Source organism: Amphiura filiformis, chromosome 13, assembly GCF_039555335.1.
Source record: "Amphiura filiformis chromosome 13, Afil_fr2py, whole genome shotgun sequence".
Classification (NCBI taxonomy): domain Eukaryota; kingdom Metazoa; phylum Echinodermata; class Ophiuroidea; order Amphilepidida; family Amphiuridae; genus Amphiura; species Amphiura filiformis.
In genome coordinates, this window is record NC_092640.1 from 16,790,138 (window position 1) to 16,862,226 (window position 72,089).

At 38.2% G+C, this 72,089-nt stretch overlaps 1 protein-coding gene and 2 long non-coding RNA genes across 7 annotated transcripts; 2 read left to right on the forward strand and 1 right to left on the reverse strand.

Annotated features, from left to right (window-relative positions):
- Positions 1-5,641: 5,641 nt before the first annotated feature.
- Positions 5,642-24,376, forward strand: LOC140168056 (uncharacterized). The gene is made up of 5 exons (XM_072191360.1): positions 5,642-5,716; positions 9,355-9,591; positions 21,231-21,388; positions 22,719-23,108; positions 23,999-24,376. Exons 1-3 carry the CDS (start codon positions 5,642-5,644, stop codon positions 21,249-21,251), a joined length of 333 nt encoding a protein of 110 aa, XP_072047461.1. The 3' UTR covers positions 21,252-21,388; positions 22,719-23,108; positions 23,999-24,376.
- Positions 24,377-27,565: 3,189 nt separating this feature from the next.
- LOC140168057 (uncharacterized) lies at positions 27,566-39,312 on the forward strand. 5 transcript variants are annotated; one of them, XR_011861135.1, is made up of 5 exons: positions 27,566-27,635; positions 33,251-33,339; positions 36,960-37,038; positions 38,139-38,241; positions 38,658-39,312. It is a non-coding gene; the product is annotated as an uncharacterized lncRNA (long non-coding RNA). The 5 variants fall into 5 exon arrangements; XR_011861134.1 differs by lacking the exon at positions 27,566-27,635 and adding an exon at positions 31,232-31,315; XR_011861138.1 differs by lacking the exon at positions 27,566-27,635 and adding an exon at positions 31,823-31,876.
- LOC140168058 (uncharacterized) lies at positions 38,717-56,105 on the reverse strand. Its single transcript, XR_011861139.1, has 3 exons — positions 55,811-56,105; positions 45,378-45,583; positions 38,717-38,810 (listed from the first exon to the last, which is right to left on the reverse strand). It is a non-coding gene; the product is annotated as an uncharacterized lncRNA (long non-coding RNA).
- Between the last annotated feature and the right edge of the window lie 15,984 nt (positions 56,106-72,089).

A 72,089-nucleotide genomic window follows, 5' to 3' on the forward strand; every position in this document is an offset into this window, starting at 1 on the left:
ATTTTCAGATCGATGGAGGGGCACATGCCCCCACCACCCCGGTGCCCCTGTGAATGATGCTACGCCACTGTCTCAGATTAAAATAGACAGGACTCTCATTTAATTTTAATACTTTCCTATTCGGCATCCTTGTCTAGATACAATCATGTCAGTAAAATTAATATTGCCACTGATAGCCCAAATTAAACACGGCTCTTCTGCTACTCGTTCGTTCCTCACCATGAGGGCCAAAAAAAATTATTTGCTTGCCTTCGCCGACCGACCCAAAATTTGCCAAAATTAGGTTTTTTAGTTTTTATGCCTCCACCAATTTAGATGTGCGAAGATGATAATTAACCCGGTTGGGGGAGGGGCACCGGGGGAAGGCCGGTAGCCAGGATTTATTTTGGGGTGGGGGTGCTGATTTTGAAAAAGTGGACCTTTTTGGACTGGGCAGATTTGGACATTTTTGGACCAAAAACACATAAACACCTATTTGCTCCTCTTGCTACGCTAGCAAATGGGACTTTTGGGCCTTTGGCCTTTTTTTGGGGGGGGGGGGTGCATCACACCCCCTGCACCCCTCCTGGCTACGGGCCTGGGGGCACTCAAGTTTCACAGTGTACACATGCGTGGCCAGAAAAACATGAATTAAGGTTCCTGTTCAGAGAATGCACACGAATCGCGGGAATCCCGTTTAGGGGGTCAACATTACTCAACAACCCCTGAAAAAAGGGTTGTTTTAAACTTCTTGTGCATTTAGGGGGTCATTTTAATGATCCCGCTATTTTGCAAAGTGTGTTTCCTCTACTCGACTGTTTCAGGGGATTCCCTGAAAATTATCAACAAAAACATGTAGGCCTACTAGAAAGGTTTATTTTATCAAAAACCTGTAAAGGTGGTACCTTTAAGATAAAATCCTGTTTAGGGGTTTGCAAACCACGCTAAATTAACTTAAATTCCTGTTAAAAGGGGTGTTTTTTGCTCAAAGAAAATTTCTGGTCACGCATGTGTACACTGTGAAACTTGATGTTCACTTGTTGTTTCAGAGATTTCATAGTATTTCGGATTTATCATACAAATTTGATTGAAAATTAAAAGATATCAAAAAAAATATTTTTTTGCTCCTCTTTTAGATGAGAAATAAGGCACCACTCCTATTCAGTTTAAATTTGTGAGCACCTGCTAAATAAGATGTCTCAATAACAAATACTTATCAAAAAGAAATAATAAAATAAAATAAAACATGAGTGACTGTGTGAGTTACTTTTTTCTTTTCAGCCTTCATGGTAAGTATTCAAACACGGTAAGTAGAATGTACATGGATGTACATACTCATTTTAACTTTTCATGTGCATGAATTATTTCCATTAAGCCATATATGATATTTGCCCTTTTCTTTTTAGCATTAATTTGAACAATAATTGTTTCAAAGTCAGTCATTTCAAACAAAAATTGCTTTGAATGTTGTTCATCACACATACATTTGTACCCAGCTCAAATTATTGACATGAGTTCTGCCATGTCTACGGTTCTCTCATTCCACTCCTCATTCTGCAGTGGGTAACATAACATTTCTGGATGGAGGGTCATAAATTATGCTGTAGAATGATCACCAATAAACTGAGTTGCACTGTACAAAATTTTTGAACATAGCACTCTGTTCTTATAAATTCTCAAGTTGTAGACTGTTCTGTGCAATTAAAAGTGAATTGCAGTTTGCTTTTAAATAGTAGTATCTAGTAAGGGGTATTTTAACTGGATGTGGGTGGTGAGTAGTCACAAAAAATTAAGGGGATGGGGGTAATGTTATGCAGTCTTGCTGTAGGTCATGCCACTGCTTAATAGTCTTGGGAAGAATGAGTGGGTCATTTTCCACGTTGTTGGTGTCGGTTGTTCTTAATTCTATGGGCCTATACATTTCAGGGGGTTTCCATTGTCATCTCGGCTGATGTGACTCAATTTAACCCTAACTAAACTGGATCTCACTAAAGCTCACTATGAAAAGCACCGTGCATGCATGGATTCCATGTGATGTGATGACACAATCAGCTCATATATAGTCCAGGGAATCGCTGGCCACACCAGCGAAACCCGTCATGGGTACAGACCGGTGATCTTGTGTGTGGCATGCGAGGGGTTGGAGGGTTGATTCTGGAGGTACTAAGTGACTTCTTTGTTCATCTTATCTCCTTTTTCATTTATTCTTTCCCTTCTGATAGCAAAAAGCCATGGGTTCAGTTAGGGTTAAGTGACCATTATGTCCTGGGGGACACTCAACTTTGGAAGTGACAGGGATGTAATAATAAAAATAATGAAAAAATGGGGTAATTCAGTGAGAGATCAGAAATTTTCCCAAAAGTTTTGAAAAAAGGAGGTCTCTTGGTGACAGGTAAACAAAAAAGCGGGTCATTCGGGTGAGAGGGAGTTCAGTAAAACAAAAAAGGTGGTCATTGGGTGAGAGGGAGTTGAAAAATGGGGGTCAATGTGGTCGCACATCCCTGTCACCCATTTTAGTGAGTGCCCCCCGGCATTATGTAATGACCGAAAAACCTTAAATGTATTTTGGTACTTCAGAAGTCTATAGCTTTACAATAAGTACACATTCAAATTAAGCTAGAAATTTGAAGAAAAATAATGAAAAAATGGGGTCATTCAGTGAGAGATTATTAAAAATGTTCCCAAAAATTTTGAAAAAAGGGGTCTTTTTGTGACAGGAAAACAAAAAGGGGGTCATTGGGTGAGAGGGAGTTCAGTAAAACAAGAAAGGGGGTCATTGGGTGAGAGGGAGTTCAGTAAAACAAAAAAGGGGGTCATTGGGTGAGAGGGAGTTGACAAAATCAGGCTCAATGTGGCCGCACCTCCGTGTCACCCATTTTAGTGAGTGCCCCCCCCCCCAGGTCTCTACCTGGTTGAAGGTACAAGGATGTGGCACGGTTTTGGGGTACCTTTTCAGCAATTTTGGTATATCGATGTCGTGGGTTTTTAGTGGAGACCAATGTGCCCAATTGGACCCATTTGGGCAAATGTGCCCCTAAGGGGTGGTGCAATAATTATGTGTACCCTGGGGGTGAATTCTCAAAATGGTCTGCCAAAATCGCTTGCCCCCCCTTTGGCCGTGCCAAAAACCTTTGCCCCCCTTTCGCCGTGCCAAAAACCTTTGCCCCCCCTTTGACGTGCCAAAAAATCTTGCCCCCCCCCTTTCACATGCAAGATTTTGGGGAACCCAAATTTTAAACCTTAGATTGTCTTAACATATAATGCGAGCAGGAAATTTTGCATATTTGAACGTGTTCGTAACGTTTTCCTACGCCTTTTAGGGCGTAATATAGAAACGGTGCCCAAAATATCTGTGCCAAAATTGCTTGCCCCCCTGTTGACCTGCCAAAAATCACTTGACCCCCCCCCCTTTTTACCTGCCAAAAAATGCTTGCCCCCCTTTTGGCCTGCCAAAAAATCTTTGCCCCCTATAATTCACCCCCCCGGGGGTACACATAATTATTGCACCACCCCTAACAGAGCCAAATTAGGGCAATTTTGGGTGTTTTATGTGAAAAATTGTTCGTGACAAATTGGTTTACTGATACTGGGTAGCAAAAACAGCAAAATATTGGTAAATTTGAATTGTAATTTGATACTAATTATGTGCAATTCTCTTTTTTATTTCTTTCATATGCCAACTTCTGGATAACCACTTGATATCTGCATGATTGTGATCTACCTGGTGTGGAACATACAACTACTCATGATGTCAACCTTCGATGCTGAATAACCAACCTTTTTAGGTACACATTCAAATTAAGCTAGAGTTCCAAGTTATTGTTTCTTGGTAGATAAGCGTTAACATTTTTTGCAACACATATTAAAGCCATATTATAACATTTGCTGAGGAGGACACCCTCAATATTTTTCAAAATTCTGTTTTTGACATGATTATTTTGTACTTTATTAAACTAACATAACCTGCAAAAATCAAGCTATAGCTACTGTAGTTTTGCCAAAACACAGCTAGGAACCATCATTTTATTATTACGATGGAAATATTAGTCAAACGCGTACCCTATGTTCATAACACAGTACGTACAGTGGTGGACGGGACGGATATGCACAGCACATCAAAGGATAGTACCGTAACACAACCGATGCAGTGATACTCATTGGCGACATCGGCGCTGGTAGTAAATTCCAATTTTCTCTGCTTTAACCTCAGTTGTTCAGCTTAAAATTAAAAGGGGCATAGCTGATAATAAAAGCTAACATTTTATGGCAAAGAAATACTAATCTATTTTGTAAGGAAATATAATATGGCTTTAAATATTCTGTTAATATTTTGATGATCCAAGTGTATCTTTGGTAAAAAATTCCGCAATAGATATTTTGTTGATTTTCTTTTTTTTTAAACCTTGAAATTTTAATTACACATATCACACGTCCAGTTACAAATTTACAAAGACCAGTAAGTCCTTCATGAAATCAGACAAGTCAATTTCTACGGAACTCATATGTATGGCAAAAGGGCTAGTTTGCCTACTTGATATTTGTGTACATCCATGTCAAAATGATGCACTCATCGGCTGCTTCATGTGTCTCTTTTACATAATAGCTAGGAATAATTACCACACTTCAAATTAGCCCCAAGTCACATGGTTTAGGAATACATGGTTTTGGATTGTTTTCTGTATTCTTAAACCATGTGACTTGGGGATGATTTGAAGTGACCTCCATTTGAGACAAGTCTGGTATTTATTCCCAGCTATTATGTTAAAGCCATATTATAACATTTGCTGAGGAGGACGCCCTCACCGAATTTTTAAAATTCTTTTTTTTACACGATTATATTGTATTTTAGTTTATACCCTGCAAAAATCAAGACTCTAGGTGCTGTAGTTTTGTCAAAATCCGAGATTTTGAATAAAACGACGGAACCGGCGTTTTATTATTACGATGAAATTATTAGCCGAACGCATACACGATGTTCATAACACACAGTACGTACACGGCGTGCGGGACAGTGATATGCACAACAAAGGGTCGTACCATAACATAACCGAAGGGGTGGTACGTATGTGCGCTGGTAGTAAATTCCAATTTTTTTGCTTTGCCGTAGTTTGGCTCAAAAATAAAAGGGGATATATCTGATAGTAAAAGCTAACATTTTATGGCAAAGAAATGCTAATCTATTTTACTTGAAAATGTTATAATATGGCTTTAAATGAGACACCTGTAGCAGCAGGGAAGTGCATCATTTTGATATGGATGTGCACATTTGTAATATACCGCTTTATGAAACTTGGTAAAGAGCCGAGTTAATGCCTTGTTGAAGGTACGAGGATGTGCCATGGTTTTGGGGTACCTTTTCAGCGATTTTGGTATATCGATGGGTGGGTTTTTAGTGGAGACCAATGTGCCCAATTGGGCAAATGTGCACATTGGGTGCTTTTTGTGTGTGTTTTGTGAAAAATTGGTATACTGATGAGTAGCAAAAACAGGAAAAAGTTGGTAGAGAGAAAGTCAGCATCCTAAAGTCTACGTGGCACATCCCAATACAAAATATTTTGAAGACCACCCCTACCGGGATAAAGAGGGTAAAAATTGTCTTCAGTTCTGTATTAAATTGTGAAATGCAAAATTGTAATTTCTTTAAATAATTTGTTGATACAGAATGCCATCTAAAGAGCAGAAGAAGAAACAAGAGAGAAAGAGGAGGTATGAGGCTGAGAAGGCTCAGAAGCAGCAGGTAAGTCATTTAAACAATGGGCTTAGGGCTCATCGCTCAGTTTTGTTGTCATTTGCACAATATGAAAACTTTATTAATATTATAAGAGAATAAGTATGTAACTCAAGATGATAAATGTTCTCACATTAACGACCCAACGTTTGACCCGGTGTCCATGGTTACTCGTATTACACTTTTTTGCATCATCTTTCAATGTGAATACTGTATTATTGGTTAACCTTGCTGTTTCATTTTTTGTGGTAACATAAACAAACCCAACAATCCAGGGTTTTGTCCAAGAAAAACAAAACATGGTTCGTTGTTAAGCCTAATTTTGACCAAAACCACAAATTTTAAGGACACCAAAAAGTTTCATTTGACTTACAGTGCATAAATGGCCTTCCTAGACCTAAAACTATGTAAGTAGATACCAAAAGGCATTTGGGCAATGTCATGCCATTGTGTTCACAGCCAAAAACAGAAATCTGCCAAAACTTGGCAAATATCTGGTAACAATTACAACATCAAAATGACAAAATCAAAATTATCTTTCATTTGAGTCTTGAGAGTGACATTTTCTACATATTATTTGAAAAAAATATTTGTCAAGTTTTCATTTTGGTGAAATTTCCTCACTTTAGGATTCATTTTCAAACAAGCTTTTTTTCTCTATATAATTATTGATATTAGGGTACAAATTATAAATGGAAACACATTTATCAACTTACGGTGTCAATTTTGTTGTAAAAATGTAATGCAAGTAATGCCTATTTTGGTCAATTTCAAAAGAAACATGAACCACATGATTTTTTTTACCTTAATTATATGTACCACATAGTAGATAACGGTACATTAAACTTGTTTCAAGAAACACCCTGTATGCGGATTATTATAGAGTAAACTAGGAGTTATAGAGTAAACTAGGTCAAATGTCAAATATCTCATGTACAAAGGCCATATTTTCAAAATGTACCGATTAAATCGCAACTTGTCTCAAATTACTCCTCTCGGCAAACAAAATAGGAAACTAAATGTATAACCTCGGAATGGCATGAAATATATTTCTATTGGACATTTAGTACATTAACTCTGAATGGGTAAATGACAATAAAAATTGCACCAAAATGGTTAATTAAGTACATGTTTGAGTTTTCCTATATTAAGGGGAGTAATTTTGAAACCAGATTTGATGAAATCGGACCATTTTAAAAATTTGACGTATGTGTATGAAGTTGTTGACGTTTGACCTATCCGAATAAAGCACAGTAGAAAAATATGACAAATTACTTTTTTATTCCCTGTGATGAGCGGAAAAATTTGAGATACATTACAACATGGTGAGACTAATTTTAAGTTTTAGCCTTCGACCCTTTGTGTGAACCACAGGGGTCATAGAAAAAATGGAACCAATCAAATTTTATCATTTCAGGTTTAAGGATGCCAAAAAAAATTAGTTCCGTTCCACTAATGTAACAACAGAAAAGCCCAAACCCATAGCATCATAATTATGTAGTTTGAAAGTTCTGAGCATTTTTCATGTTTTGGGCCATGTCCTTGTTTGCATGGAATCGCCAAAATGCTTTAGCATCAGATCAAGAGTTGGTCAGTAATTTGTCCCTGTCTGGGCAATAGTGGCCATACCATTAGGTAATACACACAAAGATCAAGGGAACTGTTTTCTACTTTGCATAATTATATGGATGGTACTCCCCCTGATAGGCTACTGAGATTTGTGGGTTCTTTTGAAAGAGAAAATAAATCAAACTCTAACTTGGTTATGTTCAGCAAATTGTAATTTGATACTAATTATGTGCAATTCTCTTTTCTATTTCTTTCATATGCCAACCTCTGGATAACCCCTGGATATCGCCATGTAACCAAACTTCTCTTCGTGATCTACTTGGTGTGGAACATACAACTACTCATATCAACCTTGGATGCTGAATAACCAACCCTGTCTCCATGACTTGCTTGATGTTAAACACATGATCCCTGGATATCTGCATGTAACCAAACTTGTCTTTGTGATCTACTTGGTGTGGAACATACAACTACTCATATCAACCTTGGATGCTGAATAACCAACCCTGTCTCCATGACATGCTTGATGTTAAACACATGACTTCGCTTCTATTCCCTTCACTTCCCTTCCATTCCATTCACTTCCATTGCATTGCATTGCATTGCATTCCATCCCTTCCATTCCCTTACCTTCCCTTCCATTCCCATTCCTTCCATTCCCTTCCTTTCCCTTCCATTCTCTTCCTTTCCCTTCCATTCCATTCCCTTCCTTTCCCTTCCCTTCCATTCCTTTCCCTTCCATTCCATTCCCTTCCATTCTCTTCCTTTCCCTTCCCTTCCCTTCCCTTCCATTCCTTTCCCTTCCATTCCATTCCCTTTCTTTCCCTTCCCTTCCCTTCCATTCCCTTCCTTTCCCTTCCATTCCATTCCCCTTCCTTCCCATTCTCTTCCCTTCCCATTCAATTGCATTGCATTTCCTCCGCTCCATTCCATTCCCTCCCATTCCCTTCCATTCCCTTCCCTTGCATTCCCTTCCATTATCTTCCTTTCATTACTTCCTTCTCTTTTACCCCCCCCTTCCCTTCCCTTCCTCACCTTTCCTTCCATTCCCTTTATTTCACTTCCATTCCCTTCCTTTCCCTTCCATTCTATTCCCCTTCCTTGCCAATCCCTTCCTTGCCATTCCCTTCCTTTCCATTCCCTTCCTTTCCTTTCCATTCCATTCCATTCCATTCCCTTCTTTTCTTTCAATTTCTTTTCTTTCCATTCCATTTCCTTCCATTCTGTTACCTTTTGTTCCCGTCCATTCCCTTCTATTCCCTTCCCTTCCATTCAATTGCATTGCATACCCTTCCATTCCCTACCTTTCCCTTCCATTCCATTCCCTTCCACCCCCTTCCATTCCCTTCCATTCCCTTCCATTGCCTTCCTTTCCCTTCCCTTCCATTTCTTCCTTTCCCTTCCCTTCCATTTCTTCCTTTCCATTCCATTCCTTTCTACTCCTTCCATTTCTGTCTTCTCCCCTCTTATCTCCTCTCCTTCCCCCTTTCTTTTCTCTTTCCTCTCCTCTCCTCTTCTCTCACCTCTCTCGTCTTGTCTTGTCTTGTCTCCTCTTCTCTTCTTTTCCCACATTTATCCTGTTGTTCACTCCCCTCCTCTGCTCTGCTCTCCTTTTCTCTTCATGTTAAACCCAACTTCCCTTCCATTCCATTCCCGTCCCCTCCTCTTCACTTCACTTCCCTTCTCTCTTCTCTTCCTCCCCCACCCTTTTCTTCCTCCACCGTCCTCTCATCTGCTCTCATCCCCCTGATGTTAAACCCATGACTTCTATTCCCTTCCCTTCCCCTCCACTCCTCTCCCTAAACATCTCCTCTCTTTTTCCTCTCTCCTCTCCTTCCTGTTATCTCCTCTCACCTCCCTTTCCCTCTTCTCTCTCCTCTCCTTTGCTCTCTCCCTTTTCTCTCTTTGTTTCCCCCCTCTTCTCTCCTCTCTCCCTCTACGTCTCTCTGCTCTTCTCTCCTCTCTCCTTTCCTCTTCTCCCTCCTCTCCTCTTTCTCCTCTCGTGCCTATTCTATTCTATCCCCTTCTGGCATTTCTACTTTTGCCACCTTTCATTCCACCTGCTGCTCACGCAACAGGGTCTTCCGACATGTCCTCAGAGGGATTCTAATCTCGCTGACGAGGCAAGTCCTACTACATGTCGCGTGTCATGTAGTCTCGAAAACCACGAAAATCCAAGTCTTACATCTAGCCAAGTATCAAACCAAGAACATACAAGTGAAGAGAGAAGTACAGACCGTGAACCAGTTACTATGACCACTGCAGAACCAGGTCCACTTGAGAAAGACAGTGCAGTTCAAAGTGCCAATGAAATTGTAAGTCAAAATTCAAAATCTCAACATAAATCTAATCAAATTGTGATCAGTACATGTAAGAAACAGAATTCTGCAACCATTCCATAGACTCAATCCACATCGGCTTTATATAAATCGGATAGCTGCAATGATAATGATCAGCCAGGGTGTTCTTATTGGGATGATAGTCGCAAAGCAAAAGTTCAAGCTAAAAACAAGAAATACTATGCTAAAGTCAAAGAAAGTGTATGTGCTAAGAAGAAAGCTGCCTATACTGCAGATAAATACAACATATTGAAGCAAAGATCAGACCGCTATGCAAGGAATAGGAATGTTGTAATAAATCAAAGGAGAGACCACTATGTAAGGAACAGGAATCTTGTATTAGACCACAAGAGAGACAACTATGTAAAGAAAAGGAATGTTGTATTAGACCACAGGAGAGACCACTATGTAAAGAATAGGAATGTTGTATTAGACCACAAGAGAGACCACTATGTAAAGAATAGGAATGTTGTATTAGACCACAAGAGAGACCACTACGTTAAGAAAAGGAATGTTGTATTAGACCACAGGAGAGACCACTATGTAAAGAATAGGAATGTTCTATTAGACCACAAGAGAGACCACTATATAAAGAATAGGAATATTGTATTAGACCACAAGAGAGACCACTATGTAAAGAAAAGGAATGTTATATTGCACCAAAGATCAGAACACTATGCAAGGAATAGGAATGTTGTATTAAACCACAGACGAGACCACTATGCAAGGAATAGAGCTGAACTTTTGATGAAACAAAGCAAAAGATATCTTGAAAATAAACCATCAATATTGATGAGAAAGAAACTGGAATATACAAGACAAAGAGCTTTGCTGCTGATTAAAAGAAGTATCAATTACATGAGAAACAAACAACGGATTTTGAACAGAAAGAAAGCATCCTATCAAGATCCTCAAAGAAGAGCTAGACAAATCCATCAAGCAACGTCTTCCCGCAAATCTTCAAAAAGTGACATCAATAAAGTTATCACAAAATTCAAGACAGAAATACAAAGAGAGAAACCCATACACAATTGCATTATATGCAATCGCTTATTCTTCCGAGAGCGTGGCGCAATGGTTAGGGTACTTGCCTTTAGTGCATGAGGTCCCGGGTTCGATTCCCAGCGGTGGCGATTTGCTGGGATATTGACTTGGAAAAAAAAAAAAAAGTCTGAAATTAATTGGCAACTTCTGTAGATTAAATTCAGACTTCCGCTCTCCCCATGGTTCATTTAGAATTGGGTAAATGAATCATGAAAGTACTCCGTCCTTCGGAGGGGACGTTAAGCCGTCGGTCCCGTGTACAGAGAGCCATACCTGTACATGTATCTCGCAGCCAGTTTCGAAAAGATTAGGGTGTTAACCCCTGACTGTTCTCAACCCGTCCCGGTGTTCAAATGGACCCCAATGGAAATAAGCTTCAATAGAGGCTTTCTTGGGTTATCCAGGGTTGTCAAAAAAACCCCGAACAAATCAAATCAAATCAAACCAAGTTGTTCAGTTCAAGAAATTGAAGTACAGTAAACCTAGTTTCTTAGCAGCTATGCCAGTAAACACTGATTATGATAATTTGCCAACTATTGCATGGATTTGCAAAACCTGTCATAACAACATAAAGGACCACAAAGTACCAACATTGTCACAATAGACAGGTCAAAATATGAGAATTTGTGCTTAATTAAAAGGTTGGAGGCATTTCGTGTTAAAAGTGGTTAAACAAGCTTGTTAAGATAATTCGAGGGTGCTGAATTCGAAAATGCTGTTTAACCGGTTCAGTTTTGGAGTCTTAGCACTCAAAATTCAAAAAACAAAATGGCCGCCATTTTCAACATATTTTTGATAATAACTTGAATTTCAAACAACATAGGAGGTTAAAAATGGTGGCAATATACATGTTTATGATACAGAGGAACCCAAATTGATTGTTACTGAAGTTTTAACTGGTACGGTTTTGCCGCCATGTTGAATTTTCAAAATGGCCGCCATTTTCATCAAGTTTATGCATTTTCTGCTATAACTTGGATAGTAGGCAACATAAGTTTAAAAATGACGGCAGTAACCATGTTATTAATACTAAGGATTACTTACTATCTATTGTAACTAGTTAGGGTTGCCACCATCTAGAATTCCAAGATGGCCGCCATTTATTAGGTAATTTCTGGGGTGTGTTTCAGAAAAACAAACTTGTAATAGTTTTCATAAGGGTAGATTACTTTCTGTCTAAATGCACTTTTAATTTCTTTAGAATAAAAAACAGTGATATTGAATTAGTTTTCCAAGTGCATTTTAAAAGGTTAAAGATTTCAAAATGGCCGCCTTTTAGCTACTAGGCCTGTACTTTACACCGTACAACTCATAAAACTGGTAACATTGGCACTTTATTTTACTAGGATCTTGCAACTATTTGATTCTTTCTATTTGTTTTTTCACTTTGTAGTACAGTGATTCCAAACTCTGATTAATGTCTTTAGTCTCTTCTGTTTCTGCACTCTTGTTGGCTGTTTTTTAAATGTGCGTAGCCTTTCTGCAACTGCAATTGCCACTTATACATGCATGACACTATCTCGCGACATGCTTTGGGAATTGGAGGTAGTGTCATCAGCTGTGGAACCAATGTTCTACCTATGTAGGTCCATCCCATGTCAGTTACTTGGGGTAGAATAGGAGAAATGGTGACTGCTTGTTTCCAAATACAAGCCTGGTAATGTGCATACTTAGTGCGAAGCCTTACTGCATCGGATGTTTGTGGTAGATTCTCCTGTGGACAACCCTTGACAATAGTATCACCCGTGCCTTATCGCATCTGTCCACACCATCTGGCAATATATGGACATGGTGAGCATTCTCTAGCTTTCAACGGAGCACAGTGTGATGATGTCTGGGATCTCCACTTGTATGCCTAAAGAAGGATGCGATCTTTCTTTTAGGTATGATCATACCACTATGCTAGATGGGGTACCACTTATATGGCAGAAATGAACTGCCTTCCACCAGAAGTCTACCTTGAATTCCAGACAGGAAATTTCGTTGTAAAGGAGTCCTGGTGGAAATTCAACCAAGTATCCCCTGATTATAGCCAAGAATGGTTGAACGGTACTGGGAAGAGGGGCGGTGGGATTGTGGGTATCACAAGAAGTATCACTGTATTAGGAAGATGGGTACTCTCTTATAACTTGAAAACTTGTATATCAAGTAAATAAGGCAAGTGCTGATGATGGAGCACTCCCAGTTGGAAAGTGAGTATGTGTACACTGTACAAGGAGATTACACCATCCAGGAAAGAGCATGACAACCTCGATGAGGAGAAAATCGTCTCAGCTTTCGGACTATTCAATGTTTCAGCAAGGGAGTACCATCTCCTGTACTGTAGAATATTACAACCAAAGATTTGGCCAGTGCTAGATTTCTTTTTGACATGGGAGGGGGTCGAAAAATGTCTTGAAGTATAGTGAATCCAGCACTTTTTGGCAACATAATAAGATTATGGTACAAATTTAGGCTAAAGTGATGAACTATGGTGTAAAAGTAAAATATATGCACGCGAAAATTTGCGCATTTTACAGTTTTAGGCTAATATGGCCAAATATCATGTTAATTTAATTGGTTGGAAACACATATACAGGCGTCAACATTGGAGGGGGATGATTATATGGACCATCCCCCTGTCAAAATATTGGGGGAATTGATCCCCCTATACCCCCATGGATGATTTACGGTCATCCGAGGTCAGTCGATGAGGAAGTTGCTTGATGACCCGATTCGAACCATGTGACAGATTCACTCTAAAGCCCCCGATTCTGTTGAGGAAACTGGTGTTCGGCTCATACCCACACTGCTTCTTTGACTCCCTGCTCGAACCAACATAGTTCACGGTCCAAAATGAAAACTTTGTCAATGTCAAAGTTGTGACCGCTGCCCTCAAGATGTTTGTAGACCGCTGAATCTTTGCCTTGAACTACTCGTCTTAGTTGGGATATGCGACTCTGCAGGGAATGGCCGGTTTCACCAATGTAAAGTGCTTGGCACTCCTGATCTTCAGCGCACTTGACACCGTAAACAACACCACTAATACGGGGGTAATAGAAACCACAACGTTCCTAACGAATAACTGGACTAACTTGCTCTCACTTGGAGAGAATACCGCAAATCTTGCCAAGCTCCTATCTCAACAGCTTATGACAAATGCTGTAATTGCACCCACAATACTAGTATTGGCTGGAGGATTTGCACATATCACAGAAGTTAGATCTTCAGATTCAGGGATGGAACACCCCTAGAGGCCAACCATGGGAGACGGATACTCGCTTTGTACTTCATTGCATTAACACAAATGCTGAAGCTGTAGTGGTTTCAGTACGTGACACCGACGTATTTGTCTTGCTGACTGCACATTTTGACAAGATGTTATGCACACAGCTGTGGATGAAGGCAGTATTTGTAAGAAGCCCAAATACATCCCAATCCACAACATCCATCAGGAACTGCTGCCATTCCAAGTGGAAGCTTTGCTGCTATTTCATAACTGGTTATGACAGTGTGTCACAGCTTGCTGGCTACGGCAAAAAGACAATATTGAAGGTAACATTTTGGCACAATTCATTTGCCGTCTGTATAAGGTGCATGCCAGATGATGTGGACAGATGCAATAAGGCACGTGTGATACTATTCTCAAAGGGTTGTCCACAGGAGAATCTACCACCAACATGCAAATGTACCAATAGATGTATAAGCAATTGCAGCTGCATGAAAGCTAAGTTAACATGCACAGATGGTTGTGCATGTGCATTTAACAGTCAACAAGAGCAGAAACAGAAGAGACTTAAGGCATCAATTAAAGTTACGAATCACTGAACTACAAAGTGAAAGGTCAAATAGAAAGAATCAAATAGTTCCAAGATCCTAACGGGAACAATTAGCCATAAGTAACATTAAGTGCCAATGTTAACAGTTTCATGAGTTGTACGGTGTAAAGTATAATAGCTAATTTGGAAATCTTTAACCTTTTGAAATGCACTTGGAAAACTAATTTAATATTAAATTAAAATTAAAAGTGCATTTAGCCAGAGAAAGTAATGTACCCTTATGAAAACAATGACAATTTTGTTCTTTGAAATACACCCAGAAATTGCCAAATGAATGGGCGGCCATCTTGGAATTCTAAATGGTGGCAACCCTAACTAGTTACAGCAGGTAGTAGGTAACAGATAATTTGGAATCCATGGTATCAAAAACATGGGTACTGCCATCATTTTTAAACTTCTATGTTGCCTATTATCCAAGTTATAGCAGAAAATGCAGAAACTTGATGAAAATGGCGGCCATCTTGGAATTCTAGATGGTGGCAACCATAACTAGTTACAACAGATAGTAACTTACAGATAATTGTAATCCTTGGTATTAAAAACATGGGCACTGCCATCATTTTTAAACTTCTATGTTGCCTACTATCCAAGTTATAGCAGAAAATGCATAAACTTGATGAAAATGGCGGCCATTTTGGATTTCAACATGGCTGCAAAACTATACCAGCTGAAACTTAAGTAACAATCAATTTGGGTTCCTCTGTATCATAAACATGAATATTGCCACTATTTTTAACCTCCTATGCTGTTTAAAATGTAAGCTATCATCAAAAATATGTTGAAAATGGCGGCCATTTTGTTTTTGAATTTTGAGGTCTAAGACTCCAAAACTGGACCGGTTAAACAGCATTTTCACATTCAGCACCCTTGAATTATCATAAAAAGCTTGTTTAACCACTTTTAACACGAAATGCCTCCAGTAAGCAGAAATTCTCAAATTTTGACCTGTCTACAAGCCAACAAGTTAGAACTGTGCCCACAGCCTCCAGAACTGTCAGATTTGAACATTCTCGAAAGACACTTGATAGCACCTGTCATTCCTTTCATGAAACTTGTTCCTCTGTACAAAGGTTGTCAAAAAGGTATTCATGGCCAAGTCGTGTGTGTAAAAGCAGATGTTCAAAGTACAGCTGAAGCATTGCCACGTCTTCCTACTGATGATAGCATTGTTCGAGTGAAATTGAAGCGTGCATTGAAGTACAAAGGTCATGTCATGTACAAACAAGTGTGTCCTAGCAAGATAAGAAATGCTCTTGATGTCCTCAAGCAAACAAATCCAGTATTTAAAGACATTGAAGTAAATACTGAACAACTAGATGCAATCCATAATGATCCTATTGTTGCTGATGAACATGTTGATCAAAGTACTGAATCAGAACCTGAAGATATTGAAACAGAGCTAGCTCATAGTTCCAATTTGACAGATGAACAAAATCTAGTTGAAACTGTAAACAACATAGACAACTCAAAACAGACTCCTTGTGATAATGAGAATGATGCTACTATTGCTAACAAATCTGATCCTGTTAATGCTAGTGAACACACTGACCAATCCCGGGGGGGGGCACTCACATGTTAAGGTGGTACGGGTATGTGCGGCGCTCAAGGGTCCCTTTTTCAGGCTCTCCCGCAGTTCCTTAAGCCCCACATTTGGATCTGCTCCAGTTCTTTGAGCCTCAAACTCTGACAATTGTAGCTCTTTAAACTCAAATTTGGAAAAAATTTAGAAATTTTTAGCTCAACAGCCTATAATTTGGCCCTAATTTCAGTTCTTCAAGCCCCTATTTTGCCCGAAAATCAGTTCTTAGTTCTCAAAGTTTGGCGCTCCGCGCCGCACACCCCTACCAAAATTTAAGTTGAGTGCCCCCCCCCCCCCGGTGACCAATACCAAGATACTGATGTGGAAACCATTTCAGAACAACTATCTAATACAGCTAACTCTGATATTGAATCTGATCATGAAGTTCATGCTGATGATGACCCAAATCCTTCTGAAATTGCAAATGATAACACAGAAACAAACCAAGATGATGATGATGATGATGATGATGATATTACTAATACATCTGCCCCACTCATGTCATTCTTGCAGCCAGTTGATTTAGCACAATATCTTGCAGATCACTGTGATGATTCTATACTTAGTCTTGCACCTGCAGAAGGCAATAGACCAGTCAATGTTCTCAATGTAGAAGCAGAAGCATTCCCAGCTCAATTTCCTGATGCCAAGAATACAAACACTGAACAAAGAGACATAAAAGTTTCCCCAAGCAGATATTTCAATGCAAGACTCTTTTCTTCTGATAGTCGTTTTGCTAGTGACCCACAGTACATTTTCTTTGCCCAGTATGCAACCGAAGTGAACATGATAACTTCCCAGATATCAATTGCCATGAGACAAGGACATACCAAAACTCCTGATGGAAAACCTGTCACACCTGAAATACTTGCAGACAAAGAACAAGTCAAACAAATGATTGAGAGAGATTCAGGATTTCGATATTTGAGACAAATAAGAGGAACACCATCATACTGGGATGCAACACTCAAAGATTTATTTGCAATGATTCGTCAAATTGGTATTCCAACATGGTTTCTGACGTTTAGTGCTGCTGACCGTAGATGGATAGAAATTGATAATGCAATTCTTGAACAGCAAGGCAAGCCACCACTTACACCTGAAGAGCACAAAGACATGAACTGGGAAACACATTGTGAACACATATATTCAAACACAGTGACCCCAACTAGAATGTTTGAGCACAGAGTGAAAAAGTATATCAAAGATGTCATTAAATCACCTGCTGAACCTATTGGCAAAGTTGTTGACTATTTCTATCGCACAGAATTCCAACAGAGAGGTTGGCCTCATATTCATATGCTAGTTTGGATAGAAGATGCTCCTGATGTATATGATGTATCAGATTGTGATATTGTTGAATTTGTTGACAAATATGTATCATGTGAACTACCATCTGAAGATGATGATCCAGAACTCCATGAAATTGTCAAATCATGTCAAATGCATAGCAAGAATCACACCAAATCTTGTCGCAAAACAGGCAAAACATGTCGCTTCAACTTTCCCAAACCACCTTCAGAACAAACTTTCATAGCCAGAAACTTAGATACATATGATGATTCAGATGATGATGACACTCCTGATGAATTACATGTACTTGATGAACAAGGTGAGGCAGATGCACAAAATGAAGCTACAAATGTTATCGAGAAAATACATGATTCTCTAACTGATCCAGATACAGAAATATCAGAAAATACTACTGTTACTGAAATATTTGATGCTGCAAATGTTTCACAAGCAGATCTAGAAATGGCACTTATCACACTCGCATCACGATCCACAATCTATCTGAAAAGAAAACCTGCAGAAGTGTTGATCAATAACTACAATCCTCACCTGATATGTGCTTGGAATGGCAATATGGACATTCAACTTGTACTTGATGCTTATAGTTGTATCAAATATATTATGTCATATTTAACCAAATGTGAACGTCAAGTAGGTGATCTGTTGAGAAATGCACAGAAAGAGGCTAGACAAGACAATAGTGATGCTGTTACAGAGCTCAGAAAAATTGGAAATGTCTATCTGCACAGTCGAGAGTTGAGTGTTATGGAAAGTATATACAGAGTATGTAGCATGCACTTGAAAGATTGTACAAGAGATGTAGTGTTTGTACAGACAGATCCAGATGGTCAGAGAATATCACTACCATTATCTTTGATGCAAAACAAAGACCCCACAGATCAAGTATGGATGACAAATTTGCTTGAAAAGTACTATGGCAGACCAGATATACCCAAATTCAGTGACATGTGCTTAGCAACATTCGTATCGAAGTTCCGCTTTACATCCAAAACTGTAAACAGAGCTACAACTGATGAATCTGAAGATGAAGAAAGTTCAAGAAGTACAAGCCAGAGCTATGATCTTGAATATCTTGGTAGAGATCTTGGGAATGCAAAAGAACGTGTAGGCAAACCTGCCATCATACGCTATCCAAAGATAAAGCTTGAGAAAGATCCAGAAAAGTACTACATGAACATCTTACGTATGTACTTGCCACACAGTCACATTGAGCTCAAACCAGAAGATTTTGCCAGTTTTGCATTGTACTATCATACTGGGTATGTCAGAACACAAGATGATGTAAAGTCAGTTAAAGAGATAGTGAAAGACAACATGAAACAGTATGAGCCTATCAATGACAAAATAGATACTGCATGGGATCAAATGCAAAATGCAAATCTCGAAGATGCATGGGCAGCACTAGCACCACAAGCTGAACAAGAACGACTTGATGGTCTTGAAGACAAAATCATGTTAAGCAATGAATCTGATGATGATTTCAATGAAATTGAAATTCCTGAACTGCAAGCAAATACATCCAAGAAGTGCAATGAAAACTTGTATCGATCACCAGTTGAAACTATAAGATCAGTTCCTTCAGATGACCAAGTTGCAACAATGATCAGAGCTCTCAATGATAAACAGTTACAGCTTTTCAAGTATGTTCACCAATGGTGTATGAAAAAAATGAACGGCGAAAATCCAGAACCTTTCAGAATATTTCTCACTGGTGGAGCTGGCACAGGCAAATCTCATGTAACAAGATGTATCAGATATCATGCAGAGAAAATCTTTGACACCTTGCGTGAAACTGAACAAGAAAAGACAGTACTAGTTGTTGCACACACTGGCACAGCTGCTTTCAATGTTGAAGGAGAAACAATTTGTTCTGCTCTGAATATCAGTATACATGCGACTAAAGATTACAAGCCACTAAGAGAAGAGTCACTCAATACCATGCGTACAAAGTTGAAACACCTGCAGTTATTAATCATCGACGAAATCTCAATGGTTAGCAAAAAGCAGTTGCAATATATTCATGGTAGACTACAGCAAATAAAGCGAGCTTCTGATCGTTCATTCTTTGGGAATATTCCAGTACTCGTTGTTGGAGATTTCTATCAAATCCCACCGATCAATCCAAGCACTCCACTGTGTGTTCCAGATGAGAATCCATTGAACATGTTGAATGATATGTGGACTGACAACTTCCAAATTTGTGATCTCACACAAATCATGCGGCAGCAAGATGATCTTGAATTTGCTCAGCTACTCAATCGCTTACGTGTACGAAAACGACGTGATGCTATGAATCGTTCTGATGAGGAAAAGCTTATATCACGAACTGTTGGTTCCAGAACAGATCTGATACCACCAAAGGAAGCACTTCATATCTATGCAACCAATGTAGATGTTGACAATCATAACCAAGCTATGCTACAATCTCTACCAAGTCAAAAAATCATTATTCTTGCTCTTGATATGAAACAAACTGGAGGACAAAGTCAAATCAGAAAAGTCCCATACAAGTCTGAAGAAATTGGCAAAACAGTGCTACAATCTCAACTATCCTTGGCAGTTGAAGCTAGAGTAATGCTTACAACAAATCTAGATGTACCTGATGGTCTTTGCAATGGAGTCACTGGCACAGTCAAATCTATCCTACCTAATGATGCAAACAGTCAACCAAGTGCTATCTATGTACAATTTGATAATGCAAAATGTGGTGCAAATGCAAGGCAAAAAAGTCCACTACCAAATGAATATGCTAACTGTGTTGTCATAAAACCACATCAAGAAAGCATTGAAATCCAAGATGAATATGGACATCAAACTAGAACACGTAAGCAATATCCATTGAAACTAGCCTGGGCAATTACTATGCACAAAGTTCAAGGACAGACAACAGAACAAGCCGTAGTCTCGTTGAAAGGAACCAGGGCATGTATGGCCTATGTAGCAATTAGTCGTGTCACACATCTCAGTGGTCTGTATCTGAAAAACTATGATGCAAAGAGAATCTTCTGTAATGAAAAGGTTCACCAGTACATATCAGAGATGTTACCATGTGATCTTTCAGTTGCTAACCAGATTCTGCACACAAATCAGAGAGAGCATTTCATTATTGTCCATCACAATGTACAAAGTCTTGCCAAACACATTGATGATATCAAAAGTGACTTTGAAATTAGCAAAGCTCATGTAATAGCTCTATCAGAAACATGGCTCAGTACTGTTCATGACAGAACTAACTATGAAATACCAGAATATGAACTTGTTGCTATGACAAAACCACCTGAGCAAGCTAGAGGCAGAGGTACAGCGATGTATGTTCATGTGAGTGTTCCATTTACTGCACTACCACTTGAAGTAGATGAATGTGATATTCTTGCTATAAGAACCAATGGCAATCCATCTATGGTTATCATGACAGTCTACAAGCCAGTTAGTACAAGCATTACTGTGCTAAATTTCCAATGTGCTGAACAACTTGTGCACCCAGATAAAGATTCTAGATGTTGATTATGTTGTTATTCTTGGTGATTTTAATCATGATCTTCTCAAGAAACCACCAATTGATGCACTACAGAGATATCACCAATTGATAACCTCTCCTACCACTGCTAAAGGAACTCTTCTTGATCATGTTTACATCAAGCCACTCCCTGCAGAATATCAGGCATCAGTATTAGCCTCACATTTCAGCTACCATGAGCCAATTTCCCTCTCTGTTAAATTGTAGATTTTGAAATCAAATGTAACAAATCAAATGCATTGTATCATGTAATCCATTGATATGTGTTATTCTCTATCTTTATGATTTACCTATGAGATATGGCTAACTTATCAATTATATTTATATCAAATTTGCTACACAGATCAACGATATTGAAGAATAATTCGAATAATTCAGAAAAACATCGATAAATACTTGAAAAATGTAAGTGGCCATAGAACAAACCAAGTTCTACAGTACCAAATATGCATCAGATAGCAACCATCATAGCAGACTTGAATCTCCAAGCACAACATTAAGGTAATAAGCTTTAGTGCCAAGCAAATGTCAACAATTGTTATACTGAGTATTGAGCCAAATCCAAAGGAAACTTTAGTGTAGCACAATGCAAAAGTTAAAGTTTTAAACTTAAGGCAAGCAAATCTGAATTGTTATGCTGTGTAATTGAGTCAAACCCTAGACAGACTGTTAAGCATTGCACAATACAAAACTTAAACAGTTTTAGAACTTAGTGGCAAACACATTTCAACACTTGTTATGTTGAGTAATCAAGGTAACCTCAAAGAAATTGTTAAGTATAGCACAATACAAATTAAAGTTAGTTAATCTCAAAGCTTAGTGGCAAACAAATTTCAACAATTATACATGTACTTCCAAGTCCTGAGCAAGCAATAGCAAGCAAATTTGGACAATTATAATGCCAAGTGCCGAGTTTAAATACAAGCACACTATTAAGCATAGCACAATGTCAAAGTTAAAGAATGTGTTAAACCTTTTATATAGCCAAGCAAATTTCAACAATAATTATACCGAGTAAAAAGGAAAATGTTATAAAGATAGCACAATTACAAAGTTGAAGAAAGATTAGTAGTGGCAAGCAAATTTCAACAAGTAATAAACTCGGTATTGACCCAAAGCACAATCAACCTGTAAACTGTAAAGCATATAGCATAATGACAAAGTTAAAAAGAAAGTTTTAGAGTTTATTGTTAACAAAATATCAATCACAGTTGCTAAATGAATATTCACCAACATTTTAATGCCAAGCCCAGTTTTACACAACTTGTTACCTCAATGCTATTTGGCTGAATTAAACATGTTTAGCAGAATGTCACAGTGAATTATACACTTCTGCTTCATGTGAACAGTAAAATACTAACTTCATACCAAACCTCTTACAACCACACAGAAGGTAAGTGTCTGGTTATTAATTTTTATACCCGTCACTCCGGGCCGTATTATGTAACAGGCGCATGCCTGGGGAGGGAAGAAACAAGTGTTATATCAGCTTTTGCATTTATAAGTTGTTGCACCAGATGATACACCTGCCATTCCTGATACTTTACTGACACAGTAGAACTACCAAAATTTGCATCACTCCTTCATGTAGATATGGTCTCCTGTTGTTCTTTTCCGTTTAAATGCATTTCTATATGAGGGTAGCTATTGAAGGACATTGTTGTCTCATCAAAACCAATGTAATTCAACATTTCTTTAAGGCTTAGTGCCAAGCAAACAGAATATCAAGCTTATTTTAATATAGAATACTAGTGTTAGAAAATGTCCAGTGTATTTTGATATAACATTAGTATGCTGACTTTCTACAATGTCAATTTTTATTTCTATACAGAATGTGAACAGACGGAAAGCCTATGGAGAATATGAACAGAATATCAAACCTATTTATTCAATGGACTAACTAATATGATGCAAAACACAAGTATATGAAATCTCCAAACACCAATGCACAATGTCACACCTGTCATTAGAATGAAATGAACTCTGTGAATTGAAAAATCCTGGAGTCATCAATGTTAGTATACATTAAAGATGCACTGCAGCATTTCAGGGGTATTACATGTACAAGTGTGCATCACCAACTTCATGCCAACCCAACATCTGCAGCCAGTGGTATCAACTACGTGTCTACAAATCATAAACTTTGATGCACTACAGCCAAGTTTAATTCAACTGTGGAGTACCAACTTCATTACTAAACTAGTTTCCCTTTTTTCTAAGCGTAAGTAATAGTATATGGTCTTTCATTTTTTATCCATCTAGCCTTAGCCATAAGGGGATTACAATTATTCCTTATGTCTGTGTCCATGTTCATCAAATTCATTAGTAGTCATCTGATTTCAAGTAACTCCCCGGGGGATTACTTGTGGGATACGAACTGCTCTATTTCGAGGCTTGAGACCCAGAAAGCCTCAACTCTCAATCACCTGCTCCCACAAAATGAGCATAAAGTCGCCAGGGCACTATAGAAGATGCAGTCCATTAATCATGACAACATTCAATAGAAAACATAAGAGATTGTGGAGGAAATATTGATTTTTGAAGACCAAAGCAAGGGGCCAACTTTATGCTCATTTTGGAAGAGCTGAGTGAGTTACGGCTTTCTGGTTCTGAACTGATGATTCTTAGTCAAAAGTAATTCAAATGGTCAAATAGATTCAATTTGCTCACCATTACTATTTGGGACTGTTCAATATTTACAGCAAGGATTGGGAGTTTTGAGAAAAAAATGACAAACAATTTCAAGTTCCCCCTCGCATCCCTCAACATGTTTTGGATTATCCCCTTGTTTTCTTTCAAAAAATAGGATTCTCCCACTTCTTCCTCTGCATTGTGTAAATATTGATGGTACTACTGTATATAAAAGTGGCATTTAAAAAAACCTTTGCAGTGAGATATATTTGCAATTGTCATTTTCACAATTACTCAGTTTTGCCTTATACTGTCACTTGCAATACATTATTACATATATTCATGAGGTGCTTTGCGGATGGAATTCAGGAAATCAGCAAAAATAAAACCCTCACAAAAACGATCACTTCTACAGATATTCCACTCAAATAGGACTAAATTTCTCATTTCTAATTTTTTGATTTACCTTTTTTGCCACAGGCAACCTTGCAAGAGAGACCTTCCACTTTCACTGCTGACATCAGAGACTTTGAACCTAACCAGTTCCGAACAGGCTATGTATTTGCAATGGAAGACAAAATGGCTAGTTTACAAATTACAGCTGAGGACACCTGTAACAACCTACAATTTGACTTCAGTCATCGCATCACTTAACTCTGATAATATGTTGGTAATGCCTGACTGTCTTTACAACCTATAGACTGGCCACCATGGACGAACACCATGTCACATTGAATGATTCACCCAGAATAAATAAATAAAGAAAAATGAGGTGTATCCAAGATTGGAAATCACCAGTCTCATACATAGGTTTTATTAATAAATGTTTTCCTGAAATTTGATGTGAACATAATATTGTCTGTGGAGTTATCATGGTTTTATAGATGTGTTTCCAAGAGGAAACTGCCCATTTGTTACAAATTAATTACCTTCATTCAATTTCAAATGAAAGCTTGGCTTTTCATTTCATTTCATATTTATTTAGTCTTATCAACAACAACAATTGACATTTTAAAAGGCACATATAGAAAATACTTAAATACATTTTATAAAAACAGAATAAGAATATAAACAGCACATATTTATAGGCTGTTAGGGTTGGTTGGATATCGAATTTAATCATGCATAACTCGCAAACGCAAAATTGGAATCAACTGAAATTTGGGAATAGGCTTTTTTCGTAGATATCTACTGAAAAATATATTAAGTATACCATCTTAAAAGGTGTCGGGATGTTAAGGGATGTCATGGTAGGTGAATTAAAGGCTGTTAGAGTGCATGGGCATCACGGGCATAGATATTCGTGTTTGCTCAAACACACCTGTGCCGTCTAGTCTTCGGCTTCTCCTTATCTATGCCCGTGGAACGGTGGCATAGATATTGTATTTGTTGTGTTTAGTCTTCTCCTTCTCCTCCTCCTCCTTATCTATGCCCGTGGAACGGTGGCATAGATATTGTATTTGTTGTGTTTAGTCTTCGGCTTCTCCTCCTTCTCCTTCTCCTCCTCCTTCTCAAGACCAGTCCTTTGCACTCCTCTAGCTCAAGAACTAAAGTAGCCTCGGGGCCCATACTTGGTATAATGATGGCCCATGACCCTTAGAAACATCCTAAGGTACCCTCGACCCCAGAGGTCAAAGGTCATGGGCTACAGGGGGCAATATGTATAAAAATTGAAGCACCTCTAGCTCAAGAACTATAGCGCCCTCAGGGTTCATACTTAGTATAATGATGGCCCATGACCCCTAGAAGTAACTTATGGTAGCCGCGACCCCAGAGGTCAAATGTCACATGCTACAGGTGGCAATATGTGTAAATTTTTAAAACCGCTTTAGCTCAAGAACTATAGCGCCCTCAGGGTTCATGCTTGGTACAATGATAGCCCATGACCCTTAGATATTTCCTGCATTAACATCAACCCCAGAGGTCAAAGGTCATGGGCTACAGGGAGCAATATGTGTAAAATTTCAAACAGCTCTAGCTCAAGAACTACAGCGCCCTCAGGGTTCATACTTGGTACAATGATGGCCCATGACCCTTGTTCAAAGTTCAAAGGCTTTAAAAAGCAAACTAGGTACAACCTATTAACACAGTGTAGCGCAATAGGTAGCGTTTTGTTAGCTACCTGTGTTTGCAAGGAAAGGAAATTGATCACTTGACAAAAATTCCCTTAAAAGGGAATGTGTAGGCATTTTGATATTGGTGCCTTGGACCACCTCAAAAAAGCTGTCATTGTGGGACATGGCGTGTGGTTGGTTAATGGGTGTTAGGAGGGTTAAGGGTTGTCACGGTTTGTTAGATTTGGCGCCCAATTGGGCGCTTTTTTTTATTTTAAGTGCTATGAGGATGATACTTATATCAATTAAAGCTTATAAAAAGGGCTTCCATATAATGGTCACCAACTTTTGGATTTGGCGCCCAATTGGGCGCTTTTTTATTTAAGGTGCTATGAGGATAATACTTACATCAATTAAAGTTTATAACAAGGGCTTTCACATGATGGTCACTAACTTTTGCATTTGGCGCCCAATTGGGCGGTTTTTTATTTTAGGTGATATGATAATGATACTTATATCATTTAAAGCTTATACCAAGGGGTATAAGTTTTCGTTTTGTGAATAGGGGAAGGGGGTTAGGTGTGGTCACGGGCATAGATATTCGTGTTTGGTCAAACACAACTGTGGTTTCTAGTTCTTCTTCTTCTTCTCAAGATCACTTTTTGCACCCCTCTAGCTCAAGAACCAAAGTAGCCTCGGGGCCCAAACTTGGTATAGTGATGGCCCGTGACCCCTAGCATCATCCTAGGGTACCCCCGACCCCAGAGGTCAAAGGTCGTGGGCTACAGGGGGCAATATGTGTAAAATTTCAAACGGCTCTAGCTCAAGAACTATAGCGCCCTCAGGGTTCATACTTAGTATAATGATGGCCCATGACCCCTAGATGTAACTTAATGTAGCCTCGACCCCAGAGGTCAAAGGTCACAGGCTACAGGGGGCAATATGTGTAAATTTTTAAAACTGCTCTTGCTCAAGAACTATAGCGCCCTCAGGGTTCATGCTTGGTACAATGATGACCCATGACCCTTAGATATTTCCTGCGGTAACATCGACCCCAGAGGTCAAAGGTCATGGGCTACAGTGAGCAATATGTGTAAAATTTCAAACAGCTGTAGCTCAAGAACTACAGCGCCCTCAGGGTTCACATTTGGTACAATGATGACCCATGACCCTTGATGTATTCTATATTAGCCGCATCCCCCAGAGGTCAATGTCTAAAGACTTTAAAAAGCAAAATTGGTACGACATATTAACACAGTGTAGCGCAATAGGTAGTATTTTGTTAGCTACCTGTGTTTGCAATGATAACGGTCTGAATCGTACGTCAAGAAAACTGATCACTTGACAAAAATTCCCTTAAAAGGGAATGTGTAGGCATTTTGATTTTGGTTCCTTGGACCACTTCAAAAGGTTTTCATGATGGGACCAAGAGCTTTAGGTAAACCTGTATTATCCGTCAATTTCTCCGAATTATGTTGAACAAAACTCATTAAAATTCTAATAAAAATAAAAATAATGGTGTCAAATGTGTATTTTTAATGTATAAATTACTGTTATACCCCCACTGTCATTAGAAATTGCCTATTTCCCCCCTCTATCGATCGCTAAAACGATAAACAGAGGGCAGTATCATTCTATTAATGAGAATTAAATACTGCCCTCTGTTGGCGACAAAGCAGCATATCTGCAGATCACGGCTGAGATGTTATAATTTGAATGTATGACACTCTTCCATGCCAAATTTGCTAAGCGATTTTTCACGACTAAGAGTTACACAAGAGTTACAGTGACGTCAGCAGCATCTTACTTACCATACTATAATACGAAGGGGTATGCAACACGTTATCACGTGACCCACTTTGACCAATCATATTACGTGAAATACATAACTTTATCGGTTCATTTTCTGACAGTTTTGTCACGTTCCATGACCTTTTTCTGCGCGCGTCATTATGAAAAAACGCAAATTTCAAGGTCATCGAGTGGTCATCGAGGGATGTAAACAGAAAACACGGCACATGTGATATGTCAGCGCTGTGCTAATCACCGGGAAAACAAAATTGGTGAGTACTGTCGGTTTTATTCAATATTATTATTATTTTAGTAAAATCTAAAGAGGGTGCAGATGTAATTTGCATGAAATTTGGGCATCGATAAAGTTGATTTTGAGGGCTTTTCGGCGCACAAGTCATGATCAATGCATTGGATGGTAAGCTTACCATACATGCCATATCCATGTTACTTCATGAATAACAGTACTTCACATTCAGTGTTCATCATGTTCAATGGATTCAATGTGCGTGTGTCATGCATGATGCATGGTGTGCATTGAGAACTGCTGTATTAATTTTGAGGTTAATGCTTGCGGATTTTACTGGCACATTTGTGGTTTGGACTCCCCTGGCCTGGCGCGCATGCTGGTATATTAATTTTGTCAACAAATGTGACGACATCACCACATGACCAGGCCGTGCCCATGTAATCATGGTAATGATGTATATGAAAGGTGAATTCAAATTTGCCATAAAACCGCATCATTTTATATATCAAATTAAAGCCCTTCGGGCCTTGAGTAAAGAAAACCAAAACTGAAAACCATTTTGTCATAGCACTTTCCATAGCAAAGTTACATCTTGTCAAAAGATTGACTTTCATCAAAAAAATTCAGCCAACATTTAATGCATCAATTAAATAACGACACGGCATAGTCTCATGATCGAGAGTGCAGCTTTTCTCTGTGGAACTATTATTCACAATCCTCTAAAATTCCATGTGCGATTGTCTCATAAAAAAAAAATCATTTTGGGTCAAGTGAAGTAGGTATAGACAACATAAATGTAGGTTTCCTTGAAAAATCTTTTCTTTTATCATGTTATGGAGTGACATGCATTGACGACATCGCCGTCGGGGCTGGTAGTAAATTCCAATTTTCTTTGCTTTACCTCAGTTGTTGTGTACACGCTTAATACGCTACATCATGGCAACAGGTACGCATTACATGTACGCTCGAGCTTGGCCAAGAATTACTTTATTTACTTGTAGGTCATGCCTGTTCCATGTGATGCTATGGCATACAGCTTCTTTTGGTCGATTGAGGTGTGCATGTGATGATGAAATGATATATGAATCATGGGAAACTGACTTCCTAATTACATTGTGAAGAGAGTCAAATCTGCCAGTGCAAAAGATTTAAGAGTATTTTGAAAATGTCCTTCCCATTTGTTACCAATTATACAATTGCCTGCCACTGACAGTGGCGTGCACTGTAACGCCGCCAACCCGGGGGCTGAAGAAGAAAAAATTTTGTCGTCCCTTCCTTAACAGCCTAAAAGGTTGACCCAATTTTTTTTTTTCACGGTCGTTTGAAAAGTGAAGAGCAAAAAAAAAAAAAAGGATTTTAGGCGCTAAGCGTCCCAAAAGCAACCTTTGTTCACAATTTTTATGCTTTTTCAATTTTTGGCGCCTTTTTTTCTTTCCTAATTCGTTTTGCCACCCCTTTCGTTTTTGCCACCCTTGTTTTTGCCGCCCTTCTTCTTCCGCCGCCCTTCGCTTTTTTGCCGCCCCTACTTTGACCGGGGGCTGGCACCCCCAAAATACGCCGCATGCCTGAAGATGCAAAAAGATTTAAGTTAAAAGGTAACAGTTCTTAGCAAATTATTCCAAGACCGTATCATGCGTGTGTGGTACAGGCGCAGACAAAGATGGTGGAATGGGGCATATGTACTATTTGTAGCGGGTGCGAATGACACTGTGCCCCACTGGGGCCAAAATGGATAGTTTTTAGTTTGGTACGTTACGTGCACCATCATGATTTTCCTCATATTGGTCCTATGATCAGCTCGTATTCACAGGCAAGAAATTGGGCTGGGACTTTACCGGGGCGAGGGCCGGGATTATGTTGTAACTCACCCGGGGTTTTCCAACCAGTAAAATGGGATGTGAACATGGCTGTGGTTTGCTAGTTAAGGATGCCCACATTTTAATATGGGGTGGGGAATCTTATCACTTATACGTAATTAAGCCGTGGATGTATATTAATATTCACTGAGTCGCCACATTAATATTACTGTTCATATAAATCCATTAACAAAAACAAAATCTTGGCTGTTGTTTCCACATATTGCATTAGGCCATGTATTTTCAATTTAGCGTGTCTTTAAAGTATAGCTTGATTAACAAGACCACACTGGCTTCTTGACATGCATGTGCAAACGAGAGCCTGCTTTACGCTTTTAAATTATTTATGCCAGATGTATTGTTTTTTATTTTGACGTTAATTATTTTAACCACTCGCCGATTAATATTTATTGCTGGTAGATTCATTGAAAATGTGCCTAAATTGAAATCCCTACTCATTATTCTATAGCAACACCATAGAATTTATATTTTAAGTTTAAAATAAAAATTTGGTAAACAAATGTTTTGATATGAAGTTGAAACTTGTCCCAAAAAAATAAAGAAAAAAAAAAATATATATTTACTCTCAATTATTCTCTCTGCAGGAAACTTATTTGTTTACATTTCTAGCTGCTAGCTGTGAATTCCTGAAAATTAAAGATGTGTAAAAATCTAGCTTTCATAAGGCATATTGGAATTGCCAAATCAGGGAACCTATTCTATTCAATTGTAAGGATCACAAAAATATAAATATTGCGCCTCTACTATGGAAATAATGATGTATATTAAAGTGGCAAAAAAAGTTAACAGGTCAAGTTCTAATGGCAATTGCAAATCGGTTCTACCTCGGTAATTATACGTCACTGTAGTGATAGTAGTCACTGCTACAAAATATTATTCTTCTCTTTTATTATATTTGCGTCCAAAGTTTGCGAAAAAATCAAAAACTTGAAATCAAATACAAATTTTGAGTTTTATTTTCTCCTTTTTGTAAAAAAAAATAAAATAAAAAGAGATAAAAAATGAATTTCTTGATTTTCAAAGAGGACAACGCGCATGATTTTACTAACGCGCGCGGCAGCTTAAGACACAGGATTTAATTAAGATCGCGTTAGGATGATTGTCAAAATGGGGGTGGGGTGAAAATTGAAACATATTTGGTGAGGCACCATGAGGGGTGCCCAAGAAGGGTTTCCCCCTTGGAGTCAGAATTTTTTTTCAAAATACCGTAACCACCCGGGTATAAGCCCACCTTCGGCTATAAGCCCACCCCCTATTTTTCAAAACATTCTGGGAACAAGGGTGCACTCAGGTATAAGCTCAGTACTAAATTTTGGCCAAGTCAATGCTTTGCTCTCATATAAATAAGAACAAATTAAAAACATATCAGTTGATAAATTAACATTCCACACTTACAATTTTAAGAAATTGACATAAAAGATAGAAATTACTGGTACATTGGGCATATACAGATGATGGATAATTGTTCTTATTTTAAAATTCCAGCACTAGCCCTTCCCCGGTTATAAGCCAACCCCCATTTTTGAAGTGAAATCTGCCATCTAGGGGGGGTGGGCTTATACCCGAGTGGTTACGGTATAGGTCACAAACACCAATTTTCCCTCTATTTTATCAATTTGTTTGTTTTAATGTTTGTTTGCACATAGAGATATTGACATGGCCAAGGAAATCAACCCTGCACTCTTCTTTGAGAATCTGCAACAGAGAATTGAGCGGCAAATTGAAACAAGAATGCCTTCAGAAAAGTTGCTGGAAGTGGAATGGGTGCACCAATGTATGTGGTTATGGCAGAGTCCATTTGACAATTGGAGGGGACAGTGTCTCGGTGAGTGCACACAGTCACAGAGCCTCTTACATGGCTTTCAAAAGAAAGAGAGAGTGTGAACTGCCATATGCCAGTGCCAGTGGCTATGTGAAGCACTTGCAGCCAACTACACTGCATCCAGTAACAATTTGAGAGATGATGTAATAGTTTGCAACTCTCATAATTATACATGCATGTAGGCCTATAAAATGCTCTTTAGTTATGCTTCAAGTGCTTCACTAACACAATTTAAAAATCCCCTCTCAATGTCGGGGCCTAATTTCACAAGCAATGTATATTGGGGAGATAGTAGGTGTACAATATACCTTGTTTTGAAGTTTTGAACTCAAAGTACCGTATTTCGTCAAATAAATGCCCCCGGGGCGTTACATTTTCCCAAAGGGGGGCGTTTATTCAAGATCAATTTTAGAACGATAATTCATGTTAAAATCATTAGGTAAACTAAAACTCTCGCTAAAATGACGAACTATGAACTAGAAACACTGACTTCTGGTTCACTTCGGGTTTCAATCCAGATTTTCGCCAAAAAGTGACACTATTATCGACCATGTGAGCAACTTGGTAAGCTTACTACACAAGATAGCATGGAAATATCGGCATTTTGAAACATCTTGGTTGAAAAAAAAAGTGGTGGGGCGTTTATTTGAGGGGGGCGACTATTTGACGAAATACGGTATGTATGCAATACATGCCCAAGTCCCTTCATTGGCTTGGACCTCCACTCTATACAAATAAACAAAAAGTACACAGAAAATAGATTCAGGCATTTGTTTTTGAATTCAAGCAATATTTTAATACAATTTTTCTATCATTCAGTGTATAAAAACATTTGCAAATGAACAATAAAATGTAAAAATGTTACATTGTATCAAGCTATTTAAGTGTGTAATTTTGTCATTGCTATCAGTAGTAGATAGCAAAAAGGCTAAATATGATACCATGTAAATTAGCTTATAAATTTGCATAGTAAAACCCCTCAAAATTGAATCAAACCTGTCTAATTATGTTTATGTTTACCAGTATCCAAATTTATGATATATTATATTAACATGTAAACATAAAAATTCTTTAGAGTGCACGCCAGTGACCAGTAAATAGGAATCTCCTAAAATGTACATTTCAGAGACAGCAAGCTATTTGTGAGTCGCCATAAGCTATAGTGTGATCTAGTCATCAATTTTCTGAAAAAAACCCGACGGACTTTGTATGATTTCTCTGGACTAGATGTCTTCAGCTGACCTTCAACTTGCAGAAAGTGTAAGTTTTGAAGAGCTGAGTCGCTCTGAAGTCAAGAAAATGATGTTTTCCGGGACCATGTTTGTACAGAAAGTCAATGGAGGCTATTTACTGGTGTGCTGTGTGCACCCTTAATATATCAGTGTAAAGCTTATTTTGAGCAAAAAATGCTTATCCATTATCTCACAAAGTGAAATTGCCGCCAACAGCCCATTTGCGGTGTACGGTCACATAGCAAAAAGAAACATTTTGTCTCAAAAACAAGAGATTTATAGTTATTGTCTCTCACTGATACCATCATATCATCACACATCCTATCTAGCACCTTTGAGAGCAATATGGTGCATTATTGTACTGATTTACTATTTTGTGTTTCAAATTTTAAACAACATTATGTGATGTGATCAAGCAAAATCAGCCGGAACCTCGGAAATATTGATTTTGAGATATAGCTAAACAAAGAAAATATTTCCTTTTTTGCCTCTTGTTTTGGAAACTCCTTAATTGCTCATATCTTTGGAAATGTTCCGACTGATTTTGCTTGATCGCATCACCTACATTGCACTGGCCTGGGTACCGTATATGTAGGACATCATGCCACAAAATGATATGTCTGGTCCTCACCTCATATACTCCCAAAGTAAAAAGTTAACTTTTATGCAGTTAATAATCACATTGCCCATGTTCTTATTATTTCAGATCTTCATGACTTGCTCAGTCAATTGAAGAAAGTTGACAAACATTATACAGAGACAGAGAGAAATTGTGCAGAGGAACTAAAACAAAAGGTAAAGTCAAGGGTGAAATTAACTGCTTTTCATCCAGAACTCAGTTTTGGAGAAAAAGTGAGTCATGGACCTAGTTCACCAAATGTTAGCTAGAACCAGGATTTACTCTGAGCTTACCAGGACTCACTTTTTCCATGTTTTTAGGGAATTTAAAGTATTTGGAAATGCTATCTAGACAAACCATTGCCAGCCAGGGGTAGCATTAATGTCAAAGATTAAGGGATCCAAATGGACCCTTACAGTAAATCCAAAATTAAGGGTCAACGGTAAGCAAATTTTAGGTTCCAAAACCCGTTCAATATATTTACAATTAAAAATTAACTTAATGTGAAATGCATTGTGTAAACTAAATCAAACCATTAGTTGAGCTTAGCTAACATGCGGTTAAAATCTCTACATATTCTGCTCTGTATTTGTCAGGAAATACACAGTATTAACAGTGGCGGCACCAGGAATTTTTTTCAGGGGGGCATTGGGGTGCAAAGTGAATTTCGGGGGAGGGAATCGACAGAAATTTATGTAATTGGGGTTTTTGCCTCAAAACTGGGGAAAGAAAATGCCCCCACTTCCCTCCCAGAGAGCTGCCACTATGTATTAAACAATGTCTTTAATGCTTGGTTGGTAGGTATGGAGAAGAAGAATTTTTGTGGAAATTTTATTTATGCTTGCCAAGTTACTCAAATTCATTCCAAGAGTCAAGAGAGAAATATTCACATGCGATGATGTGACTGGGTTTTCCGAAATAACAGAGGACCAAAGAATGTACAGAGTAAAGTGAAGAGGGGTAAGGTACATGGTGGGGAAATAGTGAGGGTGGTGGGGTAATGGGGTAGGATAAGGTGGTGATTTAGGGATTCAATCATGTTTCACCGTTGTTCGTTACAGATTAACAACGATGCGTCTAAAACAAACTTGTGCTTCAAACTACATATTAATATTTTTAAGTTGCCCATGACATGGTGTATTATTTTTTAAGGGGTACTACACCTGCCAAATTTTGTGCCTATTATTGCATTTTTCTCAAAAATTATAGCGCATTGGTGACAAGTAAGATATGTATATTATAGGGCAAGGACTACAACTACTGCACGAAATTTTATTCCAACACAGACAACAGTTGTGGAGTTACAGTCAAAAATGAGGGAAAACCAATATTTGATCAATAAATCAATAACTACTTGCCCTGAGTTCCTGAATTTTTAATGTAGTAGTTGTAGTCCTTGCCCCTTTAATATACATATCTTCTTACCTGTAGTACCCCCTTTATGCATTGCAATGGTTACAAATCATGATGTAAGTCTCAATAATATGTAGTTTGAAGCACAAGTTTGTTCCCAATTCACATACACATCGTTCATCCTGTCAAGTTTGTTTTGATCCAAGCGAGGTCATTTTAAATGTCGCGCCAGTCTAATTGGACTGCTCATGCACATTAGGTACAATTAGTTATTGAAGCAGACAATTGGGTTGCTTGATCTGAGCATGCATGCACATAAATCCGTAACAGACCTGGCTCATTGCACATGGTGAATTCCGATCCCTGTTGGGTTTTTTTTGTCTCAGGTGCTGAGGTAATAGTAGATGGTAATGTGGTTATATAATAGTGGGTGGCGGGGGTAAGGGTGGTGATGGAGTAGGGTTGTTGCCTTGTCAGGGTAAGTTGGTGGCATGTTAGGGTGGTGGGGTAGGGTTGTCTGGGTGGTAATAGTGGGTGGTGATGTAAGGTTAGTGGGGTAATAGTGGGTGGTGGAGTCATAGTGGGTGGTATTGTAATTATAGTTGGTGGGGTCATAGTGGATGGTGGTTATATTTCCCCCTACATGTAGTCCATACTTGACATTCTAGTCAGAACAGATCGAGAAACAAAGTCAAAGCCAACACATGACTCAACCAAACAATTTGTGACACCTATCAACTTAAGTTGGTAAGTTGGTGGCGGGTTGTCTGGGTGGTGGTGTAAGGTTAGTGGGGTAATAGTGGGTGGCAGGTTAGGTGGTGGGGTAGGGTTGTCTAGGTGGTAATAGTGGGTGGTGGTGGTGTAAGGTTAGTGAGGTAATAGTGGGTGGCAGGTTAGGGTGGTGTGGTGGGTTGTCTGGTGATAATAGTGAGTGGTGGTGCAAGGTTAATGGGGGTAATAGTGGGTGGCAGGTTAGGGTGGTGGGTAGGGTTGTTTGGGTGGTAATAGTGGGTGGTAGTGCAAGGTTACTTGGGGGTAATAGTGGGTGGCAGGTTAGGGGTGGGTTGGGTTGTCTGGGTGGTAATAGTGAGTGGTGGTGCAAGGTTAATGGGGTAATAGTGGGTGGCAGGTTAGGGTGGTGGGTAGGGTTGTTTGGGTGGTAATAGTGGGTGGTAGTGCAAGGTTACTTGGGGGTAATAGTGGGTGGCAGGTTAGGGGGTGGGTTGGGTTGTCTGGGTGGTAATAGTGAGTGGTGGTGCAAGGTTAAGTGGGGTAATAGTGGGTGGCAGGTTAGGGTGGTGGGGTAGGGTTATTTGGGTGGTAATAGTGGGTGGTATAGTGCAAGGTTACTTGGGGGTAATAGTGGGTGGCAGGTTAGGGGTGGGTTGGGTTGTCTGGGTGGTAATAGTGAGTGGTGGTGCAAGGTTAGTGGGGTAATAGTGGGTGGCAGGTTAGGGTGGTGGGGTAGGGTTATTTGGGTGGTAATAGTGGGTGGTATAGTGCAAGGTTACTTGGGGTAATCATGGGTGGCAGGTTAGGGTGGTGGGGTTACTGGGGTAGGGTTGTCTGGGTGGTAATCAGTGGCGTGCCGTGGCCTCCCCAACCCCGGGGGGCTGAAGAAGAAACAATTTTGCCGCCCCTTCCTTAACAGCCCGAAAAGGTTAACCCAAATTTTTTCACGGTCGTTTGAAAAAGTGAAGAGAAAGAAAAAAAAAAGGATTTCAGGCGCTAGCGCCCTGAAAGCAACATTTTTTCAAAAATTTTTATGCTTTTTCAATTTTGTACGCCCATTTATCTTTGCTAATTCGTTTTGTCGCCCCTTCGTTTTTGCCGCCCTGTTTTTGCCGCCCATTCTTCCGCCGCCTCTTTCTTCGCTTTTTGCCGCCCTTCTTTGACCGGGGGCTGGCGCCCCAAAGCCCCCCAAAATACGCGCATGGTAATGGTGGGTGGTGATGCAAGGTTAGTGGGGTAATAGTGGGTTGCAGGTTAGGGTGGTGGGTAGGGTTGTCTGGGTGGTGGTGGTGGGGTAGGATTGTCTGGGTGGTAATAGTGGGTGGTGGTGTAAGGTTAGTGGGGTAATAGTGGGTGGCAGGTATAGGTATAGTGGGGTAGGGTTGTCAGGGTGGTAATAGTGGGTTGTGGTGTAAGGTTAGTGGGGTAATAGATCCAATTTTTTTATCTTATTTTTTATGATATTGTGCTCCAAAGCTGAAATAATGCACTGATAGAGACTTTATGAAAGATTTCCAAATATCTGTGAAGCCAATGGTGGCGTAAAGCGCAGGCAAGACTAGTGATTCAAGTACTGTTTATGTGTAAAAAGGCTGATGTAGTAAGCATGCTGACAAGCACCATTAAATCACACAAGATTGGGTGGATTGGTAATTGTGGTCAATACATAATAACATATATATTAATGTGTTTTTACTTTTTCTGTCTACAGAAATTACATTGAATGTGAATACTACTTCAGGCTAGACAGCTGGCAGCGAATGCAAATGTATTCTTTTATGCCAAAGAAGGTAGGTAAATTATAATATTCAAATTTATCACAAAAGTCTGGTGACTTTTTCCTCAAAATGTAGTCCGAACAGTATGCTGAAATGGTACTAGATCTAGCCAACACACAGTCACCATCAAAAATGGCAGCCTTTTACGTAAGGTTGGCTTGAAAACAAAGGCAGACCTGAAGGGGAGAATCTTGAGTAGCAGCTTACTGATACACTGAGGTCAAAGGTCATTTGACATCAACTTTTAAATATGCTGAAAATCTGGTATCACAGGAACAGTTCACATCCAATTGCAATCAAGCTTGAACCAAAGCTGTATTATGGGAGCTTTCATGTAATGGGGCATTCAAGGTCACATATTGGGGTCAAAAAGGTTATTTGAGGTCAACTTATAAAATTGGCTTGGAAATGAACAAAAGTGTTTCACAAAATTGCAAAAAAAATGTTTCACATGAATATTACTATGTGTAGTGCTCACTACTGATATCTTCGGATGACCTATCTCGGACCGCTGTCCCAATTTTTAATACCCTGCTCATGTACAATATTTGCAAAATTATAATACACTTAGGAAAAAAAAAAAAAAAAAAAGGTATTTTTATGGTACGTATTTTGAGAAAAACAATCTGAATTTCCGCATTTCTTTTTTGGCCTTAGCATTGAAAACAAGCTATAATATGGATATCACAAACAGTGTCCAAATATAAAGCGTGGTCACTGATAAAAAGGGTGGGTTTAGAAATCAACAATTGCAATCTCAAAGCTTACTGCAATTTCCAATTGAATGACACTTAAATGAAACAAAAAACACATTGAAATCCCATTCTGTTCTCTTTGATGCAATCTGCACCTCCTGGACCACCATAACCAGTTAAGTAACCACGCATAGAAAGGGTGGGTTTCGGAGTTTTGGTAAAAAGGGTATAAAATAAAAAGGGTGAGTTTAAAAAAAAAAAGGGTGGGTTGTATCACCACTGCCAACTATGTGTACTGACTTAAAAATCTCTTTAATCTCAAATTAACTGACTGCAATGCAATGTACATGTACTCTTTATTGAACATATCTCAAGAAGAAATTCCTTTCATCAAAATAGTCCACTTTTTTTTCATAGGTAATGCTGCACTTTGTTCTACTGGTGATTTTGTTACTGTGAAGGTGCCCAGCTGGGTCAGAGAGGCAATGTCACAACAACAATTATCTAATACATAGCTTGTGTGAGTATAATGACTATCATGATTCTTAAATGATCTTAGTAAATTTTAACAAAATATCACTATAATGTTAAACTGTGATATGTTTGATGCCACCAAGAAATTGATGTATTAAATGATATGTATCTATATTGTAATTAAAAAGAAATAACATCATGCTTTGACTGCAATTATATTTTGACAAAAACCCAAATACCACAGTATCATGTCATGTACGTACACCTGGCATGTACACAAGAGAAGTTCTTCATTGGTTGATCATCAGGGCAGTGACCTTCAGAGCCTTATTTCACCATATATCAAGATGAGCACTAAATAATTGCTGAATGTATTAATGTAAATGTAATAGTAATGGCTTATTGTCACATTTGTAAGTTTCTAAAGTGGCGATATTCTCATTTTTCTGTATCTTTATACAGGTTGTGAAAAGGACAGATGACACAGTCCAGGTCAGATTTATGGAGAAAGTATCTCTAAAGCCATCAAGTGGAAGATGTTGTTTATCTTTTGCAACCTCCAGCTATTGCAATGAAAGGCAGGGTTGTAGAAAATATGTTGCTGGTAACTTCTCCCTGATAAAGCAAAACAAAAGAATCATATTAATCAGACAATGAACATAGTAATGGATAATTATATGATTATATAAATCAAAATAATTTGTACACTGCACACAAATTTTATTTGAAAAGAATTACATGTACTGGTCACAAATTATGTAAACAGTAAATTTATATAATGCAGAACCTCATATATGTTGCTGTGCGATTACTCTCTATTCCCCATTCCAGAAAAATACAGAACTAATTTTTTCGGATTAAAAAAAATATTATCCAGTTTTGCCAAATGTAACATAGCTAAATCCTAATCCTTTAGTTAGTCCTAACTGGCAATATAAGTCAAAGTTTAATATTTTTGCAATTTGTCCCAAAACATGCAATTTTGCATGCTTTCTTACAATTATTGTAGTCACAAAATTGTAAGTCTTGGCACAAGTCTAAGCATACAAAATCTTGAGTGTAGGGTAAGAGTTAGCTCTTAATTTTAATATTAGGCAAAAAAAAATAAAGGTTTGTCTGCTCACGAGTGGTTTGAAAACAAATGCGAAATGTTTTTATTCCTGACTTCGTATTTTTATGGTATTTTGAAGGAAAAAAATCTGATTTTCGCTGAATTTTTCCGGAAATTTTTTTTTTGCCTTATATGTTATTTTTGCTAATTGGTTACTAAAAAGATTGAAAAATGTGTTTTCCAAAAATTAGAATCAATACATAACTTGAAATTAGCCTTTAGCCAAGTCTTTGGGCTTGATTGTCGACACAGAATAAGAAAATGTTTGAAAAACGCCCCCAAAAATGCATGTTTTTGGTCCTTGTTTCCCAATATTGACCAAATATTAAAATTTTACTTTCATTGCCGGTTAGGACTAACTAAAGGATTAGGATTTAGCTATGTTTCATGGATAATTTTCAGGATAATATTTTTTAATTAAAAAAATTGTTCTGTACTTTTCTTGAATGAGGAGTAGTATGCTGTTTCAATGATATATTTTTAACTAATTCACTTTGCAGAAACCAGTACCGTAAAAACTCAATAATTAGCAGATGTGCTTACTATATCGAGCACTTTTGAAAACATGAAATTGTACGAAAGTCAGTCCTGCATTTTACCAACTGAGCTAATGGGGTTGAGACACACATTTGCAGGTTTTAATACTTGTTCGTATCAAACTATGTGAATCGATGAATTGCTCAAAACCCTTTACACTTTTGTGGATGAGGCTCTTCATGTTAGCATGTTTTATAAGCGCTCTAAGTTTTTACGGTATGAAGGTGGATGAAAAAAAAAACATCATATTACGAGGACATGTTCTTAAAATTTATACCCCGAAGAGCCAGTATCGGGATAATAAATTTTCTTTTCCTGATCTTATTTTCACATAACAGGACAGGGCTCCAACCAGAGCTCCAACCAAGACATGTGTATAATAACCCTTGCCCTTGTCTACCCTGCTGACAGTGGTATTTGAAAATAAGATCAGGTCGATCGGAAAGAAAATTTATTTCCCCGATACTGGCTATTTGGGGTAAAAGATTTTAAGGGCATGTCCATGTAATGATTAATAACTTTATGACTCATTCAGCATTTTTCTATTGGAATGTCGGCTTTTATCCGGTTTGGGGATTAAAGATTACCAGTAGAAAATGGTGTCCTCCGTATTTGGCAAATTTTCTCTGCTCTTTCGCCGCATTTATGCTAATAAACTAGGATTTTTCCGGAGATGAAAGCCGGCTTTCGTCAATAGAAAACCATGCACAGCTTCCGTATTCGGTTTGCTACAGTGCAGTGGAGTACTGGAGAACCGGCAAATATGCAAATGACATCAGCGGCATGCGGTGTTTAGCGCAGTAGAAAATCACGGTGAACAGGAATATTCCGGTTTAATCTCTAACCAGAATGATTCTTTATTATACCGTAAGTTCAATAGAAAAACGCTGATTGTAAAGACCAATTAAAAATGCCATGGCCTCTTCCTATAGGGATTCAAATGTTTTGAAACAAAATCAAGGGTCAGAATTTTGTTGATTACTCCGAGAACCCAGAGAGATTCTTCTGAGAGATCTGTTCCAAAAACTCAATAGGGTTCATGTAGTGACTGCCAAAATTCTACCCCTAGATGTCATGGAAGTTGAAAGGTCACCAGCTTGAAAGTGAAACAGACTGGGAAATTGTCAGGCATATTGTGCAGGTCTAATATATCATAATGTGCTTTTTTATTCTGCCATATCGTTTATTGCTTGTGGACATTCTCCCATCTCCTTCATTTCCAATTTGGTATTATTAGTGACCACGACTACTCAAGCATTGTCAAGTATTAAACAACTATTATTTAGCTCCAGGCAAATATAGTGGCATGCTTTGGTTTATGTAACCAAAACTCAAGTTAGTATCTTAGACTAAATAAGATAGAACCTTCCAAAATTGTAGATATGTTTTGTAGCTTAAGTTTGTAAAGCTCGTGTTCATTTTAGTAATTTCATAATACTTGCTTCAATGCTCGAGCAGTTTCGGACCTATTGTTAGTGGGTTAGGGGCAAGTCTATGTGTGGTCCTTTGACATCATGATGAAAGTCAAAACTACTATATAGCTCATCAGGTGGTCGCACAAGACCCTTCGCCAACTATATGAATTAAACAATATGAATTGAACACAAAGGAAGTTTCAAATCTTGTTAATAATATTAGAAGTGAATATATCAATAACCAGTGCTCGAAATAAGGATTTCTCATTTTGTACCTCAACTTTCAAGTTGGAGTGCCATTCATCCAATATTTAAGTATTAAACCACCATAGTTTATTACTTACTTATGTAATCTGTTTTGCAAGTTATATCATGATATGCAATTTTTGAGGTGCAAATTACGTTACGGCTTATTTCGAGGGCGGCTGATATTAAACAAAGAGTTAACAAAACATTCATATTAGAAAATACAAATTCTTGGTGAAGTTGTACAAATGTACAATAATGCAAAAATAAGATCTATCAAAACAGTATGCATTTAAATCATAAAATTGTTAAATTTTAAATCTGAAAGTGTAATATTAAAGCAATTTAGGTATTATTCACTTACAACTGATCAGTAATTGCTTTAAACAAGAAAAGATCCTAGAACTAGGAACTAGGACAATACGATTTTTATGTTTCCCAGTTATGCGTAACATGATTAAGAGTCGAGATACATAAAATGTGCATTACTAATCAGTTTTTATTTCCTAGGCTCAGTTATCCAATACAAAATGTAGCAAATGGTCTGTAATAAAAAGAGTTTGATCCAGTGAAGGTATTTCTTGTTTGTGATTTTTTTGTCATGTTGGAAATTTCATTTTAAAGTAAAACATTTTGGTTTTAAACATACCGGTATCTAAGTTCTTGAAACATGTCAGGTGGGAAGTTTAAAATTATAATATTATGAAATTATAATATTTTGCAGTAAACCTTTGATGAGAGCGTATTTTAAGCATACATCACATATTTACTGTGTTGAAACACACTAGTCTCTGATTGGCTGCTGAGGTGATCTACTGTTGCCATATGGAAATTTATGAATGAACTTTGCACCCACACGTTGTTAGCTCTGACTTTGTACTAGTAACATCACGGTATAATATTTTGCAGTAAACCTTTGACAAGTGTGTACTACCGTGATGTTGCAAAGTCAGAGCTCACAACGTCTGACGCGCAAAGTTCATTCATACCGTGGAATCATGGCATATTGCCTATCTGCGCCAGCAAACACACAAATAGCACAAATAGTGCAAGCGCACACAAAAGAAACTGTGTGTAAGATGAGCGATGTTGCCAGGTCTGAACGATGGACCGCGCCAGCTGAATTCGAAAGTACGCTTGGAGGGCACAGGCATGGAAAATTCCAATCTGTGTGTTTATTAATCTGTGTGTTTATTAATCTATGATTAATTTCCACTCGGCAACAGCAGAACGCCTAAGCAGCCAATCAGACAAGCTCATTTCAACACAGTAAATATGCAATGTACGCTTAAAATACACTTTTGTCAAAGGTTTACTGCACATAAATTATAGTAGATGCTTGTCAAAGGTTTACTACAAAATATTATAGAAAAATTGGTAAAAACGGTAGCAAAATTGCAATTGCTCATACGCGGAAATGATATTTAGGTTATGAAAGTTGATGCAGGGAATAAAATCCCTGTTTAGGGTGTGAAAACAGGCTCGTGTTACCTGTTTAGGGTATCATTTTAGACAAGGATTAAATCCTTGTTTAGGGTGCTTTCGCTAGTGGTGTATTGAAATAACTTACTAATAATGCAACATGTTGGTTGTACGGCCCTCAAACACCATTCTCGAGAAAATGAAAATAATATGATATGAAAATGCAGTAAAAATAATAAAAAGTGAAACAATAACACTGGAACGTGCAGGGAAAAAAAATCATGTCATGGTTGACAAATCAACACCATAGAATATATATATACGTAAAAAAATGTTTCTTAAATAAGGCCGTGTAAAATTAATATTTTGGTTCTCGCCCCTCCCTCCTCAATTTCTGGGATTTGTCAGATTTTTTTTTTTTTAGATTTTTCAATTTTTTAGACTTTGGAATGATTTATGAAATCTTATATAAATAAGTTTATTAGAGAACAAGCATCACTTCCAAGTCTTTTTGTGGTACTCTAGGGGTTTATCCTCAGAATCTCACATTTGAAAAAAAAAAAAAAAAGGGCCTCATCGTTTCTCGAGCACTGTTGGAGAAGACCGAAAACTACTGACAATGCTAATTTTACATGGAAAAAAAAAAACAAAAAAAACACACATCCCTCCCTCATCAAATCAAAAAAAACCTCTGCACGAGAACCAAAACATTAATTTTATACTGCCTAACACACAAAAACACTTCTGATGAAGCTGTGCCACTTGAATAAGAATTTTAAATAATGATATTAAAAAAAGGAAAAGAAATGAAAACACTTATTTATCTGTAGATAAAGCGTGCAGTTTACAGGAGTGGGGGAAATTTAAGTCTGGGGAAAATTTGCTTCCGCTCGGCCTGCCAAAAATATTGTCCTCCTCCCCACGCACATGTCAAATTTTTGGGATCTCAATACCATAGCATTGTGTAAATATATATTCGCTCTTTGCAAGGAGCGGCCCTGTAAAAAAAAGAAGGCTTTTGCAAAGAGTATGCGGCATTTTTTTGCGGCGCGTAGAACCCCCGGGGGCACTACCATATATTGACATACGTCATGCGCCCACAAAAAGACCCGACAAATCCTATACCCAATGACCCCTTTTTTTTCAGTAGCCTACACTGAATGACCCCTTTCTTTAACAAGTAGTCCTCAAAATTTAAATTTCAAAACGCTGACACACATTTTGAGCAAAATAAATGAGTTTTGTTTATTTTGTACTGTAAAACTGGGTAAAAGCTATTTTGATTGTCGATGATTTGAAATTTTGGCGCCCCATACAAAATCACCCCATTTTGAGATTGTCGACATCCGAATGACCCCATTTTTTCAGAAAATTTCTACACCAATAGTACGCTTGTGGGCACTTTCATATTCGAAAGTGCCTCCCGGGTAGAACCTCGTTTTGAGATGATCGGCGAATAGCGAGATTGGCGACTAGTGATAGCAGCGAGCAGGAAAATTTCCCATTTGCTACTTGTTTCACTGTTTTCATTTTATTAAAAGGCACCCGATGAATGTCAAAGCCTGCAATGAATGTGTGCCAAAAATCGCTTGCCCCTTGGCTTGCCAAAATTGCTTACCACCCCCCGATTTGGCTGGCTAAAAGATGCTTCTAAGTTTTTACCATCCCACAGTGCTCATAATTATTGCACAGTCCCTTATGTAATATAAATGCTGAAATGGACCTCGACCATGCTAATCATCTCTACCCGGGATCATCCAGCACTCAAAGGTCGGATCTATATAATTGTGATGTCATATTTAGTGACTAGCAAGAATAAAATGCTTTTTGTGGAGAAATAGCCAAGGAAACACGTTAATCACGCTATTTTGTGATAAAGACCAGACTCGCAGAAACACCATAGAATGTATATACAAATCCTAAGTCTGGTTATTAATACACATCGAAAAAAAATTCCAACAGGAACTTCTAGAATTAGGGACGGACCATTTGATATGAGTAGTTGAGGTTGTGAGTTGTGACAAATATTTTTTCAAAATAATCTGAAAGTATTTTGGACCATGATCCGGATGAAATTTGGTGGAAAACGAAAAATCTACATTTTGCCTTTGAAACCCAAGGATATTCTAAGTCCAAATCAAAATGTTAGATTTTTCACAATGCCCAACACATTACAAAATGTACTACGTACGGTTAACTTATTAACTTCATTCATAACCATCACTTTCATTCATAACCATCACTTTCATTCATAACCATCACATCACTTTACAAAATAATAAAATTTTACTCAAAATTCGCAAAAATAAACAATTTCCTTTCTAAAAATCAAAAAGGCTAAAACAGTACAACCAATAACATTCGAGGTGCAAATCACAATCTGCAAATATGGTAGAGTGCAATCCAAATAGCGGCCTCCACTCGCAGTTTGTTCGGCGCACTAACATTTACCTGACGGCGCAACGGTCAACTTGAGTCTTGAGATGAATACTCCATAAGTAAGCTGACGCTTGTCCTTGGAGAATGTGCTGTGCAGAAGTGCCTCAGGTGCTCAAAAATTACATTGGTGCAAGTAAAAAAACCTTGGCTGCCTACAGCTTCTGGTGGGTGGAGGTGGGTTGCATCTCCCTCAGCACTGGAAGGGCCAGCGTCTGAAACTGTTGAATATTAGTAACCACATTTCGTGTTTTGGTAAATAAATACAAATAATTGGATCACATGTATTCATGAGGTTATGAATGTCCTAAATGCGATGCGTGCCATCCAATTATATTTTGTTAATTGTGAAAACGGGAATGCAAATCGAGGTAATTAATATCTCACAATTGACCACAAAATGCGTAGTTGTTCAAAAGTAAACATTCATAACCTCATTAATAAACGCGATGCGTGCTATCCAATCACATTTAGTTATTTGTAAAAACGCGAACGCAAATCGAGGTCATTAATATCTCACACAATTGACCGCAAAATGTGTATTGTTCTAATGTTGCACACAATTGACCGGCGTTTGCGTGTTGTTTCTTAACGCGCAAACAAACACGCGTAATCACCACGAGTAAGCTTGCGTACTTGTTGATCGTAATTATGAGAGATGCAATTATAGGCCAAACTTTCCCTCTGGTGTGGCACTGACGTCAACACGTTGAGGCAGCTGTTTCGCTGAAATTTGCTCGCGCATATGCATTCTGGGTTAGCGTCTTTAAGGTAATTAGCGTCTGTGTACATAGTACGCCAGCGTTGTGAGTGAACGCTAGCAATTTGAGGATGCGGCCAATTAAATGCACACTGACGTCACTGCCGCATCACACATGCAAGGTGAAAAATGGTATTACTTAGACAAGACATAGTACCGTACTACTAAATAAGTAATTCTTGGCCAAGCTGGAACATGCGTGTTGCGTCCATGTAGGGTACTACATGTATAATGGGATTTCAATTGAAAGAAAACACAGCTTTCAACAGCTGTATGTGACCCAACCGCAATTGTATATCGCATATTTCAAACAACAATGCAAGCGCACGACCTTGGATACAATACGGTACTAACCAATCACGAGTGCGCTGGCATGGTAGGATTCACTTCCGCATAACGCACACACGCTGGCATACATCGCACATTGTACGTAAAAAATCGTCACGTTATGTCATAGGGCCTGCACTTTGGCTCGTTTTTTGCAGGTTTACATGGTCCAATAATCACAAGATGACTGACATGTGGTAACAAAGGCAACAGTCACTGCTATTTGATTACTTCGCCTGTAATTGGCCATCACTGTGATACGATGGTCAAAAAACCAATAGATGACTGACATGTGGTAACAAAGGAACCAGTCACTGCAAGTTGATTAATTCCTGTATGACTGGCCATTCAATACATGCCTGTGATACACTATAGAGGAATCCAAATATACGCATCCCTACACCTGACTAGCAGCCTTTAGTTGGGTCCCCGCCGGCTACAATGCATCCAAAATGTGAAATGATTCGGCCTTGGTGGAAATTTTAAACTGCATTCCATCACCCGTTTTACACCTTCCGCGAAAACACAGGTAGACAAAAGATTGATTTAAGTTTACAACACAATACAGTTCCAACAGTTGTGCAAATAAAAGCCGCCTTACACCTAGATAAGGTCGAGGAGGGTTAATAGAATAATACTATAGAGATATTCCGCAGGTAATCCCGTCGCATGTATTCATAGATGTACAAATGGATGAACAAAATGACTATATGTATGAATAGATGCGACAGGATTACCTCTATTGTATATATTATTATATTAACCCTCCTCGTCTTTGCATCTTCTCCAGGTGTTAGGCGGCTTTTATTTGCACAATCGGGAGCTCAATACCCCAGGTTGGTGCTAGCGGGAAACCAAAGATGGCCGACCAAATCCTGACCATGACTTGGCTCGTTGGATTCGTCTATAGCCTTTTCAAAATGTAATACATGTTTGCTTGACTGCATTGACTATAGGCCTATACCCGGGAACAATACACACAGTATATGCATTGGACCAGGGACTGTGTATGAAGGGACTCGAAACGGATTATAGATAGCTATTGTCAAGCTATTGTTATCAGGTTATCTTTTATGGCCTTCGATTACATGCGAGTTGCATCGAGGGCGTGATGTTTGTTTTCTTATTATTTACTCATGTTGCCCTATTCACCTGGGCACCTTGGGAGAACAATGCCAGTGCATTGAAAGGTTAACCCAGGATAAATAAGAATGAAATAAATAAATAAATAAATAAATATTCAAATATTTCTAAAGTTATGTCAAATAGAGTGCTTGCACGAATGGTCATTAGTTCAAATCATCCTCCAGACAAGCTCCATAAGATATGCTAATGCATGGAGTACAAAGATTTACTTTGATCTATACCAGTTTACAGGTGATTGGTATTGTACTCCATGCATTTGCATATGTCTTCTGGAGCGTATCTGGAGGATGATTTGAACTTATGATCTTCCGTGCAGTGCAAGCACCCTATTCAGTACGACAGCAACTTAGCTCACTTCCGGTAATTTTTACAGGCGTGACCTCTGCTGTTACGTAACGCAATGTTGAAAATCAGGTGGCAAATACGGTTTTTCAGAAAAAAAAAAAAAATGGAATACACGAGTCGTTTCTCCCTTCATTTCCATATTGAGCCCATAGATAAGATATGAAACATGAGTATAAGGCAAAGAATAACGTGTAAAAGTTGAATTATTTTGGAAAAAATGAATGCTTTTGGTGCGCGAAGTAGCCTAAAAAATGAGAGAAAATGCATGTCACGATAACAAAAATGGTTATATCTACAGCTTTGAGGAAACGCCGGTCTAATGCTTTTCTGTTATGATAAACATTAATTAACCACAGCTTGTATTAAAATTTCAGCGAAAATGAGCGGTGGAATAACCTAGTCGTAGGTTGAAAAGTTGCGTTCTTTGAGTCCTCGTGTCGTAAGCGCACGTTGCAAGTGTCACGATGCTTCACGAAATGGATCCCAGCCGGCGCTGTCTATTATACATGTTATATTGATTAATATAGCAATTAAAAACGTCTATTGTTATATATTTTATAAATGCAAAATACTCTATTGTGTAACAAAATATTGTAGTCGTCAAAGAAGGTAGTATCATCTCATTTCACTGAAGTACAAGCAGTTTTGAAAAGATTGTTGTTGAGTGAGATCCTTGAACATGTTGAACGAGAAATAAGATAGCAAAAGAATACCCTTTGCACGAACAAGTTGCGAAGGCTTGTGGACAGAGCGAAGGTGTGCAGTGCGGAAGCTTGTGAGTTCGATTCCCGTCTTATTTTATCGATAATGTGGAATTTTTCAGTGCGTTTTTCTTTTCTTTTTTCCTTCCCTTTTGTCTTTAATAATATAGGCCTAATGAATGTCAGCTTGAAGGCCCACTTTTTTCATGATTTATTTCAGTTCAGTTCAGTTCAGTTTTATTTTCATCTCAACACACATACATATAAATAACATGATATAGAAAAAAACATTTTGTAATAAATTAGTAACAATGCAAAGCCAAAATAATATTTTAATAATGTGGTATGAGAGATGTGGATGCCACAGAAACGCATGTTTAAGCCTAATCCTACATTCGAGTTCATATCTTTTTTACAAAAAATGCATTTAAGGGCTGGGGTATGAACGTTTGGACAGTATTTATTTTGGGACATTAGAGCACATCAGACATATCGAATTGCATTCTGAATACGAAGAATGTCATTCTGATATCAAATAATTTTGATTTTTGAAATTCGCAATTCAATACACATTTTATGGCAAATCATTAAAATTGATATTTTTGATATTTAACAGTACTTGAAGTAAACTTTATAAATCTGATGATTTATACTTAAAGTGTATGTAGGTGGGATGAAAAGCCGACGATCAATTGAAAATTTAGACTTTTCGTATTGAAGATATGGATTTTTTTTCCAAAACACCAAAAAAAAATAGGTCTTTTTGGGAAAAAAATCCATATCTTCAATATGAATGGTCAAAATTTTCAATTGACCGTCGGCTTTTCCTCCCTGCTACATACACTTTAAGAATATAGCATTAGATTTATATAATTTACTTCGAGGACTGTTATATATCAAAAATTTGAAAAATATCAAATTTTATAATTTGTCATAAAATTTGTATTATATTGTGATTTAAAAAAATGAAAATTATTTGATATCAGAAAGACATGCTTCGTATTCAGAATGCAATTCGATAGGTCTGAGGTGCTCTCATGTCCCACAAAACATACTCTCGAAACGCAATAAACGCTCATTTTGGATCCCTTAAGTTCAGTAGCTTTCAATATGAAATAATCAAATAAAGCATGTCAAACTTAAGTAATTTTTAAAAGTTCAAGAATATATATATAGGCCTATCAAATAAAGGAACGTCAACACAGATGTTCACGATTTTTTAATTGGACTAGACCCCTCCCCTATCGGCAACATATTTTATGAGCTTTTATGCGTACATATCAAACCTAATATTTTGGCATATTTGTAATTTTTACACAATGTCCAACTTACACCTCGGATTACACCTAATTGGAATCAGCCAAGTTCGTTGTCCAGATAGAGCAACTAACTTATTAAGACTAGTCCCCCATAGAACACCACAGTTAAGCGGTCAAGATATTAAGTGTTTTCTTTTCATTTTTATCTCGCTACTTCTGCTTCAAATGTAACGTGAAAACCTTCCTGACAGTAATTTACTAATATTATAAATATTGTTATAATTTAAAATAACAAAACTTCAAATTTGCCCGAAATCGTATATTATGGCTTTATAAAAATATGAAAACTAGGATTTAAAAATATGAGTTAAAATCAAATCGAAAATCAAAGAGAGGTGCTTGCGGGGTTCGAGCCAAGATCGAACTTCCAAATACATGTATTTACCACTAAGCCATACCAGAGATATGATTAATTCGGTGACAATAATAGCTATTTTAATATTTGACATTTTTGGGCAAAAATGGAAAAAAATGACGAAAAAACAATTTTTAACCCCAAATAACTCCTAAATGAGTAAAGTAAAATGTGGGAACTTTTTGGATATTAATTCAGACATATCTTAACTCTTGATTTGTTGTGTTTTCATGTTCTGCCCAAGAGTGGACAACGAAAGTGGAAAACCAAGGGCCGTAGAGACGCATGGCTTATAGTCTAGTATTAGGCATGTCACAGTGGCTGCACAATACTTCTGCCACACTGTGCATGCAAGCATAATAGTAAATTGAAAAGCGCGCGCATGAAAGTTGTTCAATTTTGGCAAACATCCATGCCGAAAAATTAATTTCCTCATATGTGCTATTTATCACAATTGTTTGAATTTTTGATATATGGTGTGTGAAACCTTTCTGTGACTACCATCGGTTTAAAAAAAAATAAATATTGCTTCGTTTAAGAGCTACTACCTGTTTTTATGGATTGTTGAAGATCCATCAAAAATCAATAAATATAGGCCTTTTGAAAAATCAAGATCTACCACCATTTAGCTGAAATACTAATCTTTCTAAGCATGTTAATTATTTCCGTCGACAACGAATAGCACACTTGAGGAAAACGATTTGAAACAAAACATTTTTAAGTGAGTTTAAAGGAGTAATATTCCAAACCACAATAGCTCTAAGTTATTGTGTGTGTCCAAGGCCACACCATTTTTGTATACGCGGTATAGTAGAGGGCTGTTCCTTTTACCGTTTCTATTCCCATGTTAATCCAGATAACAAAATGTTAATTTAAAGTCTCATTGCAAATGAATTTTTATTTTACTTTTCGGATTTGGCTTTGAGCAATGGTGACACATACCATATTTACAGAAAAAATGAAAATTCTATTCCAGACACCGTCAAAATGTCAAAGTTTGTATTTTTTGTATTATATTAAAGTAATTAACTGCAGATTCTTTACTCAACATCGTAACAGGTTCATACTTGACAAATTCATGATGAATGAAAAGACTTTCATTAAATATTGAAAAAAAAACCCAAAATTACTCATGCCTAATTTACATAATAATATCATGAATACATAATTAGCTGTAATAAGCTAATTTGCATAATTGATTACTTTTTGTGTATTTTTTTGTTATCAATTGAAAGAACTTTGTATACATGTTTGTAAAAAAAAACGCACCCTGATATCATGTACGGTTTTCTTTTGGGATCAATTTTGCATATTAATTAGCTGAACTTAGTCATTTTTTCAACTTTTATTTGTCTGCAGATTGGCCGGAATTGCTAAAATAGTATATTTGGTTAATTTATTATAATTATTCAATGATAGATTTTTAAATTTTGTTTTCTTTGACGAAGTTAAAAAAGATAGGCAATTAACCTGTGATACTTAAATTAACGTTGCTTTTTCAAGCAAGTGTCCAAATAAACCTTCAAAATCTCGAAATGTGCCAATTTTGTCATTATAGCAATTTGTGGCAGATTTGCATTCCAGTTATGAGCATCTTAGAATTGACACTACGTCACAATGCATTGACCGATTTCAATTCGGTTTTTTGATTTTTGATGCTTTAATAAAGGTCATTCATGTAGAAACATTAAATAACGTGTTTCTGCTCCCCTTATTTTTGAGGTGATATACCTACTAGTATAAATTTTCTGTCGAACAAAAGAGGTCACAAAGATGCTGTCGTACTGTAGAAAGGTCTGACGCATAACAAACTATACATTTTGGAATCCTCATGACCATACGAGTATTTGATATATTACTTGGCATAGTTGGAGCACTCTGAAAATTTGACCCCATGTGACCTTGATTGACCCCTCCCCGGAATGCCCGGAAGTTTCAGGAGGTCAAGTAGAACCATGTGCTTCTTTTGTCCAATTTGCCATCAAGATTTCAAACCGAAACAGTTCAGACCCAGAGCATGATCATGTCAGAAATTTATATTTTGTTCTGGGCATTGACGTAGCGTCATAGGGGCATGGGGGCACGTGCCCGCACCCCCAATCGATTGCAAAATTTTAAAAATCCCATAGTAAAATTGCCAAAAATGGCTTGTGCCCCCAATCAGACCCGGTGCGCCCCCCCCCCCCCAAATCATGGTCGGTGCCCCCAATCAGATGACCCACGCTACGCCACTGGTTCTGGGACTGATTATTCGGACTACGATCAACGTATTATTCAGGCTTGCTCAACTGAGGATAATTTGTAAACCAACAACCCGCATGGGACAATGGGTGGAAGCCGTTTCCAGTCCCTTCAACACAGTCCCTGGCATACGTATAGGCCCATAGTAAATTTGTCTGCTTTATCTGTTTTGTGCTGTTTAAGCAAATAGTTAAACATAATTTCCATAAAATGTAAGCTTTTACTGTCAGATATGTCCCCCTTTAATTTTTGAGCCGAACAAGTGAGGTAAAGCAAAGAAAATTGGAATTTACTACTAGCGCCAATGAATGTTATACGATTGTTAAACGGTACGATGCCCTGGGTGTGTGTGTCGGGCCCGCGGGGGGTGCGTATGTGTCCTGCACGCGTATTTTTTCTGCAACTATAACGGGACGCAATACGATACCGGTATGTTATAAGAATCAAACTTACAAGAAAGATGGCTCTTGTCAAATCCTACAATTCTGTCAGAGAAAATATGCATATTTGCATTAAATTTTTAATTAATTGACATAATTGATTAATTAATAAAATTTTATTTAATGATTTACCATAATTCCAAACATGTCAAACAATATGTCAAATTAAAGCTAATGAAATGCTTTATATATTGGTCAGAGCACATTTTGCAGAATGCATTTAGTATTTTAGTTACATGATTCCAAACATTCTATTCCAATTTTTGCTATACACGCATAGAAGCTGTACTTTTAAAATCCGCACCTAATCAATAATTTCACTCCATTGTCAAAGTACTGTGCTCTCTGTAGCATTATGGAGTGACCAGGTCCTAGAGTGTGATGGTTTTGTAGCAGATGACAGTGCTCATTCAAGCCTGTCAAGGTCAGTTAGTAGCCACTTGCTGAATGGATGGCCATTATCAGCTGCCAATCACAGTAGAGGTTTGATAACATTTTGTTAAAAACCCAAATGTGATATAAGGACAAAGCTGTGCATGTTGGTATCTTAATTGTTTGGATTCTTATGTTGAAATTCCCTTGTATTAGTATTTTTATGTGTAGTGTATATTGTTCATAAATTATACATGTATAGCTTTTAAATTTTGGGCATTTTTGCTCTGTTGCACTGTACCATTATGGAATTAGAGCAAATCAATTACCGACACAAGCAGGTATACAGTGTATTATTTTATTTTTATTTCGTATCTCAGGAGCATCTAGCTCACTTGGAAAGGCATCAGAATTTGGTACACGAGCGCTTCGAACTTTAAATCGGAAGGTGGTGAGTTCGAGCCTCATCACGGTCACATTAATTTTATAAACCAAATATTGTTCGAACTTTTCATATTTGTTTTTCTTTTATTGTTTCTTTTCTTTGACTTTTTTTTCTTGTTTTATTTAATTTTTTTCTTTATTTTTCTTTTATTCATATTGCCAGGGTAAGGAGAGGAGGGTACTAATGGCCCATTCAGTGGTTTTTTCATCCGGACGATCGTAAAAATCATCAAAATTCAGATTTTGTACTAGACTGCGGAACTCAGTCTTCAATGATAATCTGTTGGTCATTATATGACTATCATCATTTGACGACTGAGTTCTTATGATACATCATCCGAAGAGCAGTTTCAGACAATTGCTTGGGATTGTTGGGGCAGAGGTTATCTTTTGAATTCTTTCATGACCACTGAAGCAGAGTCAAACCTGTCAAGGACACTCGGCGTGAATTGAACTGACCATGTTCTAATTTAGAAATGTTAGAATTTCTAAGGTCATAAAACATCAATTTGGTATCTTCTGCTAGTGGTTCAGCCGAAAGCCGAGTAGGCCTATTTAAGACAAAAATAATGCATTTACGTGAATCTGTAATTTATATACTGACAGTATATATAAATTAGCTACATGTATTTGAATGGGGCATCAACTTCGTCGATACTGCCGTTTTCTTGGGTTTTTGCCAATTTTTTTTCATTAAAAAAATGTATGAAAGTAACAATTTGATTTTTTTTTCCCACTTTCGCTGGGATCACTGAATGGGGCTTTGCAACGCGATATATTCAAAACTTGTATTCACCTACTGTTATAGCATTAATCCGATTATTACACAACTTCGCCAGCGTATTCAAGACATCCAATGCAAATAATCACCTAGATTATGACGTATCATACTGTAAATATGGCGGAGTACTCAAATTCATTCAACAAAACCATGATTACAAGCTATTGCAATCTACCGCGACAGCTCGTCTCACACACATGCACCATACGATCAAATAGGTTGACGACAACGTTTGATTGAATGCACTGCATTGCGCCATGATTACGGTGAAGGACACCGGTTCAAATCCTTTGTATGGAGCCAATCAATAATTTCACGCACATCCTCTATTATTGCCCAATTATTGCCCGGGATGATTGCACACTGTAAAAGAGCTATTGTTATAATGTTTTATGAAATCGTGTTTAACTATTTGCTTAAGAACGGCACAATGCAGACAAAGCAGACAGATTTACTACATGTGGTACATGTATATACATATAGGGAATGTGTGCGAGTATTACCTAATTATAATAGGGGCGTATCCAAAAATGAATTCACACCCCTTTCAAATGTCGAGCCAAAGTGCAGGCCCTATGCAGGCTGTGTTCATTCAATTGAAATTCCCAGTGCAGTATAAGCGTGTACACAATCAGAAAATGCAAGGCGTGTGTATGCTTTCTTCTCTACCGCGCTATGTGCGCATGTTTTCATAGCGTTCTAGCTTGGCCAAGAATTACTAACTTACCTGTAACTTAGTTTGTTCGGCTTATTTATACAAGGCGGAATTTATTTGGCTTTTGTTACGTACTGCGCATGCGTCAATAAAGTCCCAACTCAGCCTCGCGTAAATTCACATAGCGTGCACTAGTCACGCAATTACACAATGCACAACTAGCGTAAGTAGTAACAGTGTTATGTGTCATATTTTTTCTGCCTTTACTGTAGTATAAGCCGAACAAACTTCAGTACTATAGCTAGTTTCTCGATCATGAGAGAATGAATGTACTGCGTGCACTGCGTAATGTTGCAAGTTTAGTGGAATGACATGATAGCGCGATCGATTGTGCACGCACAGGAAATGCAGCGCTACCCAAAGCGTGTGTGGAAGGCGTTGTACGGCGACGCAATTGTCATTGCGTGCCTATTGAGCTCTCATAATCGAGAAACTATTATTTTAGCTATAGTACGTACACGGTTTTGTTATGTTTTTATGCTTAAAACTTATAAAAGCTTACTTTTCTTTTTAAACAACTTGCATGACATGCAAATGCAAGACTCAAGACTTCCAAGTTTGATTACCGTACTGCAAAATCCGGGCCTACCCTGCAGGCTGGTGTGACTTACAGTGAGACTGTCGAAATGCACAGCATCCATGCATTCACATCATACACAATGTCATGAATGTAAATTAAAAACAGTCATGGCAGTTGACGTTTGCCTTGTCATAGTACATGCATTGCATGTCATGATATCCACGTATCATTCACAGATCACATTCATATATGGATTGAACTGGATGGAGCCCAGGACTGGAACTTTTTGCTGTTCGATTTGCTCACAATTGCCATCCATTATTTCCACAACTATTACCAGCTATTTGTCTCGTATTCGCTGCATTATCGTCACCAAATACCTTCAAATATCTTTTTTTTTCCGTCTCGATCGTGCATTCGAAACAATTTGGGTCAAACCAGGTTAAATAATAAAAGGATCGACATGACCGATGACCCAGGTCAAGCAATTTGAGTGATGCAAATTCGTGACATTGACGTTTTAACACCATAGAATTGAGAAAGGGACCGATTACCTCTCTCAAATACTACCGAAATTCCATGTAATTTCAAAATTCCCACTATTGCAATTTTGAAAAGACATCCTTAGATGTAATATTACTCCGCAACGAAAGAAAAATGTTTTCAAAATACTTCCAAAGAAAGAATTATACCCACCTTTCACTTGCAGGACTACTGCATTTTCTCTTCCTTGCCTCCATCTTTACTGCAGTACCGTCACGCCGATCAGCTTTCTGATCAGCAAGATCTTGCTGACGTCAGGCCTGAAGCTGCCTGACATAGCAACGCAAAATTGGCATAGCAACGTGTGACAGAATTAGCAGATAAAAATCTGTGCCGTTGCACACCCATTCGTATTTAGCAGTAAACCTCGATAGAAATTGATGACGTCATCGTAATTATTCCTTGATTTCATCGGCATCAAGATTCTGGTCTCAAAACTCCGAGGCTGGAATTTGGCGATTAATCAACAACAGAGGGCGCTATGTAGAGAGATTAACGATAGGGGGTAAACGATCAGCTTCACGATATAAATCAAAGAAATACGATTTACTGAGTCATTGGCGATGACTGTATTTAAAATCATTGGTGTTTTTTTTAATCATGATTGTTTCAACGTCATGCATACGTATTGTCGCACACATTTGACACCATAATTAATCAGATATTATAATTATTAGTATATGTTCTACAAATTGGAGAAAAATTAACGGACAATACAGGTTTTCCTATTGCTCATGATGGGACAAGGGGGGTGCTTGGTTAAGGGGTGGGGTCACGGGCATAGATATTCGTGTTTGGTCAAACACAAGTGGTTTCTAGTTCTCCTTCTCCTCCTTCTCAAGATCAGTCTTTTGCACCCCTCTAGCTCAGGAACTAAAGTAGCCCCTGGGCCCATACTTGGTACAATGATGGCCCATGACCCCTAGATACATCCTAGGGTACCCCGACCCCAAAGGTCAAAGGTCATGGGCTACAGGGGGCAATATGTGTAAAATTTCAAACAGCTCTAGCTCAACTACTATAGCGCCCTCAGGGTTCATACTTGGAACAATGATGGCCTATGACCCTAGAAGTATGCTATGCTAGCCGCAACCCCAGAGGTCAAAGTTCATATGCTTTAAAAAGCAAACTAGGTACGACCGGTTAACACAGTGTATCGCAATAGGTAGCATTTTGGTAGCTACCTGTATTTGCAATGATGAAGGCTTCAAATATACGTCAAGACGTACAATGGGGTTAAGAGGTTAACCGCTTAAAGGGACACAATGTTTTGGGATTAAAGGGGTATTCTCCAGTCTGGTGGTGTTTCAGAGAGAGTGAGGGTCTGATGGAGTATAAGAGAGAGTGATGGCTTGGTGGGGTATTAGAGAGAGTTTGGGCCAGCCTGGTGGTGTTTTAGAGCGAGTGAGTGTCTGGTGGATTATAAGAGAGTGAGGGTCTGGTGAGGTATTAGAGAGGGTGTGCGCCAATCTGGGGGTGTTTTAGAGCTAGTGAGTGTCTGGTGGAGTATAAGAGAGAGTGATGGCTGGGTTGGGTATTAGAGAGAGTTGGGGTCAGCCTAGTGGTGTTTTAGAGCGAGTGAGTGTCTGGTGGAGTATAAGAGAGAGTGAAGGCTTGGTGGGTATTAGAGAGAGTATGGGTTAGCCTGTTGGTGTTTTAGAGCGAGTGAGTGTCTGGTGGAGTATAAGAGAGAGTGAAGGCTTGGTGGGGCATTAGAGAGAGTATGGGTCAGGCTGTTGGTGTTTTAGAGCGAGTGAGTGTCTGGTGGAGTATAAGAGAGAGTGATGGCTGGGTGGGGTATTAGAGAGAATTTGGGTCAGCCTGGTGGTGTTTTAGAGCGAGTGAGTGTCTGGTGGCGTATAAGAGAGAGTGAGGGTCTGGTGGGGTATTAGAAAGAGTGTGTGCCAGTCTGGTGGTGTTTTAGAGCTAGTGAGTGTCTGGTGGAGTACAAGAGAGAGTGATGGCTTGGTGGGCTATTAGAGAGAGTTTGGGTCAGCCTGGTGGTGTTTTAGAGCGAGTGAGTGTCTGGTGGAGTATAAGAGGGAGGGTCTGGTGGGGTATTAGAGAGAATGTGGTCCAGTCTGGTGGTGTTTAGAGGGATTGATGGTCTGAGGTGGTATAAGAGAGTGAAGGCTTGGCAGGGTATTAGAGAGAGTATGGGTCAGCCTGGTGGTGTTTTAGAGAGAGTGAGTGTATAGTGGAGTATAAGAGAGTGAAGGCTTAGTGGGGTATTAGAGAGAGTATGGGTCAGCCTGTTGGTGTTTTAGAGCGTGTGAGTGTCTGGTGGAGTATAAGAGAGAGTGGGGTCTGATGGGGCATTAGAGAGAGTATGGGTCAGCCTGATGGTGTTTTAGAGCGAGTGAGTGTCTGGTGGAGTATAAGAGAGAATGAGGGTCTGGTGGGGTATTAGAGAGAGTGTGGTCCAGTCTGGTGGTGTTTTAGAGCGAGTGAGTGTCTGGTGGAGTATAAGAGAGTGATGGTCTGGTGGGGTGTTAGAGAGAGTGTGGGCCACGGGCATAGATATTCGTGTTTGGTCAAACACAACTGGTTTCTAGTCTTTCTTCTGTCAACATCATAATCGGCCATCGTAGCCACATGCTTTCAGGCATGTTGACCATACTTGGTCAGTAGAACCGTTTGGTGGTGCCACAGATGTCACATGATTAACTTCCGGTCAAATGTCATCCACTTCCGGTCAATGGCCAAAACTTGGATTTTCACTAAAATGCTACTCCTCCCACATATTACATAGCACCGTGACGTCACTTACACACATGCATCACCTATAGCCAGTGTCTAAAAGTTCCTCACAGAATTGGGATCAAAGGTCATTAAGGGGTCACTTCCGGTAAAAGTCTGAAAAATTTGTAAAAATATTCAAAAAATCACCGTCTATACAAATTACATAGCAGAGAGTCGCCATTAGCACACATGCATCGCTAGTAGCCAGGGTTTTTAGGATGCCTACAGTTTTGGGGTCAAAGGTCGTTAATGGGTTACTTCCGGTCAAAAACCAAAGTTATCAAAAATGTTTTAAAATCAGTATGACCTGATGTATGCATGGTATTTTTATTTTGGGGGTCAAAGGTCATTAAGGGGTCACTTCCTGTTTTTAGCTAAATAACTTCAAGAATTTTTATCTCAACAACTAAACATAGTAGAATTTTTTAATTAAAATTGGAACAATGCATTTTGTCGGTGTACATAAGGTTTTATTTTCATTGAGGTCAAAGGTCATTAAAGGGGTCAAAAGGTCAATCATAAATTTAAAAAAAATCAAAATCCATGTATAAGTTCCGATTAAGCTGAAATGCACCAGGAATATTCCTTATGACATCCTAAGCACTATGTAATATTTTTGCGGGGTCAAAGGTTATTAAGGGATCACTTCCGGTTCTCACAGATTCATTTGTCACTGCTGGCTGTGCATGCTCGCGGTCGCAGGCGAACGCAATCAGATCTCGTTTCTTCTTCTGTCAACATCATAATCGGCATCGTAGCCACATGCTTTCAGGCATGTTGACCATACTTGGTCAGTATAACCGTTTGGTGGTGCCACAGATGTCACATGATCAACTTCCGGTCAAATGTCATCCACTTCCGGTCAATGGCCAAAACTTGGATTTTTATCTCGACAACTAAACAAAGTAGAATTTTTTAATTAAAATTGGAACAATGCATTTTGTCGGTGTACATAAGGTGTTTTTTTCCATTGAGGTCAAAGGTCATTAAGGGGGTCAAAAGGTCAATCATAAATTGAAAAAAAATCAAAATTCATGTATAAGTTCCGATTAAGCTGAAATTTACCAGGAATATTCCTTATGACATCCTAAGCACTATGTAATATTTTTGCGGGGTCAAAGGTAATTAAGGGATCACTTCCGGTTCTCACAGATTCGGGTCATAACTCATTTGTCACTGCTGGCTGTGCATACCCAGCAAACATTATACAATCGGCCCGATACTGGCTCTATAAAAGCTACTATAAAGGACCAAGAATGGCAGCCTGTATTGGTCCGACACGGTCGTGCACACGGGCATTCGACTGGCCCAATAGATATTGCCAGCACTGGGCCAAAATGGGTTGAAATTGGCCCAGTAGAGGTCCAATTTATTCAATACTGTACTGGGCCAATATAATATTGCCAATATATTCCCATTATGCAACCGTAAGCAAACGGTAATGGTCCAATTTTGGTCCTTTTTATTTTATTTCATTTTGGTCCACGTCTAGCTGTGGAATATTCTTCTATTCATTCCTCGATTATCCGGTTGGTTCAGGCATTATTGGTCAGTTTCACCTGTTGAACCAGATCTCCTTCTTTATAAAGGAGACCTACAGGTTACTTGCACTCAGCACAATTTAATTTGTGTTAACTGATGTGCAAAGTATTAAAGGTCGATAACAAACCAAGCTCACAAAACTGAGCCATTGATAAATGAAATATATATTCTATGGTGTCATCAGATAAAAATTATGCCTTGCTCACGTAGATTTTTTACAAGGCAGTAAATGAAATATTCGGAACAAGCGCAAACTCACTGCCTCTTCTTTATAATAATAATAACATGTGGCCCTTCAAAATGAAGATGATACTGATCAAATATTGTATTTTGATAGTAGAAAATGTCAGGGTTTCAAAACCACGCCCACATTAATGCAACATTGGGCCAATACAGGGCCGGCACTCGGGGCCTACAAGCCCGGCCTTCAAGTGTCTGCCGCAACTGGACCAGTATGTATGTGCCGGCTCGATGCCATATCGGGTAGTCTTCAATTGGCCCAATAATGGACCAAGTACGGCACAGCTTATCCTGGTAAGAAAACGGCGGCCAAACATTGACCAGTATCGGATTTGTACTGGCGTTATACCGTCAGCCGTGTCCGGTATTGCCAGAAGTAGACCGGTTTAAGCCATTACTGGGCCAATATTATAATGTTTGCTGGGTACTCGCGGTCGCAGGCGAACGCAATCAGATCTCGTTTCAATTTGTTTTTTCCCCATAAGGGTACTCTCGTGAGGTAAACCGTTACCGTACTGAAGACGGAGCTTTCAAAACTTTTGGTCACACTCCAGGTAACTCTAGGTAGGAAATCAGTTTCTTCCTTGAAATTATTTATATTGTTGTATCTACCATTAGCTTCCTCCTCATTATTTCCATCGTATATCCTCATTATCTGCACTGCCTTTTCTTTGTTTTCATCTTTATCATTAACATTGGCAAATAACATTATGATGGTGACAAAAATGGTTTTGAATGTTTAAAACATTTAGTATCTAAGTATCATTGTTATTGTCGTCGTTTCCTTCTTTGTCGTTATCATGGATAATCCATCTTCATTTTCATGATATCATCATCGTTCCGGCATCATCATCATCGTGATCTTTATCATCGCCATCAGAGGATGATTTAAGGAAGCCCCATCATGCACTGCAAACGTGTTATCACCAGAGTTTCAACTGCCACTTTACTTTTCAAATCCCATTGAATTCTGTGCAAAAGACGTTGTTTAAGAATTGTGCGTGTGTCATTATTAGTTGGTCGATTTCAGATCTAAAGTGATGTATGCATGAAGGATAATTCACACCTTCTGTAGGTAACATAAAATGTGAAATCGACCAGGATTGTGAATGCGTTTTTATTGTAAATATATCAGTCCAAATTCAAATTTAACCATGGCCGTCAATGCACAATGTGCGAGCAGTCGTGTCATGTTCATGTTCACTCCACAGCTGTGCTAACCGCAAGTCAACACAGTGGCGTGGTGGGAAGTGCTTAAATCATCCTCTGCATCGCCATTAGCTTTAGCATAATCATTATCATCATCATGGTTATTGTGTTTGTCAGCGTCATCATCGCCATCATCATCATCATCTTCATGTTTATCATTGCTATCATCAGCAGCAACATTATCAGGCACAAAAATTCTTTCATTCTTCATCTTTGTCCTCGTTTCCTTATTTTGTACTTTCCCTATTTGTCTTCTCTTCTTCCTTTTCTATTCATTCCTTTGCATCTTGTTCTGCTTGGGATTTTTCTCTTCTTCTTGTTCTTCTCCTCCTTCTTCTTCATCTTATAATTCATATATTGTCATTCCTCTTCCACGGCCGGCAATGCTACGTGTCTCACAAAGATACAATTATTTGTCTTTTATCCGACCCCACAGGCTGACATCTTTTGTTTTGAAGGTGTTCTGCAAGGCCACAGAGTTCATATATGTTGATCAGAAAGTGATTTGTGAAGGCATGACTTGGTTGGCTAACATACAGAAACCAGATGGATCATTTGGTTATACTGGGGCAAGTTTAGGACCGGTCCATACGCCATAATAATGTTACGTCGAATAGCCGATATTGAATAATTTTAATGACGTCAAAAAGTATCCGTCGTCGAATTTAACTCAGACACACACAGGATTGAATTCAGTAAATAGTGCGCTACAGGATGTACTTCAAGAAAATGTGAGGCGTCATTCTCAAGTGAAAAGATAAAATATGATTTTCTTAAATTGGTCTCATTTTTTTTTCGTTTTAAAAAAACATTCAAATTATGAATAAATGCCATATATTGGATTATTCGTTACCTAGGCGACAGGTCGAAAGTAACCAATCCTTATTGAACGTTATTGACCATGACCAATTTCGCAATAAAACGAAACGCCCTAGATGATGCAAACAAAGCAATTATATAAATTTTTTAAAGTAGCAATTTTAGATATATTTGTTTAATATCGGGGCATTTTTCAGGTATTTACCATTGCACACTTTTGATTTTTGACTTTTGAATATATTCGATGTAACATAATTATGGATTATGAACCGCTCTTTATGGTAAATAGTATATGATTAAATGTTGAAGCACTAAATTGCATAACAACTGGACTTTTTTGATTATATTATTATTATTATATTATTATTATTATTATTATTATTATTATTATTATTGTTATTATTATTATTATTATTATTAGTGTTATTATTATCATTATTATTATTATTATTATACCCGCGCTTCGCGCGGGTCCCCGCTAGATGAGTAAATGGGAGCGTTCACTATAACAGGAAGAATGACTGAACAGGTAGAATCATTGAAAAGGTACATTTTATCTTACTATTTCCTGATTAGTTTCTTACATCTTAAATTTTTCTTACATTTCCTTATTAGTTTCTTTCCTTCATTGTTTCGTGCCCGTTTCATTTAGTTACTTTAACCGTTGGCCTATTAATCGTACTTCTTTTGTCATTTTAATTTCATTTTTCTTTATAGTACCGCTTCATGTTGTTTATTCAACACACATTTTTTCCGGTATTTATTACGTCCTCTCATAGCGTGTACATGATGCGGACGTGTGCATCCGTTATCATAATCCCGTGACCCGTCCATGTACCTTTGTGTCCTTTATTTTCTATTTATTTTTCCTTCTTTCTATATTATCATATCCACTGGTCTCTGGCTCACAAGTCGCGTGGCTCTGCGCCGTTTACTCGCGCATTAGCGTAGTGCGCATTTCGCACGCGGCGCTGACGCGATGCCTACCACCTGCAGTTTTTCATAACAAAAACCCCGTTTTTACCCACATTTTCACTGTTTTTGCAGCCAATTCTTGACCGATTTCAACCAAATAAAGTCGAGGCAATTTCCCGTATATTCCTCGATCTCCCGTATGAATTTGGCGACATTTGGATCGAAACTGACGGAGCCTTTTACATAAACCACATACATACATACACACACACATACAACATTCCCCTATTTATATATATTTTTATTATATCATTTTGTTGGATTTGTTTATCGCAATCAACAGGGCGGAGTAGATGAACCAATCAGATTGACAGCTTTTGTCCTAATAACTCTTTCTGAGTGTGACTGTGCAACTTTGGTAAGTGTAATATGATGATACGAGAAATTTAAAAACTTTTTATTTATACACTTGACCAGACACATCGTAAAGTTCAGACAAATGCAGAAATTTGAATATTTGGAACAGGCCTACATGTGCTTAAAAAGATTCAAATGGATTTGATTTTTAACATGAAGGAAAACAGAACATGATAGCATTAAAATAATATACAAAATGTCCTAATCGCTACGCTCGTATTATATTATATCTAGAACAAGATTTGGAAATTAGGAATCCAACAATTTGGTATGTACAAAAGGGCGAGGACAAAGATTTTTCGGCAGGCCAAGAGGGGTGTAAGCAATTTTGGCAACGTATTCTTTGCATTACTACATGCATACTGAATTATACGAACCAGCGCACACAAGAATACAGATTTACTATGATCAACTTTACATGGCACTTTTCTTTTCTTCATAATCAATACTTGCTCACATGTAAATTTTAAGTTAATGGTGTTTTAGTAATTAAGGGTGTCCAATCTTTCTGATTATGCAAAAAGCTAGTTTTTTGACAATTCTAATCCCTCGTCTTTTAATGAAAATATAACATTATGTTGTTATTTCCACAATATAAAAATTATTTCCACTTTGAAATAATACCACAAGGCTTTTTGGTGTCAATCAAGGAAAGTTGTGTGTCAATTACATAGAATGTTTGAAATAAATGAAGAATTGAACTTATGTTCACAGCACATAAAGTTGCTCACCTGAAATTGTCGGTTGTTAAGACTACAACCTTCTTCAGCAGAATTATCCAGTTGTCATGGTTGTAGCGCCCGTCCTTATTCAAAGAAGGTTGGTTGGCCCGGATGTGGATGGCCTCTTTGACTCCTCTTTCGAAGTACTGTGGTTCTCTGTCGAGGATCAGCCCTTTCTGTAGGTCCACGTGGTGTCCTGCGGACTCTATGTGTATGTGCTGAGTTACCTTGGACGAGATAGAGCTAGGCCGCCTGTGCTCAAGGAAACGTGTTTTTTCTATGTATGATTTCGAGCACCATTTTGTAAAAAGGCGCAACTAACAATTGACGTAGTTTGCGCGTTGCCTTAAAACACACTCTATGCCGTATGCACTGTAAATACGTTTTAAAGCATCGGAGATATCTTCGACAACTTGTCCTTTGTTGGTGTTCGTACTGTGATTCCCTATATCTTCGTGTCAGAAATTGCCGTGATAATAGGGCGAATCGACTAGTTCTTCAACAACCACGCATGGCGATTTTGTTCGAGCGACTCACGCTAAGCACTCCACATGAACGATAAAAAATACATATTTTTCCCATAAAGAATGCGGCATTACCATCCATCAGCTGAAATGACTCATTTTATGATCTGTGCAAGCTAATTACGCATCTTCAACGTTTTCAAGTTGAGAAAATTCGATTTTTGTCAGTTTTTGTTTTCAAGGCACAGACTGGAAGTTCAAGGCACAGATAAGAGAATACTATATTCTTATATGGTATTCTTATATAGTATATAGTAATACTAAATTCTTATATAGAACACATAATATGCTCAACTGCAATCCAACAATAGGTTTTTTAAATATACCAAAAATAACGGGATATATTCAAGGAGAAAAATCATTTTTTGAATATCAAAAGAATGTACACCACGTATGCAAGTAGTCATTAGCTTAATTCATCTCAATGCAACCCAGGATCTGTGACTTCCTTGGGAAATAGGCTTATAATAATTGTCATTGAGTTTTCAATTCTATACATTTAGACAATCGACGTCCTACAATATAATTTTGCATGGACATATTGAAAGATAACTCTTAGCTGAATTAATTAGATCTCTGAGCTATTAGCAATTGTTTTTAGCCAATGATTGGTTTTAACCAATCTATCGCTGAGTATAAATTCAGCAAATCTTGTAATATCAGCAGCGGTGGGAAATTTACAAAGACACGTGCCTTACTTCAAGTCGTATTTCTATTGGTTCGTTTACTGCCAATAAAAAATAATTATTTACCTGTGGAATCCAGCTCAATACCAAGTTTGCTTACAGCATGAAAACACCACATTACACTGTCCAAACACCAACACATGATACATCGTGCCAATGACCATGACCAGCATGCTGAAGCAAATAGCAGCAGCATAATGCAAAATGGCCCCTACCATACACGTGTACCGTGTCGATGACTCTGAATGTACAGTCAATTGACTTCACTGTAGTGAAAGTCAGGTCCGACTCCTTTTGAGAGTCAGTGTCAAATAACTACCAAGTCGTTGACGACTCCGCAGGTAAAGTCAATTGACTCCACGGGTAGAATCAACTGACTCTCTAAGTTGTTACACTCTGGCGACTCTTTTTGAGAGTCGGTGTTAGTTTACTCCACTTTGAGAGTCACTTGTCTCCATTCTGGCTATCAGTGAGACTGGTATATTCTGGCTTTTAGGGTGGTCTTAACCCTGGAATTATGGAAACTTATAAATATAGAATAGAATAGAATATAAAAGTATACATTTTTAGACTGGAAATGACTTGCTGAATTCATCTGTGAGGTCCAATTTGGGCCAAAATTTGGGTCAAAAAATGCAAAATTTTCAAAAAAATCATAAAAAAGCCTGATTTTCACCCAAATATTTTTGGTGAAGTTGGTCAAAATTCAAATAAATGAAAAAATGGTCCCTAGATATTTTTTATCTAGTTTTTAAAAATTAATAAAAAAAAATTTTGCCCAAATAATTTTTTTGTTACGTTGCACGAAAAAATTTGGGCCAAAACAAGAAATGTCTTTAAAAAAGACAATGCCTCCAAGATACCAGTGGGCAGCTTTTGTTATTAGTTAAGGAGACACTTATAATGCTAGCTTTAAGGTAACGCTATTGGATATAGATTTTTGTCTGATTGAAATATGTGAGCCCATTTTCTCCTGATTACAAAACTGAAAATTTTTATTTTAATCGGATATTCGGTTACCAAAATATGGCCTGTCAAAATGGCACGTAACCAAGAAGTTGGCAACAACTTTCTTTTATTTTTGTTATGCAATGTTGTCAGGTAGGCCTTATTTTCTAATTATATATGCAAGAATTTTATAAAGTAAAATGTTCAGATCGGCTACAAAATAAAATGGATGCCTTTGGCAAATTTCCATTTGCATAATTAATTAGGGCCCTAATCAACTTTTCTAATAAGTGGCCATGCCTCAGTACCATAGCTCTTTTAATTGTATCTGATTATCTGAAATCTTTACTTTGCATAATTCATGCATGAATTAGAAAATCATCTGGCAACTGGACTTGTTAAAAATATAGAAAATAAAAAGAAAGTTGTTGCCAATTTTTTCTTTTGGTTTCGCGCCATTTTGACAGGCCATATCTCAAGAACCGAATGTAATCTACAGGGCATAAGTTTTAACATACTATAGTATTATTTAAATAGAAAGAAAATCTAAATTTGTGTATTAGCCAATAGGGCCACGGTCACCTAAAGCCATCTTGCAATCTTGCAGATAATTCTGATGTATGAAATAAGACCTTCAAACTTTCAGATATGAAGAGTTAAAGATGCAGGCAGCCGTTTCTGTTTTTTAAATATAGGCCTAAGTTGTAGGCCTATCAAGAGTCATTCTTGTGGATTTTTTGACTGAAAATTACGATTGTAACGTTTCAGAGTAACACATTTTGTATCAGATTCTTTTATGCTTGTTTATTATATTTTGTATTCAGGACTAAAATAATATTAATATTATTATATTTAGGGGGAGTCTTTTCATAGGCCATTACTTTTTTTTTGTATATGTGTAATTGAATAAAAATCAAAAACATTATTGTTTTGTTTTCTTTCCTTCATTTGTGCTTTGTTTTGCATCGAAAGGGCCAATATCAACACCTTGTTTGTAAGAAGTATTGTGTGGGGAAAGATGATTCTTGTTGTTGTAGTATCATAAACAAAAAGCAAATTTCTCAGTCATAGTCTTGAAACGGTCATGGGTATATGCATGCAAAAATATTGCAACAGTACTCAGTAGAATGTAAAAAACTGACATAGGCCTACATACCACCAACATGACCAACCACGCATGGGAATTGGGGAAGCAAATAGGCCTACTTTAAAACGAATTATTCCGAATTATATCAACGCAATAAAATTGCAATACTTTAGTACAGCAATGAAGCCGGCCATAGGCGCGGCTAGGCGTATCATACCATACATTGCAAACATCATCATGATCATGACATGCCGTGTGTACGTTGAACACGGCACTACAGCACATACATCTCGTATGCAGAGAAATCAAATAGCTAGCCGGTCTTTTCAATCCCATCATTTCAACCTATCATTATGATGTAGACACGCATGCACGATGATTGCGGCCTAGTCGAGCCTAGCATGCATGCCAGTCGGCCTGCTGACTCACCGCGTATTAAATGGCACAAAAATACCTCAAATTTTGCACAAAACAATCCATGATGTCAAATTATCACATCCAAAGTGTCGCCATGAACGTCAGCTTCAACTTCTCCAGCCAAAGTTTTTCCATTGATAATCAGATTTCATGTAATCATGAAAAAGCCAAAAAAAAAACCGTTTTTGGGGATTTTCTCCAAAATGAGCATATTGGCCCAAATTGGACCTCACAGATGAATTCATCAAGTCATTTCCATTCTAAAAATGTATACTTTTATATTCTTTAGACTAATAATTTAGCAGTTATGAGGCCCGAAAGTTTTCATAATTCCAGGGTTCAGACCAACCTTAAGTTGCCAGACATTATTGTCCATGAAGATGGATGATTAAACTTCTCTAACAACTTAGCCCTTTCAAGGCAGCCGGTCCCGACAACATCTCACCCTATGTCTTGAAAATGACAGCTGATGAAATTGCCCCAGCTCTGACAGTAATCTTTCAGATATCGCTGGACACAGGACTCATACCAGGTGATTGGCTGTGTGCAAACATTACCCCAATATACAAAAAAGGTGACAGAACATCACCTTCAAACTATAGATCTGTCAACCTGACTTCTGTATGCAGCAAAATACTTTAAAATAAACTTTAAATAAAAAAAGCATATAATACACTCAAATATAATGTCCCACCTTGACTCATACAATATATTATGTCATCAACAACATGGCTTCCGCAGGAACCACTCCTGCGAAACCCAACTAATTTCCACAATACAGGACATAGCTCATGACTTGGACAATAAACTTCAAACAGATGTCGTTATCATGAACTTTACCAAAGCCTTCGATAAAGTTCCGCACCAAAGACTCCTGATCAAGGTGCAGCGATATGGTATTAGAAACAGAACACATAACTGGATCAACTCATTTCTTACAAACAGGAAACAACGGGTCGTTGTAGATGGCGAATGCTCATCGTGGGTGGATGTAGACTCCAGTGTCCCCCAAGGCACTGTAACAGGGCCATTGGACTTCCTCGTGTTCATAAACGACTTGCCAGAGGGCCTCGAGTGTAGCGTACGTCTCTTTGCAGATGATTGTATTCTGTATACCAATGTTACCAACGAGGAAGACGCAAACAGACTACAAAGAGACCTAGATAAACTCACACAGTGGCAAAATAAATGGCAGATGATGTTTAACGCGGAAAAGTGTTACGTGCTAAAAATAACCCACGCCAGATCACCATCTGAATACACATATTAAACAACACAACTCTGACAGAAACCGAAACCCATACCTATCTGAGTGTGAATATTGCAAGTGATTTAACATGGAACTCACACGTGGGGAACATAACAGCGAAAGCCAACAAATCGCTGGGATTCCTGAGAAGGAACCTGTATGCATGTACCAAAGAGATCAAAAACATGGCATACAAAACATTGGTCCGCCCAATCTTGGAATACAGTTCCTCGGTTTGGGACCCACACACGCAAACCTTAGTGAAGCAAATTGAAGCTGTCCAAAACAGGGCAGCCAGGTTTGTACCCGTGAAATACAGTGTAACAGCTATGAAAAAGGACTTAAACTGGGAGGAGCTTGAAACTAGAAGGAAGGTGGCCCGCCTAATAACATTCCATCAAGCACTAGCGGGTCAACTCGCCATTCCGGCACGTTGGACTGCGCCCAGTCCAACGGACTACAAGACATACAGCACCAAAAGCAAACAACTTTACTCCTATTGCAGCCAACAAGAACTGTTATAAGCAGTCATTTATTCCACGTACATTGGTACAGTGGAACAGCCTACCTAGTCACATTACAACCATCGAAAAGAAAGAAGAATTCAAAACAGCAGTCAGAAACTACTACAACTTTTACTAATCTCTTCAATGCGCACACCCGAACCCCTGCTCGTCTGACCCTCAATAGAGGGTGTTGGGCAGTATACGCAAGAAGAAGAGAAGAAGTTGTCTTCTGATGTCATGATGAGTCCAGATGGTATCATATTAAAGTCTACCAAATGGCCGGGCTGGCAGTTGTGTATGCCTCTTGAACTCCTAGCTCCTCTTCCACTAATGGCACATTTCTGCCAAGGAATACCAAGTCATTTACTTGAGTCGATGAGTGTCTGGTTTTATCAGAGTGATATTTCTTATGACTTCTAACGTGATCTTGCATTTTAAGCTGGGTTGATCTTTATTCCCCATTTGGCACATGGCTTTTTCAATTCATATGTGTATAAGTACGTATAACCTTCCAAATACCATTTCCATCAGGTTATTTCATCAGCATAGCGGGAGATGCCCTTAATTTTCCCCATTCGGAATCCAGAGCCTATTTTTCTATGATGCCCCTTTTTGGCAGTAACATGAGGTGCAAAATGAGCATTCATCGCAACTTCTGGAATCAGAAGTAGTACTTCAGTCTCTTTGTGTTCAAAATCAGGACCTATCGTTATTTACTTCTCTTTATTATTTCTTACTTTCCAGGATACAACAGAAACTGTAAGCAAAGCCACAATATTCTTAGAAGCCAAATTAGCTGAGATTGGCCAAGATCCACACTCACTGGCGATAGTGACGTATGCATTGGCCCTAGTTAATAGTGCTAGAGCTAATGAGTTCAATACACAACTCAAAACACTTGCTCAGGATAATGCTGGTAAGTAAACGAAATGTTTTGAAATGGGAGGAGATCCGACATGTGATACGCTCATAGAGTAGATAATATAAGGGGGTTGAAAAGACCCCATGCGCGCATGCGCACATGCACGCATTTTTTTAACCCATACCAAAAAAAACCAGCAAATCCCTGTCCACCTCCATCAAAAAATACAGAACCCCACATACCATCGCACGAGCACGATTGTGCAAAAAAAAATGCAAAAAAAAAAAAAAATGCTTAAGGACAAATATTTACTATAAATAATGCAGACCGTAAAAGAATTACGCTCCATAGCCAAAGATGCTGGCCTGAGGGGTTATTACCGTTTGAATAAAGAGGATTTGACGAATTTGTTGCGAGAAACAGGCAATCTACCGATACTTCCAACACCCCCAATCTCGAAGACCAATACCAGCTCCCCGGACCCAAAGACCAATACCAGCTCCCCGCACTCAAAGACCCGTACCAGCTCCTAGACTTTCATTGGAAAGAAGAAGAAGGGCGCTTGAATTTGAGCGAGTCGCGTGCACAAGGGGAAGATGCATACACAATTTTCAAATGAACGTACCCAAAGGTCACATTCTCGAAAAGGACCCTGACAAGTTTTTTGAGTGGAGTAAAAGAGAAAATTATCGCTAAACTCAAAGAACAGTTGAAAAAGATGAAGGGCTTTAATTTTTTGTTATGCCTTCAAATTTTGATGGCAAGAACGAATGGTGATGAAATAGAAACCATGCAGGCTTATTTTAATCACAAACGGCGACTATTATCGAGCG

Bases quoted from the DNA above. Each gene is read 5' to 3' on its own strand.
- LOC140168056 (XM_072191360.1), top strand. From the start codon at position 5,642: ATGCCATCTAAAGAGCAGAAGAAGAAACAAGAGAGAAAGAGGAGGTAT. The intron at 5,717-9,354 runs GTAAGTCATTTA...CTCACGCAACAG, and splicing joins AGAAGGCTCAGAAGCAGCAG to GGTCTTCCGACATGTCCTCA. The intron at 9,592-21,230 runs GTAAGTCAAAAT...TTTGCTACACAG, and splicing joins TTCAAAGTGCCAATGAAATT to ATCAACGATATTGAAGAATA.